This window comes from Bos indicus, chromosome 16 (genome assembly GCF_029378745.1).
Source record: "Bos indicus isolate NIAB-ARS_2022 breed Sahiwal x Tharparkar chromosome 16, NIAB-ARS_B.indTharparkar_mat_pri_1.0, whole genome shotgun sequence".
NCBI lineage: Eukaryota > Metazoa > Chordata > Mammalia > Artiodactyla > Bovidae > Bos > Bos indicus.
In genome coordinates, this window is record NC_091775.1 from 474,381 (window position 1) to 540,114 (window position 65,734).

At 40.8% G+C, this 65,734-nt stretch overlaps 2 pseudogenes; both read left to right on the forward strand.

Annotated features, from left to right (window-relative positions):
• Positions 1-14,298: 14,298 nt before the first annotated feature.
• LOC139176509 (olfactory receptor 5D18-like) lies at positions 14,299-52,425 on the forward strand (annotated as a pseudogene).
• Positions 52,426-59,591: 7,166 nt separating this feature from the next.
• On the forward strand, positions 59,592-60,523 carry LOC139176537 (olfactory receptor 5L1-like; annotated as a pseudogene).
• Positions 60,524-65,734: the final 5,211 nt, after the last annotated feature.

Consider the following 65,734-nt stretch of genomic DNA (forward strand, 5'->3'; position numbering starts at 1 on the left):
GGGATCTTGGGGTTGCATTCAAGGTTCACCGGGGAGTCAGGCCTCATCTTGAGTGGAAGCAAAGAACTCCACTCTCCTCTCGAGGTGCGACGGGTATCTCTTGAAGCCCATTGAGTGGCCTAAATGGAGTCAAGCCTCCTGTGGAGTTTTGAGAGAGGACTCGGGATTGCTCTCTAGGCCCTTCAGGAGAAGAAGTGCCTCGTCTCGCGATGACGGGGGAATCTCGTGGTTTTTTTCGAGCTGTAGCGTGATGTGAGGGGTTTCTCTCAAGTTATGAGGGGGTACTCAGGGAGCCTCTCGTGTGGTCCCAGGGAAGCCCAGTCTCCATTCGAGTTGCAAGGGGGAGCACGGCATTGCTCTCGAGTCACAGCAGGGGAATCGGGCCTCAAGACACATTGAATGGGAAATCTCGAGGTTTTTCTCGAGTGAGGCAGGAAACCCTGGGTTCCCTCGACTTGTGACCGTGACCTCAGGGACCTTCTCAGGGTGCCTATAGGAAGTCAAGAATACTGTGGAGTTGGGAGGGGCCTCTCGGAACTCCACTGGGTTTGGTGCAATGGAAGAGGGCCTCATCTCGAGTTTAGGCGTGAACCTCAGGGTTCCTCTTCTGTTCTGATGTGGGTCTCCAGCTGTGTTTGCCGTTTAAAACAAAGAGTCAGGTCTCGACGTGGGTGGAGGCATGGAACTCTGCTTTCCTCTCAAGTTGTCAAAGGGATTTCAGACCCCCAGCTGAGCTGAATTTGGGAACTGAGGCTCTTTTTTGCCAGGGTCCAGCCCCGGTGGATCCAGGGAATTTGAAGCGGGGACGGTGTCGGCGAGGATCAGGAAACAATTGCTTAATTAAACGTTAATTAAGGATATAAAGAATGGTTAAATAAGGATATCTCAGTGAGGAAATTCAGTGGAGAAAAGAGGCTGAATAATTCAGCCAGAAGGTGAGAGAAAGAACGACATGGGGAGACCAAGTTTTGGTGAACAAGGCCCGCATTTTATTTTCCAAAGTAGTCTGTATACCTTAAGTTATGCATAGAGGATAATGGGGGAAGGGTTAGAGTCATGCAGTAAGCCAGGCTTTCTTCCTGCAAACTTATCATATGCCAAAGTTTAGGTGATTTGCATCATCATCTGGCCCAGAGGCCTGTTAACATTTTAAGACCCTTTCTTCAGAAAACTTATTTTCCTCTAAAGGTGATTAGTCAGGTGCCACCCTCCAAAAGCATTAAAGTTGCATTCCTATAGGGCAAAGGTATGGTGGGATATAACAAGAAAAAGAATTAACTCAAGCGTCCAAGGTTACAAACATTAAAGCTACTACTTACACCAATCATATTAATCAATACACTGCCAGGGACACAGCAGGTAAGGGATATGGAGACTTAGCAGCAAACATTGGCCCAACAAGTGAAAAACCCCTTATCAATACAATTTCTAATCAATCTTTTAACTGCTCAAAGGAATCCGTATTTAGACAGTTTAGAACATCTCATGCCTCTCACAGTTGGGAGGCTCTGAGCAATCACATGTGGCCGGAAAAACTTATTCAGGCAGGCTAGAGGACTTCCAAAGGAGTTTGTAGGTTGAAACACTATCACACCCAGGAACTTTACTAACTGGAGCTGTAAGTTAACTCTTTTTTTCCAGAGACAGGTAGTGGGGGACAGCCCCCTGTAAAGTCAGAGGTGTAGGTGAGAGCACAAAGCAGAAAGTAAGCAGACTCTGGTTTTGGGGGTAGATGCTCGAGGATTTCCAGGGGGACTCCTGAGGCTCGATCCCGCCTTTCCATATGCCGAGCCTCCTTCCTCATGACCTTTGCCATGGGTGGAGCTCCTGCTCCCAGCATGTCCCCCTTTTATTATTTCTTAAAACAGCCACACGCAGCTCAGTCGCGAGCTTCTGAATGTTCTGCCGAAGAATCCTGACAATACAAGGAAGAATGATTATGAGAAGCAAAATTAAAGCACCAACAGATTAGACAGAATGTTTTTTCCTGAAATGAAGTTAGAGAAAGTGTGAAAAAAAGTCATTAGCTGCTCCAGCGGTGGTAAAATCCAGTCAAGAGTGTTCCAAGGTCTGTATTTGATTATGACGTTTCCTTAAGTCCAGGCCAATGTCAGAGCTGTTCCAAACACCTGAGATATGATTTTTGATTTTTTCCCATTCATAATCTGTCTCATTTACCTTTAAAGATGTCATGCATATCCACCGGTAATCAGCGTGGCAAGACAGAGCCATTTTCACTTTTAAAGCCTGTAACTCAGTCCCAATATGCATCATTGCCTCCTCCAAGGCATCTACCCTCATCTCTAACTTTCAATCTATAGCTTCCTGTGTTGCTAGAGTTACTGAAACATTTTTAGACATGGTATCAACATATTGGGCAGTATTCACTTGTTGAGTCAATGATATTGCTGCCGCAGTAACAGAAGTAATTGCTGCTATTAAAGCTGCTATTCCTAAAATAAGTAAGCCCACAAATCGCCGTTGTCACATTAAATCTTGTAGTTGTTGTAATACAGCAAGACCAAAATTATCATATCAATAAGTGATTACATCATAAGATAAGGTGGACATTGTAACACTACAAAGGAGCAAACATTATATTGAGGGTTTAAACAAGATGAGAGCATACATTGTTCACAAGTCACTACATTGGGTCCACCAGTGAAAGTCATATGTACATTAACTTTTACAGAATCGTTGGTAAAGAGAAAAACATAAGGAGAGTGTAGACAAGCCAAAACAGAATAAGTAGGATTATTTTCTGGTTGGAGTTCGCGCTGCAGCAGCCTCGTCAGTCTCGCCCGGATCTCGATGTTTATCTTGCCTCCCCTTCCGGCGTGCGCCGCCCCCGCTCCCTCGCTGAACCGGCCTCAGGCTCAGCGGCTGCCAAGCGAGTGCAGACGGACGCTGGCGGGGCTACTGGCTGTGAGTGCTGTACGCTGGGTCCTGGCAGCCAGGCTGGTCCGGCCCGCGGCTCCAATGCACGGCTGTTCTGTGCTGCAGCGGCAGGGGCAGAGGAGTGCCCCTCTGCTTTTGTGATCGAAGCAATGGGGGAACCGGATGTCTGGGGGACTGCAACATGGCGAATCAGCCTGTCCCGGATTTAAATTGGAGAATCTGCGTCCTGTGAAAAAATATAAGCACATCCCCGAGGGCTAGTTAATAATGGGTCAGGACCCTTCCATTGTCCTGAGGAGGTCCTTCTATTTGACTAATGGCTTTGCATTTAATTGCTCCAGGCACCAATGACGAAGCATTGCAGTAGTTCCGCCGGATCAGTATTTAGAATATTTATTACAAAAAGAGCATGTTGCAAGATTTGATGGGGAGAGCTATACTTAAACTCCCCTTCTTTTAATTTTTGAATTTGGGTTTTTAATGTTTGATGTGTTCTTTCCACAATGGCTTGTCCCTGGGAATTATAAGGGATGCCTGTATTATGTTTAATTTGAAACTTTATACAAAATTCCTGAAAAGACTTAGAAGGGTAAGCAGGAGCATTGTCAGTTTTCAGAGCTTTTGGCAGGCCCAAATATGAAAAACAAGTAAAGAGATGTTGTATCACATCTTTAACTGCCTCTCCAGTACGAGCAGTTGCAATAATAACATAAGAAAAGGTATCTACAGTTACATGAACAAAGGACAGTTTTCCAAATGAAGAAACATGAGTTACATCCATTTGCCAGAGTACGTTAGGTTTGAGACCACGAGGATTAACTCCCATAGGTAGACTATTATAAACAGTGGGGCAGTGTAAGCAAGAACACACAATCTCTCGAGCAGTCTCTCTGGGAATTTGGAATTGATATCTTAAGGCAGTAGCATATTGATGATGAAGTGAGTGAGAGGCTCTGGCCTCCTCAATCACAGTAGCCACTGTATTTCTGGTTAACAAGTCAGCCAAATCACTAAAGGCATATAAAGGGCCAGGCAATCCGGAATGAGCCCGAATGTGTCCAATGAAAAATATTTTATTTCTTTTCCAAATTTGTTGCTGTATGGTAGTTAACAAATGAAATACGGTAGTTTTATTTTCAGGCAAAACCGCAGTTTCAATGTGTGGAAACAACCTGACAATATACTGAGAATCAGAATAAAGGTTAAATTCTTCATCTGCAAACATAGCAAAAGCCTCTATGACTGCTGTTATTTCAGCCCTTTGAGCTGAAGTTTCCTGTGTTTCCAAAACCTTTTGGTGATTTTTAGTAACTATGGAGGCTTTACCGTTTGCTGACCCGTCAGTAAAAACTATTTGAGCATTTAGAATAGGGGATTGTTTACATCTGACAGGAAAAATAACTGGATGTCTGGATATAAAATTCAGCAAAACAAATGATGCAAAAGTTTGACCAAAATAGTTTCCTATAACAATCTGCCAGTTTTCAAACATTAGAAGAGCATCAAGTTGTTCCTTATTATATGGAATTACAATTTCTGATGGCTCTTTACCAAATAATTCAATGCTCCGCTTTTTCCCTTTAATATCAAAGTAGCTATCAATCCTGGATAAGAAGCCACTACTTTTTTAGTTTGAGCGGGAAGATGGACCCACTCTAGGGGGCCGTTTTGCCATAAAACCAATTTTTTGCCTGGCTACCCCAATTACACCTATGGGGTTTTATGGCAAAGGAATTGTCAAGCAGTTGTCAGCTTAATTTTTTTAATTTTTAAAATTTACATTTTAACAACATAAATTTAGATATATGTTAATTTAGGTCTAATGTTTAGTTTAGGTCTCTGTATAAATTTAAATAATAAATGTATAAACTCCTTATCTCATTTTGGTATACAGATATACCTAAATGCAAATGTATTTATATATGTATTTATATGTGGCAACAAGTATAAACTTATTGACATATAATATATATATAAATCAATATACTTGAATTAATCTTATAATTAATATATTAATTAATTTATATTACAGCAATACAACCCGTACACAGCTAATACCAACCAACACAAACCAATGTACTGCAGTAATACATGTCATACATATATAATATAGTTATACAGTATATAGAACATATATCATCACAGCACATCAATCCATACCAATTAATATCAGCCACACATACATTATATTACTGCAATATATATTTAATTATATAGTATATATATAATATGCATATATAGTATACATATTAATTTATATACAAATTAATTAAGTACAGATCTATAAATAGAATCAGGTATACCTTTATTATATTTTATTTATACCCATACCTACATCTTCCAAGTGCCATTCTTCATAAATCTATTTAGAATCAAGCTTAAAAATCACCACCAGCAAATCATTTTCGTAGCCTATATGGCGACTGAACATTCTTCTATTTAATTTTTCAGCACTGCTTTATTATAAGACATAGGTTGCAAAAAATAATAAGCTATTTGTATTGTAAGCTGAAAAGAATGAGAATCATAGAGTAGATCTGCAACAATCTCTTCTGAGGATGGCAAGAAAAATAGACATTTCAACTGCACGTTTAGATTTGCAGTCAGGTTAATGGAAACAAATAGCCCCAGGTCATTCACCTTAAAACCTAAATAAAGAAACAGTTGGCCAACCAGAGGTGTAGAATTGGTATAGAATTTAAAGGCTGAAGAGACAGTTTTTTATGACAGTTAACCTGGGATATCCTCTAACGCACATTAATGAAGTCTCCTTTATGTACAGTTGGGAAGGTCCCCTGGAGGAGGAAATGGCAACGCACTCCAGTATTTTTGCCTAGAGAATCCCATGGACAGAGGAGCCTGGCGGGCTACAGTCCATGGGGTCGCAAAAAGTCGGACACGACTGAGCGACTAGTACATACTAATTAGGCAAACTGTAATTAGGCAAATATATTTATATTATGTATTTATAACAATATATAAAGTATTGTTAATTGTACCTCCTGTTGATAACTAAGAAATTGAGAAAACCCTTCTCTGAGTATCTCTTATTTGAGACAGCACGTCCCTCCCCCATACGGTAAAGGGGAGCGTAGGAACTACATAGGGTTGGAAAGTTCCACAGGTATCCTCAAACTGCCAACCTAACATTTTTGAACTTTTAACTACTGTGGGGGCTTGAGTGCAAATGAAACAAAATTTGACCCCTGAAATCTATCAGGGCAGCTATCATCACTATTTTGTAAAAGACTTGTAGTTTATCCTTATTGAATGGAATTATTATATTTGCTACTTCTTTTCTAAAAAGTTCCACACTTCTTTTTTCCTCCTTTTATAATTAATTGTGCCACCAAGCTGGGATAAGATAAAACTTTTTCTTGGGGTCACTGGTAGATGGAACCAATGGGCCTTTTTGTCACAAGCACCCTGTAGGTGTATGTATTGTGGCAAGAATAATTTAATCTCATCTTTTGGTAATATTAATCCTAATTAACTGATCATTTAAAGGCTCATCTACTTTAACAAGAGCCGACCCTGTCTCATTAGTCAACTTTCTCTTAGAACTGGAATTAGGATCGCTTTTTAAGCAATCAAACAAAGGCTTTAAATCTGCAGTAGTCAGTTTTAAATGTGGGCATATCCAATTAATGTCCCCTAATAATTTTTGGAAATCATTTAAAGTTAGTAAACAATCTCTCTACAGCTTCAAAAGGGCATTATCAGTTTTCAAAACTTTTGGCAGACCTAAATATGAGAAGCAAGTAAAGAGGTGTTGCACAACATCTTTATAAGCTTCTCCAGTTATCGTTTTGTAACCTAAATCTGGTCTATAGCCTTTTATATGAAAAGCAACCATCTAATCTTTGCTTGAATACTTCCAGCAACGGGGAACTCACTACTCTTCAAGGTTTTAAACCCTCCCTCACCTTTTTCTTTACAGCATTCCTACCCCACATACCACTTTCTCTAAACCCAACAACTCATTTTCAGTAGTATGTTTTGGCCAGGAGCTGGGTCAGTCTTTCCCAGAAATGTTAAGAGACATCTGTTCCTGTGTCTAATAGCCCTGACATTTTACTTTCTTGAATTAAAAGATCTTTTAAAGGCCTTGAAAAAAAAATAAATAAAGGCCTTGGAGCTGTAATTTCCTGCACCCAAAAGGCTAGATCACTAGATCCAAATGCTCTGTGGCTCTTAGCTTGAGAAGTCAAGCTTTTTCCTGTCTGATAAGGTAAAAGCAAAAGCTGTGTTACTCTTAGACCTTTATTAATTTGCACAGTTTTGGTAGGTGGCGAGATCAAAACTTTAATTTCTCCAATATAATCAGAATCTACTACACCATGCACCACCGAAGTTTTTTGAAAAGAAAGCAAACTATGTCTCAGCACAAATCTTACAATGCCCTCAGGCAGGGGGCCAGCCACTCCCATTGGTATCAGAGCAACCGGCATGTCAGGGGTTAATACTGTTGCTAAATCCCCTTACCTTTCAGCTTTTCTCTTAGCCTGGGTGAGACCCCCATGAGGGGATTTTCTCCAAGGAGCACGCTCTGCGTATTGTGCACGAAGTCTGTTTTAAAAGCTCCACTGTTCAAAAAACTTTTTATCTTCCTCAGGTTTAGGCAACACTTTGAGAGGCTTTGGGTGCAAAGTGGGGAACTCTTGGGCCCTGGAAGGCCAAAACGGAGGCGGCAGCGATCGCCTTAAATCAGAAAGTGATGGATAATTTTTTTTTTTTTTTAATGGTTTGCGCAGAGGGGGAGGGAGCTCACCAGGGCGCCTGGTCACAGCGTCTCTTCCTGTTTTTTATTCTCTCTCTCTCTCCCTCTCTTCCTGCCTTTCTCACTTTTCTCTCCCCCTTCCTTTTTCACTACCCTTCTCTTTCCTTCATTTCTTTCCCTTTACTCTCTTTCTCTTTCTTCGCTCCTCCGTCTCTTTCTCTCTGTATCTCTTTTTCTAACGTCCTTTCTTCCTTTCTCTATCTTGCTGCGTTCTCTGATTCCTTCCTCCTCCTTTCCTCTCTCCTTTTCACTCTTTAGCTCTTTCTCTATCTTTAGATGTTTCTCTATTTTCTTTTTTCTTTTTCTTTTTCACTTTTTTCTTTTTCTTTTTCTTTTTCTTTTCTTTTTTTTTTTTTTTGCTTGGGTGAGGCCCCCCTGAGGGGGTTTTCTGCAATAAGCAGGCTCTGTATATTGTGTATTCTTTAAAAGCTCCTTTGTTTAAAAGAAAGCTTTTTTTTTTTTTTCAGCCTTAGGCAATGCTCTGGGAGGCTTTGGATGTAAACTGGGGAGTTCCTAGGCTCTGGGAGGTGCAAGTGGAGGTGGGGTAGTCGCCTTAAATCAGAAATTGTTGGATAAATTTTTAAAGGTTTGTGTAGAGGGGGAGGGGGCTCACCAGGGCGCCCGGCCGCAGCGTCCTGTAAGCCCTATCCTTCCTCAGGAGGTAGAGCACAGTCTCCCTCCTTTCCTTCGTCAATGGCAGACAACATGATCTGCACAGAAGGTGGAGACCCACTACCATCCACCGCTATAGCCTCTCCCATAGGCTATCCAACAGCCTCATGACGGGGGTCCAGAACATTTTTAATCATATTTATAGGATAAGTTTTTAGTTGCTTTTTTTTTTTTTTTTTTTACCTTCACCCAAGTATCTAAATTAACAGTCCTGTCTTTTGGAAACCAAGGACACTATTCTTGTACAAATGAAAAAAATGATTGAATGGTAGATTTTTTAACTTTGATTCCTCTCTTACTTAATAACTGCAAAATTACTCCTATAAAGAGCTGTCTTTCATTTGATTCAGTGTTACCCATGTCAGAAAATTAAATATAGTAGAAGATATAGTTTTAGTTTTCAAAGATCAGGTTTCTTTCGACTTTTAACTCTAGAAACCGGGTTTTCCCTCCAACCCTTTAACACTTTCAATACTTCCCACTCCTCTCGCCCTGTCTATCCTACAGGGGGGTCCGCAGCACCCTGAGTGGGGTCCTAGCCGTCCCGAAAACTCAATACAGAGGGAACAATAGGGCAGATGACCCTAATTGTTCTGAGGGGTGAGCAATAGGGCTGATGACCCTAATTGCTCTGAGGGGGGAGCAACAGGGCTGATGACCCTAACTGCTCCAAGGGGGTGCACTAAGGGTGGCCGAGAGGAGCTACCCCACATCCGAGGTCAGGGGCAGCAGCCAGGAGGACCCCATGCCCGAAGGACGGTGGCCAAGAGGACTTACCCCACGTCCGAGGTCAGGGGCAGCAGCCGAGAGTGCCAGGCTGCGAATGTGCAGAAACAGCCTAGAAGAGCTACCCAAGTCCGAGGTCAGGGGCAGCGGCCAGGAGGAGCTACCCCACGTCCGAGGTCAGGGGCAGCGGCTGAGAGGAGATACCCTGCAAACAAGGCCAGGGGCGGCCGCTGGGAGGAGCTACCCCACACCCCCACGCCTGAGGCCAGGGGTGGCGGCTGGGAGGGCCAACCCCATGTCCAAGGAGCAGTGGCTGCACGGGTGCAGGAGGGCCTAGAGAAGCTATCCCACGTTGAAGGTCAGGAAGGGCAATGGTGAGGAGATACCCCTCATCCAAGGTAAGCAATAGTGGCTGTGCTTTGCTGGAGCAGCCGTGAAGAGATACCCCATGCCCAAGGTAAGAGAAACCCAACTAAGATGGTAGGTGTTGCAAGAGGGCATCAGAGGGCAGACACACTGAAACCATACTCACAGGAAACTAGTCAATCTAATCACACTAGGACCACAGCCTTGTCTAATTCAATGAAACTAAGCCATGCCCGTGGGGCAACCCAAGACGGGCAGGTCATGGTGGAGAGATCTGACAGAATGTGGTCCACTGGAGAAGGGAATGGCAAACCACTTCAGTATTCTTGCCTTGAGAACACCATGAACAGTGTGAAAAGGCAAAATGATAGGATACTGAAAGAGGAACTCCCCAGGTCAGTAGGGGCCAAATATGCTACTGGAGATCAGTGGAGAAATAACTCCAGAAAGAATGAAGGGATGGAGCCAAAGCAAAAACAATACCCAGCTGTGGATGTGACTGGTGATAGAAGCAAGGTCCCATGCTGTAAAGAGCAATATTGCATAGGAACCTGGAATGTCAGGTCCATGAATCAAGGCAAATTGGAAGTGGTCAAAAAAGAGATGGCAAGAGTGAATGTTGACATTCTAGGAATCAGCGAACTGAAATGGACTGGAATGGGTGAATTTAACTCAAATGACCATTATATCTACTACTGTGGGCAGGAATCCCTCAGAAGAAATGGAGTAGCCATCGTGGTCAACAAAAGAGTCCGAAATGCAGTACTTGGATGCAATCTCAAAAAAGACAGAATGATCTCTGTTCGTTTCCAAGGCAAACCATTCCATATCACAGGAATCCAAGTGTATTCCCCAAAAAGTAATGCTGAAGAAGCTGAAATTGAACGGTTGTAGGAAGACCTACAAGACCTTTTAGAAGTAACACCCAAAAAAGATGTCCTTTTCATTATAGGGGAATGGAATGCAAAAGTAGGAAGTCAAGAAACACCTGGAGTAACAGGCAAATTTGGCCTTGGAATACGGAATGAAGCAAGGCAAAGATTAATAGAGTTTTGCCAAGAAAATGCACTGGTCATAGCAAACACCCTCTTCCAACAACACAAGAGAAGGCTCTACACATGAACATCACCAGATGGTCAACACCAAAATGAGATTGATTATATTCTTTGCAGCCAAAGATGGAGAAGCTCTATACAGTCAGCAAAAACAAGACCAGGAGCTGACTGTGGCTCAGATCATGAACTCCTTGTTGCCAAATTCAGACTGAAATTGAAGAAAGTAGGGAAAACCACTAGACCATACAGGTATGACCTAAATCAAATCCCTTATGATTATACAGTGGAAGTGAGAAATAGATTTAAGGGCCTAGATCTGATAGATAGAGTGCCTGATAAACTATGGACTGAGGTTCATGACATTGTACAGGAGACAGGGATCAAGACCACCCCCTGGAAAAGAATTGCAAAAAAGCAAAATGGCTGTCTGGGGAGGCCTTACAAATAGTTGTGAAAAGAAGTGAAGCAAAAAGCAAAGGAGCAAAGGAAAGATATAAGCATCTGAATGCAGAGTTCCAAAGAATAGCAAGAAGAGAAAAGAAAGCCTTCTTCAGATATCAATGCAAAGAAATAGAGGAAAACAACAGAATGGGGAAGACTAGAGACCTCTTCAGAAAATTAGAGATACTAAGGGGACATTTCATGCAAAGACAGGCTCGATAAAGGACAGAAATGGTATGGACCTAACAGAAGCAGAAGATATTAAGAAGAGACGGCAAGAATACACAGAAGAACTGTACAAAAAAGATCTTCATGACCAAGATAATCACGATGGTGTGATCACTCACCTAGAGCCAGACATCCTGGAATGTGAAGTCAAGTGGGCCTTAGAAAGCTTCACTATGAACAAAGCTAGTGGAGGTGATGGAATTCCAGTTGAGCTCTTCCAAATCCTGAAAGATGATGCTGTGAAAATGCTGCACTCAATATGCCAGCAAATTTGGAAAACTCAGCAGTGGCCACAGGACTGGAAAATGTCAGTTTTCATTCCAATCCCAAAGAAAGGCAATGCCAAATAATTCTCAAGGTACCACACAATTGCACTCATCACACACGCTAGTAAAGCAATGCTCAACATTCTCCAAGCCAGGCTTCAGCAATATGTGAACTGTTAACTTCCAGATGTGCAAGCTGGTTTTAGAAAAGGCAGAGGAACCAGAGATCAAATTGCCAACATCTGCTGGATCATCAAAAAAGCAAGAGAGTTCCAGAAAAACATCTATTTCTGCTTTATTGAGTTTGCCAAAGCCTTTGACTGTGTGGATCACAATCAACTGTGGAAAATTCTGAAAGAGACGGGAATACCAGACCACCTGATCTGCCTCTTGAGAAATCTATATGCAGGTCAGAAAGCAACTGTTAGAACTGGACATGGAACAACAGACTGGTTCCAAATAGGAAAATGAGTTCATCAAGGCTGTATATTGTCACCCTGCTTATTTAACTTATATGCAGAGTACATCAAGAGAAACGCTGGACTGGAAGAAACACAAGCTGGAATCAAGATTGCTGGGAGAAATATCAATAACCTCAGATATGCAGATGACACCACCCTTATGGCAGAAAGTGAAGAGGAACTAAAAGGCCTCTTGATGAAAGTGAATGTGGAGAGTGAAAAAGTTGGCTTAAAGCTCAACTTTAGAAAACGAAGATCATGGCATCTGGTCCCATTATTTCATGGGAAATAGATGGGAAACAATGGAAACAGTGTCAGACTTTATTTTTTTGGACTCCAAAATCACTGCAGATGGTGACTGCAGCCATGAAATTAAAAGACGCTTACTCCTTGGAAGGAAAGTTATGACCAACCTAGATAGCATATTCAAAAGCAGAGACATTACTTTGCCAACAAAGGTTCGTCTAGTCAAGGCTGTGATTTTTCCTTTGGTCACATATGGATGTGAGAGTTGGACTGTGAAGAAGGCTGAGTGCCAAAGAATTGACAGTTTTGTACTGTGGTGTTGGAGCAGATCTTGAGAGTCCCTTGGACTGCAAGGAGATCCAACCAGTCCATTCTGAAGGAGATCAGGCCTGGGATTTCTTTGGAAGGAATGATGCTAAAGCTGAAACTCCAGTACTTTGGCCACCTCATGCGAAGTGTTGACTTATTGGAAAAGACTCTGATGCTGGGAGGGATTGGGGGCAGGAGGAGAAGGGGAAGACAGAGGATGAGATGGCTGGATGGCATCACTGACTCAATGGACATGAGTCTGGGTGAACTCCGGGAGTTGGTGATGGACAGGGAGGCCTGGCGTGCTGCGATTCATGGGGTCACAAACAGTCTGACACGACTGAGTGACTGAACTGAGCTGATATTATATTATATATATTTTGTAATATAATATAATATATAAATATATTATTTAATATATTAATATATTATATTGATAATAAAATAATATTATTATTAATAATATATAACAATAATATATAATTATTATATATTATTCCTCGAGTTGCGAGGGGCTTGGTGAGATTCCTCTCGAGTCGCTGCCCGTGAATAGGGCCCTGTCTAGAGTTCAGTCGGGAAACTCAGTGTTCCTCTCCGGCAGCGACTGGAATCTCCAGCTTCCTATCAAGGTTCAACAAGGAAGTCAGGCCTTGCCTGGTGTTGAGGCATGGAACTCTGCATTCCTCTCGAGTTGTCAAAGGGCTGTCAGGCCTCTGGTCGAGTTCAGGCGGGGATTTGGGCTTTTTCTAGAGGATAGGCAGGGCCGACAGGCCTCCCATCCTGTTGTGAGCAGATACTCGGTGTTCCATTGGAGCCGATGCAGGGAAAATCAGGACTTATCTGGAGCTGAGGGGGAACTCGGCGTCCTTTTTCCTTGTAGCAGGATCCGCGGGGTTCCACTTGAGATTCAGTTGGTGACACAGGCCTCCTCTTGTGGTTCGAGGGGAAGTTGGGATTTCTCTTGAGTTGAAGCACAGAATGGGCACTCATCTCCAGATGAGGTGGGACACACAGGGCTCTTCTCGAGTTGTGGTGGGAACCTCGGCTTTCATCTCTAGTTGTGATGGGGATCTTTGGGCCCACTTGAATTGTGTGAAGGAAGTCAAGCCTCCTCTCGAGTTTTGAGAGGGAACTCGGGATTGCTCTCAAGGTGCTGCAAGAGAAAAAGGCCTCACCTCGCATTGACGGGGGAATCTCGTGGGTTGTCTCGAGTTGCAGTGGGAGGCTTGGGTTCCTCTGCAGCTACCACCGGGAGCTCAGGGAGCCTCTCGTGTTGCCTCAGGGAAGTCAAGTCTCCATTCAAGTTGCGAGGGCCAGCGCAGGAGTGCTCTAGAGTCACGGCAGGAAAATCAGGCCTCAATTCGCATGGAAGGGGGAATCTCAAGGTGTTTCTCGAGTTGCGGCTGGAAGTGCGGGTTCCCTCAAGTTATCACGGGGACCTGAAGGAGCCTTTCATTTTGTCTCTGGGAAGTCAGGAATCCTTTCGAGTTGTGAGGGGCCTCTCAGGATTCTTCTCAAGTTGGTGCAGGCGACTAAGGCCTCATCTTGAGTTGAGGCGGGAAACTCAGCTCTGACAGCGATCTCGGGGTCCCTATGGAGATTCCCCTGGCGAGTCAGACGTCATCTCATGTTGGGTCATGGAACTCCACTTCCCTCTCGAGGTGGAAAAGGGGTGTCAGGCCTCCTGTCGAGTTGAGGTAGGTATCAATAGGGGCTACCTATTCATACCTAATCAATAGGTAGGGGCTATTTCTAGAGGTGCCACGGGGCTCTCAGTACTCCATTCGTGTCATGAGTTGATACCCTGGGTGACATTTCAGTCTTTGCAGGGGAATGAGGCCTTATCTCGAATGGACGGGGACATTGGGGTCTTTTCGAATGGTTGCACGACCCCTGGAGTTCGTCTCGAGTTTCAAGGTGAGACCAGCCTCCTCCTGAGGAGCGACAGGAACATCAGGATTCCTTTGCAGACGAAGCAGGGGATTGGGTCCTCATCTCGAGATGAGGAGGGGAAACCAGGGCTCTTCTTGAGTTGTAGTGGGAAACTTGGTGTTCCTCTCAAGCGGAGACGGGTATGTCAGGGAACTTCTTGAGTTGCCTAAAGGGTGTCAAGTACCCTTTCAAGGCTAAAGAGGGAAGGTGGGATTTCTCTCGAGACGCTGCAACAGAAAGGGGCCTCATCTCGCGTTGAGGGGAGAATCTCCTGGGGTTTCTCGAGTCGCGGCAGGAAACTTGGGGTTTCTCTCGAGTTGCAACGGGGACCTCAAACACACTCATGTTGCCTCAGGAAAGTCAAGTCTCCATTCGGGTTGTGAGGGGCCTCTTGGGATTCCTCTGCAGTCGGTGCAGGGGCTTATGGCCTCATCTCAAGTTGAGGCCGGAACCTCAGGGTTCCTCTACAGTTCTGAAATGGATCTCAGGGTTCCTATGGAGTTTCAACAGGGGACTCAGGCCTCGTCTCGTGTGGAGACATGGAACTCAGCTTCCCTCTCGATGTTTCAAAGAGGTGTCAGGCTTCCTGTCGAATGGACATAGGTGTCTGGGGCTTTTTCTCGAGGTGCCACTGGGCTGTCACACCTCCCTTCGTGTTTTGAGTCGATCCTCGGTGTTCCAGTCGAGTCAGTGCAGGGAATCAAGCTTATCTGGAGTGGTTGGGGAAATTGGGACCTTTTCTAATTGAGGCACGACTCCCGGGGAGTTGCTCGAGTTTCAAGGTGAGACCAGCCTCCTCTTGAGGGGCAACAAAAACATCGGGATTCCTTTCCCAATGAAGCAAGGGAATCGACCCTAATCTAGAGTTGAGGAGGGGCAAAACGGGGCTCTTCTTGAGTGGTGGCATGAAACTCGGTGTTCCTCTTGAGTGGAGACAGGTATCTCGGGGACCTTCCTGAGTTGCATCAAGAGTGTCAAGTACCCTTTCGAGGCTAAAGAGGGAAGGTGGGGTTTCTCTTGAGACACTGCTCTGGAAAAGGGCCTCATCTCGCGTTCAGGGGAGAATCTCGTGGGTTTCTCGAGTTGTGACAGGACACTTGGAGTTCCTCTTGAGTTGCAACGGGGACTTCAGGGACCCGCTCGTGTTGCCTCAGGAAAGTCAAGTCTCCATTAGAGTTGAAAGGGGCCTCTCGGGATTCCTCTCCAGTCGGTGCAGGGGCATAGGGCCTCATCTCAAGTTGAGGTCGGAACCTCAGGGTTCCTTTTCAGTTCTGACATGAATCTCGGGGTTCCTATAGAGTTTCAACAGAGGAGTCAGGCCTTGTCTCATGTGGAGACATGGAACCCTGCTTCCCTCTTGAGGTTTCAAAGAGGTGTCAGGCTTCCTGTCGAGTGGACACAGGGTTCTGGGGCTTTTTCTCGAGATGCCACGGGGCTGTCATCCCTCCCTTCGTGTTTTGAGTGGATCCTCGGGGTTCCAGTCAAGTCCGTGCAGGGGAATCAGACTTATCTGGAGTGGTTGGGGAAATCAGGGTCTTCTCGAATTGAGGCATGACCCCTGGGGATGCGCTCGAGTTTCAAGGGGAGACTAGCCTCCTCCTGAGGGCCGATGGCAATGTTGGGATTTCTTTCCCGATGAAGCAGGGGAATCAATCCTCATCTCGATTAGAGGAGAGGGAAAACACGGCACTTCTTGAGTTGTGGCATGAAAACTCAGGGTTCCTCTCTAGTGGAGACAGGTATCTCGGGGACCTTCCTGAGTTGCATCAAGGGTGTCAAGTACCTTTTCGCATTTCAAGAGGGAACGTGGGGTTTCTCTCAAGACATTGCTCTGGAAAAGAGCCTCGTCTCGCGTTGAGAGAAGAATCTCATGGTTGTTCACGGGTTGTGGTGGGAAGCGTGGGGTTCCTCTCGAGTTTCAGTGGGGATCTCAGGGGCCGGCTCATGCTGCCTCAGAGAAGTCAGGTCTCTTTGAGTTGCGAGGGGCCCGTCGGGATTCCTCTCAAGTCACTGCCGGTGAATAGGGCCGTGTCTAGAGTTCAGTCAGGAAACTCAGTGTTCCTCTCTGGCGGCGACCGGGATCTCGGGCTTCCCATCAAGGTTCATCTAGGGAGTCAGGCCTCGTCTGATGTTTAGGCATGGAACTCTGCATTTCTCTCGAGTTGTCAAAGGGCTGTCAGGCCTCCAATAGAGTTCAGGTGGGGAATTTGGGCTTTTTCAAGAGGATAGGCCAGGCCGACAGGCCTCCCATCCTCTTGTGAGGTGTTCCATTGGAGCCAGTGCAGGGGAATCAGGACTTATCTGGAGCAGAGGGGGAACTGGGAGTCCTTTTTCCTTGCAGGAGGATCCGTGGGTTTCCATTTGAGATTCACTTGGTGACACAGGCCTCCTCTTGTGGTGCAAGGGGAAGTTGGGATTTCTCTTGCGTTGAGGCAGGGAATGGGCCCTCATCTCCAGATGAGGTGGGACACATGGGGTTCTAGTCGAGTTGTGGTGGGAAACTCAGCTTTCATCTCGAGTTGTGATGGGGATCTCAGGCCCCTTGAGTTGCCTAAAGGGAGTCAAGTTTTCTCTCGACTTTTGAGAGGGAACCTGGGATTGCACTCGAGGTGCTGCAGGAGAAAAGGGCCTTATCTTGCGCTGATGGGGGCATCTCGTGGTTTGTCTTGAGTTGCGGCTGGAGGCTTGAGATTCCTCTCTAGGTATCACTGGGAACTCAGGGAGCCTCTCGTGTTGCTCAGGGAAGTCAAGTCTCCATTCGAGTTGTGAAGGCAAGGGTGGGAATGCTCTGGAGACACGGTGGGGGAATCAGGCCTCAATTCACATGGAAGGGGGAATCTCAAGGTGTTTCTCAAGTTGCAGGAGGAGGTGTGGTTTCCCTCGAGTTGCCACGGGGACCTAAGGGAGCCTCTAATGTTGTCTCTGGGAAGTCAGGAATCCTTTCGAGTTGTGAGGGGCCTCTCGGGATTCCTCTCGAGTTGGTGCAGGTGACTAGGGCCTCATGTCGAGTTGAGGCGGGAAACTCAGGGTTCCTCTCTAGCTCTGACAGGGATCTCGGGGTCCCTATGGAGACGTCATCTCTTGTTGGGGCATGGAACTCCGCTTCCTTCTCCAGGTGGAAAAGAGGTGTCAGGCCTCCTGTCAAGTTGAGGTATCATCCTATCGAGTTGATCAGGGGCTATTTCTAGAGGTACCACGGGGCTCTCAGGCCTCCCTTCATGTCGTGAGTTGATGCTCAGGGTGACATTTGAGTTGTTGCAGGGGAATGAGGCCTTATCTCTTGTGGATGGGGACATCGGGGTCTTTTCGAATGGTGGCACGACCCCTGGAGTTCCTCTCGAGTTTCAAGGTGAGACTGGCCTCCTCTTGATGTGTGACGAGAACGTCGGGATTCCTTTGCAGACGAAGCAGGGGATTGGACCCTCATCTCGAGATGAGAAGGGGAAACCGGGGCTCTTTTTGAGTTGTGGCGGGAAACTCAGGGTTCCTCTTGAGTGGAGACGAGTATGTTGGGGAACTTCTTGAGTTGCCTAAAGGGTGTCAAGTACGCTTTCGAGGCTCAAGAGTGAAGGTGGGATTTCTCTCGAGACTCTGCAGTGGAAAGGTGCCTCATCTTGCGTTGAGGGGAGGATCTCCTGGGTTTCTCAAGTTGCGGAAAGACACTTGGAATTCCTCTCGAGTTGAGATGGGGACCTCAGGGACCTGCTCATGTTGCCTCAGGAAAGTCAAGTCTCCATTCGAGTTGCAAGGGGCCTCTCGGGATTCCTCTCTAGTCGGTGCAGGGGCATAGGGCCTCATCTCGAGTTGAGGCTGGAACCTCAGGGTGCCTTTTCAGTTATGACATGGATCTTGGGGTTCTTATGGAGTTTCAACAGGGGAGTCAGGCCTCGCCTCGTGTGGAGACATGGAACCCTGCTTCCCTCTTAAGGTTTCAAAGAGATGTCAGGCTTCCTGTTGAGTGGACATAGGGTTCTGAGGCTTTTTCTCTAGGTGCCACAGGGCTGTCACCCCTCCCTTCGTGTTTTGAGTCGATCCTCGGGGTTCCAGTCAAGTCTGTGCAGGGGAATCAGGCTTCTCTGGAGTGGGTGGGGAAATCGGGGTCTTTTTGAATTGAGGCACGACTCCTGGGGGATGCGCTCGAGTTTCAAGGGGAGACTGGCCTCCTCCTGAGGGCCGATGGCAACGTCGGGATTCCTTTCCCAACGAAGCAGGGGAATTGACCCTCATCTCAATTAGAGGAGGGAGAAAACGCGGCTCTTCTTGAGTTGTGGCATGAAACTCGGGGTTCCTCTCTAGTGGGGACGGGTATCTCGGGGACCTTCCTGAGTTGCATCAAGGGTGTCAAGTACCCTTTCACATTTCAAGAGGGAAATTGGGGTTTCTCTCGAGACACTGCTCTGGAAAAGGGCCTTATCTCACGTTGAGGGGAGAATCTCATGGTTGTTCATGGGTGTGGTGGGACGCAACCCAGGAGATTCAAACCCAGAAGAAGCAAACCCAGGAGATTCTCCCCATTCTGCAGCTTCTGTGGTATCTTTTCCTTGACATTTTTCTGGCCACCTAACACACATTTGTGTACACACGCTCATGTACACATGCACACACACACACACACACACACACACACACACACACAGGCTTTGTTCTTTTTCCGAGCCCAGGAAACTCTCACTTCAAGTCAACATGTGAAGACCTGCAGTGGTAAACCTGGAAAATCTGATTCCCGACAATTTGCCCCATTTTCTAAATCAGATCCAGATCATAGCTAGTCTAGGTCGTGGGGGATGAAGAACAGAAGTCATACCTCCTGAACTCTGGCCTGGATGGGCAAGTCATACAGAAATTGGCCTGTCTTCATTTGGCAGATCAAGCCTGGCGAAATTGCTGTGGTTAGGGAAATGGGAGGACATGCCCACAGTCACAGGTCTGGAGCTGAGGCTGTTTCTATGTTTGGGTTCAGACAGCCTGCAGACTCCAGGAGCAAGAATGTGGGTGGCTGCCAATCCTTTTCCTCTTGTCTTGTGACAGAGTGTCAAGGAGGAGGAAAAGGCACCCCCTAAGAAGTATGCCATCAAACTGCCCAGGGACCTGACCAGCAGGTTTGAACAGGGACAGGAGATGAAGAGGCAGGAAGATGAAGAGGCAGAGCCTCTATCAAGGCTGAGGAGGAGAATTGGCGGAAGCAGGAGGAGGCAGGCCTCTTGGTGGGTCCACCATCCTCAGCCCTCAAGCCATGAACTCGGCTCCAGAGAAGGGGCTGCTAGGAATGGGGAAACAGACACAGGCCACGAAGGGATGTGTTTATGGGCCCCCAGGTTCAAATCCCCTCCTCCCTCTTCCAAAAACCCCACCTCCACCTGGCCAGGCGGGAATCCCAGTGGTGGTCAGCCAGATGCTAATGCTACAGAGCTGTGCTGCCTAGACCAATTCATTGTGTACTGTGCAGTTCTGGGGTCCTCCTTGTTCCAGACCAGGAGCTCACTGAAGATATACCTCCATAAACTCGACATCCATCCTCCATCCACCTTCCCACCACCCTCCCACCACCCTCCCACCACCCTCCCACCACCCTCCCACAATTCTCCGACCACCCTCCATACCACCCTCCCATTCATCTTCCCACTATGCTCCCAACTTCATCCCACCATCCTCCCACCACCCTCCCAACACCCTCCAAAAATCCTCCCACAACCCTCTGACCACCCTCCCACCACCCGCCCAAAACCCGCCCACCACCTGCCCACCACCCTCACAGAACCCTCCCAACACCCTCCCACAATCCTCCCACCACCCGCCCACCGCCCACCCACCACCCTCCCATCACCCTACCACCACTCGCCCACCACCCACCCACCTCATGTCAAGGGCTTCATGTCAAGTTGAGGCGGGAAACTCAGGGTTCCTCTCTAACTCTGACAGGGATCTCGGGGTCCCTATGGAGATTCCACTGGGGAGTCAGACGTCATCTCGTGTTGGGGCATGGAACTCCGCTTCCCTCTCGAGGTAGAAAAGGGGTGTCAGGCCTCCTGTCGAGTTGAGGTAGGGATCAGGGGCTATTTCTAGAGGTGCCACGGGACTCTCAGGCCTCCCTTCGTGTCGTGAGTTGATCCTCAGTGTGACATACGAGTCGTTGCAGGGGAATGAAGCCTTATCTAGAGTGGATGGGGACATCGGGGTCTTTTCGAATTGTGGCACGACCACTGGTGTTCCTCTTGAGTTTGAAGATGAGACCAGCCTCCTCCTGAGGTGCGATGGAAATGTCGGGATTCCTTTGCAGATTAAGTAGGGGAATAGACCCTCATCTCGAGATGAGGAGGGGAAACCGGGGCTCTTCTTGAGTTGTCGCGGAAAACTCGGGGCTCCTCGAGTGTAGACAGGTATGTCGAGGAACTTCTTGAGTTGCCTCAAGGGTGTCAAGTACCCTTTTGAGGCTCAAGAGGGAAGGAGGGATTTCTCTCGAGACTTTGCAGCAGAAAGGGACCTCATCTAGCGTTGAGGGGAGGATCTCCTGGGTTTCCCGAGTTGCGGCAGGACACTTGGAGTTCCTCTCGAGTTGCGACGGGGACTTCAGGGACCCGCTCATGTTGCCTCAGGAATGTCAAGTCCCCATTCTAGTTGTGAGGGGCCTCTCGGGATTCCTCTCCAGTCGGTGCAGGGGCATACGGCCTCATCTCAAATTGAGGCCAGAACCTCAGGGTGCCTTTTCAGTTTTGACATGGATCTCGGGGTTCCTATGGAGTTTCAACAGGGGAGTCAGGCCCCATCTCGTGTGGAGATATGGAACTCAGCTTCCCTCTCAAGGTTTCAAAGAGGTGTCAGGCTTCCTGTCGAGTGGACACAGGGTTCTAAGGCTTTCTCTCGAAGTGCTACGGGGCTTTGTGTTTTGAGTGGATCCTCGGGGTTCCAGTCAAGTCCATGCAGGGGAATCAGGCTTATCTGGAGTGGTTGGGGAAATCGGGGTCTTTTCAAATTGAGGCACGACTCCTGGGGATGCGCTCGAGTTTCAAGGGGAGACCGGCCTCCTCCTGAGGGCCGATGGCAACATCGGGATTCCTTTCCCGACAAAGCCGGGAAATTGACTCTCATCTCGATTAGAGGAGGGGGAAAACGCGGCTCTTCTTGAGTTGTGGCGTGAAACTCAGGGTTCCTCTCTAGTGGGGACAGGTATCTCGGGGACCTTCCTGAGTTGCATCAAGGATGTCAAGTACCCTTTCACATTTCAAGAGAGAACGTGGGGTTTCTCTCAAGACACTGCTTTGGAAAAGAGCCTCATCTCGCGTTGAGGGAAGAATCTCGTAGTTGTTCACGGGTTGTGGCTGGAAGAGTTGGTTCCTCTAGAATTGCAATATATATATATATATAATATCATATATATTGATATATGATTATTAATAATAAAAATAATTATCAATATTACTATAGTGTTATTAATATATATTATTATATATATTTATGTTATATGTAATATATTACAATATATTATATAATATAGATATATATTATATAAAATATATCTATCATATATATAATATATAATGATATATTATTAATATATTATTATATTATATATTAATTATGTATATTAATACATATTATATGTATGAAATCATATATTAATGTATATTATGTATATATATTTATATATTTTTTCTATATAATTATAATTATACATATTTTATAATATATAATATTATGTATATATTAATACATATTATATATAATATGTTATAATATATATAATATATCATATAATTGTATATTATATAATATTAATGTTTATTATAATTATGATATATATTATATATATTATATGATATGTATATATTAAAATTATATATTTACATATAATTATAATATCACTATAATATTAAAATAATACATAATATATACATTATATATAATATAATATATATAATATGAATTTAATATTAGTATGATATGTAATATATATTATATATAATATTGTATATAATAATAGTATATAATATAATAATATACATAATATAATATATAACATAATACATATTATATTATATACAATATAATATATATAATATTTAATATACATTATGATATATTATAAAATATAATATAGTAATATGTAATATAATAATATACAACAATACATATTATATATTATAACTCTATATATTATATCTTATAATATATATTGTATATTATATATTATATATGTATTATACATATTATAAATTATATATATTATATATTATTATATATTAGATATTATATATATCATATAAAAATTATATTATATATATTAGATATTAGATGTTATTATTTACAATATTATATATTATTATATACAATATTATATAAATATATAATAGTATTATTATATTACATTATATATTATATATTTTTTATTATATATATTATACATAATGGTAATAATAGTATATACAATATAATATTTAATATAATATATACATCATATAATATATATAATTTATATAATATAATAATGTAATGATAATAATATGATTTACATATATAATTAATATATATTAATATAAATTATATAAGTATCATATATTTATATATATAAATATTATTATTAACATTATATATGTTATATATAATATATATTTTATATTAAATTATATATATTTAGATAAATTATATAAATATATTATAATAAATTATATATATAAATTATATAAATATATATTTATAAAATATTGTATTTTATTATATTTATATTCATTTTTATATTCATAAAATATTATATTTTATTATATTTATATTTATAAAATATTAATTAAAATGTTATTGTATTTTGCAATATTCATATTTATAAAAATATTATATTTTATTTTATTTATATTATACACATATTATTATATTTTATAATGTTTATGTTTATAAAAATTTTATTTAAAAATGTTATTTTAATGCTATTAAAAATATTATACAGTGATTAAATGTGTAGGTGATACCAAATACTATTAAAAGACCCCTCAAGATTATTGCTAAAATTTTATAGATATATCAATAGAATAATAATGCACACAAATTTCAGATATATACTGAAAATGAAGTATGCCTTTTGAACTTCTAAATTTGGTAATCTGAAGGTTTATTTTAAAAATCCAAAGTAACATTTATTTTAATAGTTAAAATTTTTTAAAAATGGCATTTCCCAATGCTGGATTTCATGTTGAGAAACTGAATGCTTCACACATTGCTATTGTAAATGTGAAATAATAGAACCACTCTGGAGAACATCTTGGCAGTCCCTTACAAATTTAAATATACCATATACCTTTACCATATGATGTAGCAATTTCATCTTTGTGCACTTATCCAAGAGAAATTAAACTTAGCTTCATGTAAAACTTGAATGCTCACAAACTAATGCTCATAGTATTTTTATTTAAATTAGCCAAAAACTGGAAACAATCTAAATGTCCTTCAACTGATGACTGATTAAGCAAGTTGTAATACACCCATACCATGGAATATTATTTAACAGAAAAAAGGAATGAAATATTGATAAATGCAATAACTTGGATGAATCTTAAGTAAATTACGTTAAGTTAAAAAAAAAGCCAACCATAAAAGATTACATGCAGCAATCTTTCATTTATGTAACATTATCAAAATGACAAAATTATAGACATGGAGAACAGATTAATGCTTGCCAAGGGTTAGGGACCAGCATCATGAGTAGATAGATGATACCGAAGCAGCATGGAGAATCCTAAGAGAGATGGAACTGTCTGTATCTTGACATGGTGGTAGCCACACAAATTAACATGTGACACAACTGCATAGAACTATATACTGCTAAATCACTTCAGTCGTGTCCGACTCTGTGTGATCCCATAGACGGCAGCCCACCAGGCTCCCCGGTCCCTGGGATTCTCCAGGCAAGAACACTGGAGTGGGTTGCCATTTCCTTCTCCAATGCAGGAAAGTGAAAGTGAAGTCGTTCAGTCGTGTCCGACTCCTAGCGACCCCATGAACTACAGCCTACCAGGCTCCTCCATCCGTGGGATTTTCCAGGCAAGAGTACTGGAGTGGGGTGCCATTGCCTTCTCCGAGAAAAATATACACACATATGAAAATAAGTGTATATAAAATGTGAAATTTGAGTAAAGCTGAAGGATTGTACCAAAGCCAGTACCTTGTGGTCTTACTGAACTCCAGATTTGCGAGAGAAGCCTGGTGGGCTACAATCCATGGAGTAGGAAAGAGTCAGATATGACTGAGCAACTGAGCGCACACACAAAGACTGAAAGAAATCAGATGAAGCATACCCAGAATCCTCTGTATTATTCCTTAGAACTGCATGTGAATCTGCAATTAAAGTTTTAAGAATATAATTGAAAAGAAAAGTAAATCTCTGAATAGTCCCTTCTGTGTACACACACAAGCACATAAAATCCCTTATGGGCATAAAAAAAAAAAAAAAAAACTTACACCAGCATAAAGATATACAGAAATTATTCAGAACAAGGGATGAAAATATGTTGTGCATTTAATATATTGCACGGGTACTGCTGTCACTGTTACTACTACTTCTATAAATGTTGTCATGAATTTAATATTTTGAACTGGCATTTGCTCTCATGCCTGATACTCTTCCTTCAGATGTATTCATGGCTAACTTCCCCACTTTCTTTAGATAAGAGAATTTTTACCTCAGTAAACATCACTTCTTTCACTAACCTATTTCAAATAATGCTGCCCTTTCTTTCTACCCTTTATTGTTCTCCACTCCATCCCCTTTTCCTGATTTATTTTTCTTCTTAACACTTGTAATCAAATGAAATATTGTATATATGTGTGTGTATGTGTGTGTTTACTGTTTATTTTCAAATCACCCCTCCCCGTACAGAAAGCAAGCTACAAGAACAAAGCTTCATCTGGTTTTCCTTACTTTTGCATTCTCAGTTCTTACAAAGTGCTGCTGCTGCTGCTAAGTCACTTCAGTCGTGTCCGACTCTGTGCGACCCCATAGAAGGCAGCCCACCAGGCTCCCCCGTCCCTGGGATTCTCCAGGCAAGAATACTGGAGTGGGTTGCCATTTCCTTCTCCAATGCATGAAAGGAAAAGTGAAAGTGAAGTCAGTCAGTCATGTCTGACTCTTAGCGACCTCATGGACTGAAGCCTACCAGGCTCCTCTGTCCATGGGATTTTCCAGGCGAGAGTACTGGAGTGGGTTGCCATTGCCCTCTCCAAAGTGCATGATATGGTAAAGGCTCAGGATCCACTTCTTATATACACAAATGCAATAAATGATGAGTAAGTGTTGGTATTAGGTATGCAAAATTACTTTTTCTGTTTTTAAGTAACAGCTTCTGGTGCATGAGAATTCTAGAGAAGTTATCTTAGAACTTTCTTACCAAATTTTTATTAAAATTACTCATAAAGCTATTTGAAGAGAGCCTTCTTTGCAGGTCAATAACAAAAAAAATCAAGAAAATGCTACATTTTTCTAGAGTTTGATACAATTTTCCTTATGTCTTATTCATGAGATAGGACCCCTTTTGGAATCTGTTCTCTAAATGTAACTTCTCTACTTCCACTAGCTTTTCAAGTTAACTGGTTCTTGGAGTTCCACCTCTTAGGATAGAAACTCAGTTGCTTTAGACAAGATTTGCATTTTCCCCTCAGGCTCCATATAAAGTCTCTTACTTGAAGGTTCTTTTTGCCTCTTTATGCAGGAATTTGGAATTCATCAAGCTGCACAAGTATAAGCTCTTCCATCATTTCCTCCCAGGATAACCATGAGTCTCTTTATACTTCCTAAAAAGAGGAAGTGACACTTTAAAAATATCTACTAGACACCAGGATTGTTTCATAACTTCCCTTCTGTTTGAGCTCTTAAAGGAACATCTTTTCCACCCAGATCCACTGGGAAATGGTTTACAGCAAATCTCCCAATGAATCTGTGTGTTTGACTCTATATTCAAAGATGAGTAAGTAGGGGGGAAAAAGTCGCATAAGACCTATGGAGGTAAACATGATTAATTGAGGAGAAGGCGAGGGCACCCCACTCCAGTACTCTTGCCTGGAAAATCCCATGGACGGAGAAGTTTGGTAGGCTGCAGTCCATGGGGTCGCTAAGAGTCAGACATGACTGAGTGACTTCACTTTCACTTTTCAATTTCCTGCATTGGAGAAGGAAATGGCAACTGCTCCAGTGTTCTTGCCTGGAGAATCCCAGGGATGGGGGAGCCTGGCGGGCTGCCTTCTATGGGGTCGCACAGAGTCAGACATGACTAAAGCGACTTAGCAGCAAAATCTTGCATATCTTTCAGGATATTAGAAGTTACCAGATAGCAAAGTGAAAGTAAACAACTCTCAATCCAAAGGATGCCAGATATACAAAGGGCTGAAGGAAAACCTATTCCGTGACTCCTAGAAAATTTAATCTTAGAGAAAGCAGTCAGATAAGGATGTGAGGAAAAAAAAAAAAGGATGTGAGGAGACTGATAGGAATACTGTAAAATATAAGACACCCAAGATAATGTAAACTCTATGCTGGGTTGCCGGAAGTTGGGTGGCAGAATATCAGGCGCAGGAGGGCCGAGAGGAACTACTCCACGTTCTAGGTCAGGAGGGGTCACTCATCCAAGATAAGGACCAGTGGCTGTGGTTTGCTGGAGCAGCCGTGAAGAGACACCCCACGTACAAGGTAAAAGAAACCCAACTAAGACAGTAGGTGTTGCAAGAGGGTATCAGAGGGCAGACACATTGAAACCATAATCACAGGAAACTAGCCAATCTGATCACATGAACCACAGCCTTGTCAAACTCAGTGAAACTAAGCCATGCCGTGTGGGGCCACCCAAGACAGAAGGGTCACTGAGGAGAGGTCTGACAGAATGTGATCCACTGGAGAAGGGAATGGCAAACCACTTAAGGATTCTTGCCTTGAGGACGTCATGAACAGTGTGAACAGGACAAAAGATAGGACACTGAAAGATGAACTCACCAGGTCAGTAGGTGCCCAGTATGCTACAGGAGATCAGTGGAGAAATAACTCCAGAAAGAATGAAGGGACGGAGCCAAAGCAAAAACAGTACTCAGCTGTGGATGTGACTGGTGATAGAAGCAAGGTCCAATGCTGTAAAGAGCAATATTGCATAGGAACCTGGAATGTTAGGTCCGTGAATCAAGGCAAATTAGAGTGGTCAAACAGGAGATGGCAAGAGTGAACATTGACATTCTAGGAATAAGTGAACTAAGATGGTTTGGAATGGGTGAATTTAACTCAGATGACCATTATATCTACTACTGCGGGCAGGAATCCCTCAGAAGAAATGGAGTAGCCATCATGGTCAACAAAAGAGTCTGAAATGCAGTACTTGGATGCAACCTCAAAAACGACAGAATGATCTCTCTTCGTTTCCAAGGCAAGCCATTCAATTTCACGGTAATCCAATCCTATGCCCCAACCAGTAACGCTGAAGAAGCTGAAGTTGAACGGTTCTATGAAAACCTACAAGACCTTTTAGACCTAACACCCAAAAAAGATGTCCTTTTCATTATAGGGGAATGGAATGCAAAAGTAGGAAGTCAAGAAACACCTGGAGTAACAGGCAAATTTGGCCTTGGAGTACAGAATGAAGCAAGAAAAGGCTAATAGAGTTTTGCAAAGAGAATGCACTGGTCATAGCAAACACCCTCTTCCAACAACACAAGAGAAGACTACACATGGACATCACCAGATGGTCAACACCAAAATCAGATTGATTAATTCTTTGCAGCCAAAGATGGAGAAGCTCTATACAGTCAGCAAAAACAAGACCAGGAGCTGACTGTGGCTCAGATCATGAACTCCTTATTGCCAAATTCAGACTGAAATTGAAGAAAGTAGGGAAAACCACTAGACCATTCAGGTATGACCTAAATCAAATCCCTTATGATTATACAGTGGAAGTGAGAAATAGATTTAAGGGCCTAGATCTGATAGACAGAGTACCTGATGAACTATGGACTGAGGTTCATGGCATCATACAGGAGACAGGGATCAAGACCATCCCCATGGAAAAGAATTGCAAAAAAGCAAAATGGCTGTCTGAGGAGGCCTTACAAATAGTTGTGAAAAGATGTGAAGTGAAAAGCAGAGGAGAAAAAGAAAGATATAAGCATCTGAATGCAGAGTTCCAAAGAATAGCAAGGAAAGATAAGAACGCCTTCCTCAGCGATTAGTGCAAAGAAATAGAGGAAAACAACAGAATGGGAAAGACTAGAGATCTCTTCAAGAAAATTAGAGATACCAAGGGGACATTTCATGTAAAGATGGGCTCGATAAAGGACAGAAATGGTATGGACCTAACAGAAGCAGAAGATATTAAGAAGAGACGGCAAGAATACACAGAACTGTACAAAAGAGATCTTCATGACCAAGATAATCTCGATGGTGTGATCACTCACCTAGAGCCAGGCATCCTGGAATATGAAGTCAAGTGGGCCTTAGGAAGCATCACTAAGAACAAAGCTAGTGGAGGTGATGGAATTCCAGTTGAGCTATTTCAAATCCTAAAAGATGATGCTGTGAAAATGCTGCACTCAATATGCCAGCAAATTTGGAAAACTCAGCAGTGGCCACAGGACTGGAAAATGTCGGTTTTCATTCCAATCCCAAAGAAAGGCAATGCCAGAGAATGCTCAAACTACCACACAATTGCACTCATCTCACATGCTAATAAAGTAATGCTCAAAATTCTCCAAGCCAGGCTTCAGCAATACATGAACCATGAACTTCCAGATGTTCAAACGGGTTTTAGAAAAGGCAGAGGAACCAGAGATCAAATTTCCAATATCTGCTGGATCATTGAAAAAGCAAGAGAGTTCCAGAAAAACATCTTTTTCTGCTTTATTGACTATGCCAAAGCCTTTGACTGTGTGGATTACAATAAACTGTGGCAAATTCTGAAAGAGATGGGAATACCAGACCACCTGACCTGCCTCTTGAGAAACCTATATGCAGGTCAGGAAGCAACAGTTAGAACTGGACATGGAACAACAGACTGGTTCGAGATAGGAAAAGGATATACATATAGAATATATAATATACATCAAGGCTGTATATTGTCATCCTGCTTATTTAACTTATATGCAGAATACATCATGAGAAATGCTGGGCTGGAGGAAGCACAAGCTGGAATCAAGATTGCCAGAAGAAATATCAATAACCTTAGATATGCAGATGACACCACCCTTATGGCAGAAAGTGAAGCAGAACTAAAGAGCCTCTTGATGAAAGTGAAAGAGGAGAGTGAAAAAGTTGGCTTAAAGCTCAACATTCAGAAAATGAAGATCATGGCATCTGGTCCCATCACTTCATGGGAAATAGATGAGGAAAGAGTGGAAACAGTGTTAGAATTTATTTTTTTTTGGGGGGGGGGAACTCCAAAATCACCTCAGATGGTGATTGAAGCCATGAAATTAAAAGACACTTACTCCTTGGAAGGAAAGTTATGACCAACCTACATAGCATATTCGAAAGCAGAGACCTTACTTTGCCAACAAAGGTTCTAGTCAAGGCTATGGTTTTTTCAGTGGTCAGGTATGGATGTGAAAGTTGGACTATGAAGAATGCTGAGCGTTGAAGAATTGATGCTTTTGAACTGTGGTGTTGGAGAAGATTCTTGAGAATCCCTTGGACTGCAAGGAGATCCAACCAGTCCATCCTAAAGGAGATGAGTCCTAGGTGTTCGCTGGAAGGACTAATGCTGAAGCTGAAACTCCAGTACTTTGGCCACTTCATGCGAAGAGTTGACTCATTAGAAAAGACTCTGATGCTGGGAGGGATTGGGAGCAGGAGGAGAAGGGGAGACAGAGGATGAGATGGCTGGATGGCATCACTGACTCAATGGACTTGAGTTTCAGTAAACTCTGGGAGTTGGTGATGGACCTAGAGGCCTGGCGTGCTGTAATTCATGGGGTCACAAATAGTCGGACATGACTGAGCGACTGAACTGAACCGATGCTACTACTAGGAAGCTCCACCCTCAACCTAACTCTCCATTCTCAAAATGCCTAGAAGGTGATATGAAGGTGAGTAGTACATGAATGACTCTTGATCCATTGTGAAAATGTAGGGTAAGTTTTATAAGGTAAGTTTCACTATCTTTATCCTGACCAAAAAGCATAGGTTTTTATTAGACTCGTAACAACACAATTTTGCAGTTTACAGATTTACATTCTGGAAGCAAACTTTTGTAATACCATGAGAATTTTATTATGCATGGAGGCAACTCTCCTCCATGTCTAGTAGGAAGAGATGATGGTCCTCAACAGGACTAGTCAGGGTGCTGGGGAGTGTATTCCAACAGGTGAGAGTTTTTGAGGTCCAGGGCCTGACTCATGCACACAATAGACTGTGAACTGGTGACCGACTCTCACCTAGGAAATGTAGAGGGTTGGAAAAGGGCCCGCTTAACTCACTGGGTGGCAGAGAGCTGGAAGTGGACTATCTCCCTGAGTTCATCAGAACAGGAGAAATGAGCTTTGTCTCAGAATCAGATGTGGGCCATGTGGGAGAAAAGTCTGGCATATGTTCAATTACCTTCAGTCTTTATTTTTTTTTTAATTTATTTATTTCCAATTGAAGGATAATTGCCTTAAGGTATTGCATTGGTTTTCACCAAACATCAGCATGAATCAGCCATCGGTTTACCCATGTCCCCTCCCACTTGAATAGTGCTCCCTGAGGATCCATGGAGATTACAGCTGATAGGTGCAGCAAGAGCAAAAGTCAGAGATCAGGTGAGCTAAAACTGAATCATTAGGCACCACAGGAGTGAGATGCACCCTCCAGATGATTGCAGGAGAGGACACAGCAGTCAGCCTCTTAGCTGAGTACCCATTAAACACACCACAGGAAAAGAAAGACAACATGGACAACCTGCCATGGCCAACGACCTAAGTCACTAAACCAAGCAAGGCTGTCCTATCCTCTGAATCCTTCCCCACTTAACTGAAGACACTGAAATTGCAGCAAATGGGCTCAGACGGAGGATCACCTTCCTGTTACAGGCCTCTAGCCCTAAGCCAAGGGACAACCAAGCTACAAAAATGAGGAATTCCAATTATTGTACAGGACTACCCACTTCAATTACTTAAATGAGACAATATTTGTAACTTAAAATCTCTGCAGTTGTGCATTATCCAAGACTCTGACTATTATCACGGGCCTGCAGGAGTCTTCTTCCAGGGAAGGAGAAGATAACTGTGGCTGAATGGGCAAGACAGGAAAATAAAATTGCATCTTAATTCAGTTTAATACAGTGGCCACACAAACATGATTTCATTTACTCCTCACAGCCTCTTCAAAAGCTAAGCATGTGAATTTGCACAGCTGGGCAGGGCTGCATGCTCAGAAGGGCTCTGCACTTGATTTAATGCTCTGTTGTTGTTGTCTTGAAATTTTTACTAATTTTGAAACAAGGAGCACCACATTTTGACTTTTCACTGAACCCTACAAATTATGTAGTTTGTTCTACAAAGAGCTTTTGGGAGTCTGACCATATTGAATTTTTTGACCTAGATTCGAATTATATGGTGTTAACTTCTCAGAGCTTTTTATGCTGTGCATATTTATGCAATTTTCTCTGTCTGTTTTATATTAAAATACAATTTTAAAAATAAATCCTTCCCCAGGAATAGATTTACTCCAGGAAATAAGAAAAAAAATTAACTTCTGGATTATGTTCTCAATGAAATATAAAGGCATGATTCTATCAAATGGACTTCCCTGGTGGCTCAGACAGTAAAGCATCTACCTACAATGTGGGAGACCTGGATTCAATCCCTGTGTTGGGAAGATCCACGGGAGAAGGAAATGGCAACCCACTCCAGTATTCTTGCCTGGAAAATCTCATGGATGGAGGAGCCTGGTAGGCTACAGTCCATGGGGTCGTAAACAACGGGACATGACTGACCGACTTCACTTTCACTTTTTTCTATCAAATAGACAAAAATAAGAGAGTTAATCTAAATTTAAGAACTGAAATAAAATCTCTACTGGAAGTACTAAATAGCAGATTTGACTTAGCAGAAAAATAAATTTTGAAGAATACAAGATAAGCTTGAGATGGAATCATAAAATTCAGATTAAAGACCTAGGAAAGTAAAAGAAGACAACAGAAATGGAAGTAAGATGACAGAGACTGAAATTACAACTATGATCATCTTTAAAGGAAAAAAGTGGATCAAAATCAACTGTAATAAAAAAAAAAATCTCTCCGTAGTATAAAAGGACCTGACACCAATAGAAATAAAGAAGTGTCACTGTGTTCATGGCAGATTTAATAGGCAATGTGTTTCCTGTTAACTTTATTCTTTGAATTACAAGAAAATAAAAGTCATCTTGAAATCTTCTAAACTGAAAAAAGGTAATTTTCCAAGAATTAATGTATAATCAATAAAGTTTCTATTTTTGTTTCTCTGCAGAAAACAGTAAAGAAATGCCTTTGGGTTTTAGTAGTAAAGTTATAGAGAGGTGATGGCACAAAAAATATGGTAACCAGTCAATTTGCTAGTCATGGTTGAGAGCAAAATGACAAACTCAGATATGTCTATGAAAAAGATTGTTTAAGATGTTAATTTGTCCACTGGAAAATAAAAATGAATCCAATTTAAAACTCTATCATTGGGAAGTCATAGTAGAATGGTAAAGAACTAGCAAAAACCCTGAAAATAGCATAAGAAAAAACTTCAGAAATCACTAAACACTAAAGGAGAAAGATTGATGTCTAAAATAATGTGCATAACTATGGTAACTAACATAGGACACAAATGACACAATATACTTTAATAAAAGCATTTATTTACCTTAAACAACAGGGCCTACAACCCCAGATTAAACTAACAAAAAGTATATAAAGAGGGAAAAGAGCAAAAGAGCATATATTCTTCTTACTTTTCCATAAAATGGAGTTAATTGTAATATTTAGTTTTCATAATAACATCACAAACACAACTTCAATAAATCTATAAAAATTGCTAACCTTACCACTAATAAAATTAAAATCAAGTTCTCCATTTTCCAAATTATTATAAACATAAGAGCATACAGAAAATCTTCTATTCCACCAGGGAAGCCCTATCCAATAGAACACACGCAAAGGAAGAAACAAACAACTTGGCCAAAAGAGGCATAAAATTAACAAAAGTCAAAACCATAAAAACAATTAGAATCAATTACAATAAAGGTAAATTCAGATGAATCATGTGGTTCAAGCAAGATTATCCCCCTGGTCTTGGAATAGCTCTAAGTGGCTATTACTTCACAGGAAACAGTATAAAACACAATCCTATATACAAAGATTTAAAAATCAAAAGACTCATACTACAGCCCAGTCTTCTTGATGAACACAGATACTAAAATTGTAAATGAAGTAACAGGGAACAGGAAACACTCCATGGTCCTAGCTTGTTTCCTCTCCATTTTGATAGTTCAGTGGAGAGCTGGCACAGGAGACCTGAATCCCCTCAAAGAAAGGAAAGGCAGCCTCAACTTTCCAGGGGTCCTCTTTTCTAGAAAGACCCCTTCTAGGCCTGGGAGCATCCATTCTTGCATACTCACATAGATGATCCCTCGCCATCTTCATGAATACATAGGGCAAGACTAAGGCTCACTCTACAGACAGAGGAGCCTCCATATACCAAGAGCCCACTCTGTGTGTGTGTGTGTGTGTGTGTGTGTGTGTGTGTGTGCGCGCTCAGTCATGTTCAACTCTTTGTGACCCCATGGACTAGTCCACCAGGTTCCTCTCTCTGTCCAGGGAATTTTCCAAGCAAGAAAACTGGAGTGGGTGGCCTTTTCCTTTTGCAGGGGATCTTCCCAGCTCAGTGATCAAACCCACATCATTTGCATCTCCTGCATTGGCAGGTAGACTCTTTACTACTGTGCCACCTGGGAAGCACATTTTTGTTCAATTGCTCAGTCGTGTCTGACTCTGCTACCCCATGAACTGCAGCACACCAGGCCTCCCTGTCCTTCACTACCTCCCTTCCCTAAACTGTGGGACAGTGAGATTCTGGGTTATCTGTCTGTGTGACACTGTTCTCTGCTAGGCAATTTCCTCCATATTAAATCTACTCTACATTGTTAATGATGTTGTCCAGGTGTTTTTGTACAATAGGAATAGAAGTCAACAATTTATTATGCCAAAGGACATTCACTTGACTAATGAAAAGCAGATTGTTTATAAAATTGATTAACATCCTATGCTGTGCTTAGTTGCTCAGTTGTGTCTTACTCTTTGCAACCCCGTGGACTGCAGCCTGCCTGGCTCCTCTGTCCATTGGGATTCTCCAGGCAAGAATACTGGAGTGGGTTGCCATGCCCTCCTCCAGGGGATCTTCCCAACCCAGGGATCAAACCCAGGTCTCCTACATTGCAGGCAGATTCTTTACCATCTGAGCCATCCTCAGTTCAGTTCAGTTCAGTTCAGTCGCTCAGTCGTGTCCGACTCTTTGTGAACTCATGGATCGCAGCACGCCAGGCCTCCCTGTCCATCACCAACTCCCAGAGCTCACCCAGACTCACGTCCATCGAGTTGGTGATGCCATCCAGCCATCTCTCCTCTGTCATCCCCTTCTCCTCCTGCCCCCGATCCCTCCCAGCATCAGAGTCTTTTCCAATGAGTCAACTCTTCGCATGAGGTGGCCAAAGTACTGGAGTTTCAGCTTTAGCATCATTTCTTCCAAAGAAATCCCAGGGCTGATCTCCTTCAGAATGGACTGGTTGGATCTCCTTGCAGTCCAAAGGACTCTGAGCCATCCTATGTAACATAAAAAAGATAAATAACAAAAACTTGTATTACCTCCTTAAAGGGATGGCAACAAAGCAAATGGTAAAATATGCTCATTTCTAATTATAACCCTTTAAAAAAGACAAAAAGGTTGGATTTAGAGAGTTTATTTAAAACAACAGAGCATCATGCTCAGTGAGGAAAGAACTAACGTCTTTTCCTTTCAAATCACTAGCAAAGGAAAGATTTCTATTAATTCAAAAATAGTGATAATTCAGAAATTCTTATCAATTTCACAATTTATAAACCAAAAAATACCGAAAATCATAATAAAAAAGCAGAAAAAAATTTATGATGATTTGTAGAAATTAACATGCAGAAGCTCTAGAAAACTAACCAATTGAAAAACAGAATTCATAGATGAATTCAGCAAAGTGGAATAGTAAGAATTAGATATGAAAAACATCAATTCCAATTCTATATACCAAATTCAAGAATTCCCATCAGAGATAGCAAAAATTAAGTAAGAATTATCCAAATGAGAAAAATGAGTGGTCTAGAGACAAAACTTTTAAAAAAAGAAAACATATTTATATCTAAGACAAAAAAACTATATCAATTTTTTATACTACTCAATAGTGTCAAGATTTTAAATATTCCAAAATTAATCTATAGGTTTAATGTGACTAGAGTAAAATTATAACAGGATCCATTTTCAATACTGAGGAAATAATTTAAACCCCATCTGTTAGAATATCTGGTAACATCTTTGAAATCTTTCAAAAAAAAATAGTAAACCATATATTTAAAACTAATTGTACAATTATGGTAATTAAAACATTGGTTTACTTTTATAAATTGATGAGCATACAGATTATTGCAACAGATAAGGTGACTGAAAAGAAATTATATTTGCATATATGATAAAAGAAGCATCACAAGCCAAGGAATAATGAAAGGATCATTCAATAAATGGGCCTTGGGGGAGTTGGATTCATGCATTTCTTCAGTTTTTACCATGCAACATAATTCACTTCTGATGAATCAAAAAATTGACTTAGTAAAAAAGATCAGAGAAAACTGATATGAATACTTATCCATTTTTGAAGAGAGACTGATTTTCTAGTTAAACAAACATAAAAAGAGGAAATAATCCTATATTTAACTCAATAAAATAAAAACTCTTTCATGTGAAAAAGTTAATAAGATCTAGAAGGTAAATAAAAGATTGGGCTCAAATTTACAAAGAGGTAATAAACAGAGAGGTGATATCTTTATAAACCTCACTACTGTTTTAATTTCCTTTTATTTAATAACTACTGAGATCAGCACTTTCTTACATGTTTACTTAGTAGTTGTAATTCTACCCTCTGTCTCACCTGTTTGTATCAGTTTACCATGTGTCTGTTAGAGAGTCTTAATATTTTTCTCATCATTTCACATTTGGGAAAAAGATTTTTAATAAATAAGGCAAAACAGATAATGCTTTTAATGCACAGAATTAGACAAACACCAAGCCCCCTAGTTATCAAAGAAATGTAAGTCAAAACTATAGTGAAAAATGTTTACTTGCTAAATTAGCAAACTTTTTTGAAAAGATGACCCCAAAAACTGGCTTAGATAAACTGGAATTTTTTCTTATTTGAATTTGGTAACAGTGGAAGTTTGAAATTATGATTTGGAGAGCAACTTATAATTATAGGCACTATTTATAAATTATTATAAAATTATTAATGATAGTAAGCTTATGTTCTAAAACAAGTAAACAAACAATGCTAAAATATGGGAAAAGCTATTTAAAATTTTTCTAAATAGCCTATAGATCCAGCAGCCCAGGAATAAGAAAGCAAATTGCAGCACTCATACAGGGAACTCAGTATTGTCATTAAAATGATGATTATGAAGATTGCATAACAGCATGGAAATACTTATGATGATTTTATCATAGGAAAACACAAAAGCAAAACACAAAATGATGAGAAAGTAGCAAAAGGCGGGGGGGAAGAAATGCACTAAATCAAAAACTTAGTCATTTTTTTAAGAGAATTAAAATGAAGTCCAATTCCTTTGAGTTACAAATTTACAATCACTACTCAGTAATTAAAATTATTCAGTTATAGTGAACTGATTACACCCCATTCCTCATTCAACAATAAGACACCCCTTACTCCCACTCCAGGTGGGGCTGGAACTTGAGGCCTGGGGAGGAAGGGCTTCTCATCTCTGTTTTCTTCTCCCCGTCCCTAGATTGGAACCCTGGGATGAGACTTCTTGGCTGTTGGCTTCTCCTCACCCTCTGAAGCGGTCCTCTTAGGCATAATTTCTTTTTAATAGATTTGACTTCTTAGAGAAGTTTTAGACACATAACACAATTGAGTGGAAGACACAGAGATTTCCCACTTACTCCCTGATCCCACATTTGCATAACATCCCCTAGGTCAGCATCCCTCACCAGATGGTGCATTTGTTACAACTGATGGTCTTGCATTGACATGTCATCATCACCCAGAGCCCACAGCTTACTTTTGGTGGTACTCATTCTAAGGATCTGGGCAAACATATAACGATAAATGTCCATCATTACAGTATCACACAGAGTAGTTTCACTGCCCTGAAACTCTTTTGTGCTCCACCTATTCACCCCTGAGTCCTAATTAGATTTTTTTCTTCTTCTTCTTCTTTTTTGGCCATGCTGTGCACAAGGCTTGCAGGATCTTAGTTCCCCTGCCCGGGATTGAACCTGGACCACAGCAGTGAAAGCACAGAGTTGTAATCGTTGGACCCCTGGGGAACTGCCAAATTAGGCAGAATTTCTTTTTTGTGGTCCGCAGGAGATGCATCCTCATCATTCATCCTCATCATTCATCCGTGGAGATTGCAGTAACCAAGACTGGCCCTCCACTCCCTCTGCCTTGCTCTTGGACTTGAAGCATGAATGGAAGGAACCCACCAAGAGCACCCTGAGCTGCTGGAAGCCCACCCTTCCTGCCTGGAGAAGAGGCAGCAGCACCCCACTCCTTCCGAGGAGGCTGGAGCTACTCACGCAGTGTAGCTCCTCTCTCCAGAGAGACTGTGTTACTTTTCTAACTCGAGTGTTTAATTTGCAGTTTTGTGTTGGTTTCTGCCATACAACACCATGAAGCAGGCATGGATGTGCATATGTTCCTTCCCCCATGAGCTTCCCTCCCTCGCACCCCCGTCACATCCCTCTAGGTCATCACAGAGCACCAGGCTGAGCTCCCTGTGTGATACAGCAACTTCCCACTAGCTGTCTGTTTCACACCTGATAGTGTTTATATGTCAATGCTATGCTCTCTATTCGTCCCTTCTTCAAAGATTCTCCATTCTTTTGAATTGAATGAATGGTCAAGGGATTTGAGAGCTGTGGATAGGATTCTTGGACCACTACTCTGAGTATCCCTCTGTAATCGGGTCCTTTAATTTTAACTCAGTCGTGTCCAACTCTTTTCTACCCCCATGGACTGCATCCCTCCAGGCTCCTCTGTCTTTGGGGATTCTCCAGGCAAGAACACTGGAGTGGGTTGCCATGCCCTCCTCCAGGGGATCTTCCCAACCCAGGGATCGAACCCTGGTCTCCCACATCTCAGGTGGATTCTTTACTGACTGAGCCACCAGGGAAGCCCCTTTAATTAACAATTTTAACAAGCTATCTCAAGTATAAAGAGCACAGAGAAGCTTGATAGTTCCTAAATGTCACTTCAGTTTATTTAGGTGATTAAAAAATAAATATATAAATAATACAATAAAAAGGAAAGATAACTCAACCAGAAATCAAAACTTTGATATCTTCTGGAACCCCTATTTTAATATTTTTATGCCTTGGTCAGTCCTCCCTGACCTTCTATTCGTTCCTCTGAAATTGGAATAATAAATAATAGCTCTTTTCCTTCTTCAACAGTGTGTTATCATAAAGAGTTATTTGTTTACTACAAACATTATATCAACATAAGCTAGTCTTATTATAACAATTGGATATTTCATAAAGAGAAATATTCTGGTGTATTCCATTTTCTTCTTAATACGTGTGAATTGCTATGCTCTTTTAAGTGGTGGAATGATCAGTAGGGAAATAATCAGAAGTGAATACCTAAGTCAAAATTTACCATTACATCTGATGCATTGAGGCTTATCAGAATATCTACCAAGCATTAACAAAAATACAAAACAAAATAAATTACCTGTTAGAATCTGAAGAAAAAAAAAAAAAGACAATTTGTGAGACATAGGTGTTTGTTTGTTTGTTTGTTTTAACCAAAATTAGCAAAACTAAGATGTAACATATCTGGAAACAAAAGCACATCAAAGCTTTTCTTTTAATGAGCACAAAAGACATATTGCTGAGGTTAGATACTTTAAAACGAGTGAAATGAGTTTAATATTGAAAGAAGCTTTTTGTTGAAGATTACTACTTTTATTCAGATTCAGATGAAATTGTTTATTTTTGTTAGACAATGAATTTCTTCCTTAAGAGTAATTTCACTGTAAAGTAATTTTTATCTGTGGCAATTTATATCTAATGTTAGGAGAGAATGATAATAGAGGTAATTCATTCTAGGTTTTTCTGGGGTGGTCACCTCAAATGGGAATCCTTGAAAGCCGGATACAGCAATGGGGTAGCTGAAGGCAGACAGACTAAAAGCTTGGGCCTTCTGTGCGCACCTCCACCCTTCTGTCTCCCTACCTCCTTCTCTCTCTGTCTGCTCCCTAATAGAGCTCCTCTAGGTATGGACATAAGCATTGCAGTAAGTGTTAAGGTGTGTAACTCATCCCCAAGGAAGAACTTCCCTTCTAAGGAGTCTTCAATTCATTGGAGAGCAAAGATTTAAGGGAAAAAGTGGCCTCTGGAGCGCCTTTCCTGCCAAAATCTTACTGTCCCCGACCCCCACCTCCCCTTAACACACAGGTCCTCCAGTTCAGCAAATAGACTTGTTTGTCTACAGTGTTCACTCACACAGAATTAAGCATTCATGCATACCATTATCAGTTTTAAAATGTGCTTTGCTTGCATTCATGTGAGATCACTTCAGCTGTGTTCTGACTCTGTGGGACTCCATGGACTATAACCCACCAGAGTCTTCTGTCCACGAGATTCTCCAGGCAAGAATACATGGGTTTCCATGCACTCTCCAGGGAATATTCCCAAACCTGGGATTACCCGAATGTCCTATGGCAGGCAGATAATTTACCTCTGAGCTGCCAGGGAAGCCCTGATAATGGCATATGCCCCAATACTTCTTAATATTTCCTAATAATGGTAAAATTATATTACATATAATATGTGTAAATATACATAAATACACACATATACACGTATATCTTTGACAGATAAATATATCTTCAGATAAATATTAACATAGTAATTTTGAAGTGAAGTGAAAGTCACTCAGTTGTGTCCAACTCTTTGCGACCCCATGGACTGTACAGTCCATGGAATTCTCCAGGCCAGAATACTGGAGTGGGTAGCCTTGCCCTTCTCCAGGGGATCTTCCCAACCCAGGGATCGAACCCAGGTCTCCCACACTGCAGGCGGATTCTTTACCAACTGAGCTATCAGGGAAACCCAGTAATTTTGAAATAGGAGTTAAATAACAATAGGGTAATGAAGCATGATAGTTCAACAGAACACGGAAATGTTTACATTGGTGGTTTTGACAGAATTATACAATTTTAATGTAAGAATCCTTTCAAAACTGTCCTCGTGTCTTGCACATGAGGAAACTGAATGATGAATATCAGAACAAGAGGTAACGTCTCTTCATTCCTGGCCCATCACCTCTGTGTGTATGTTTTACACAAGATCCTTCAACCCTTAAGTTTTGTTATGAATCATATTGAGAAATACTTGTTGGAACTGTCAACCTGAGACCTGACTGGGCCGTTGTAACTCCTTTAAGAATCAGGAGACAGGAACAAGGGGAGTGAAGCTGCTGGCCCCTTCCCTCTGCTGACTCACTGCCCAGAGCGACACCGCTCACAATGCTTCCTCCTTTCACCGCCGAGGGAGTCACAGCTCAAACTTCTGCCATATATATATCAAAACATCAAATTTATACCTTACTTATATATAAATTCTGTTTGTCAATTATACCTTGGTAAATCTAAAAGAAATTAAAAGCATAAAGATCAGATCAGATCAGTCGCTCAGTCGTGTCCTACTCTTTGCGACCCCATGAATCACAGCATGCCAGGCTTCCCTGTCTATCACCAACTACCGGAGTTCACTCAGACTCACGTCCATCAAGTCAGTGACGCCACCCAGCCATCTCATCTTCTGTCATCCCTTTCTCTTCCTGCCCCCAATCCCTCCCAGCATCAGAGTCTTTTCCAATGAGTCAACTCTTCACATGAGGTGGCCAAAGTACTGGAGTTGCAGCTTTAGCATCATTCCTTCCAAAGAAATCCCAGGCCTGATCTTCAGAATGGACTGGTTGGATCTCCTTGCAGTCCAAGGGACTCTCAAGAATCTTCTCCAACACCACAGATCAAAAGCATCAATTCTTCAGCACTCAGCTTTCTTCACAGCCCAACTCTCACATCCATACCTGACCACAGGAAAAACCATAGCATTGACTAGATGAACCTTTGTTGGCAAAGCAATGTCTCTGCTTTTGAATATGCTATCTAGGTTGGTCATAACTTTCCTTCCAAGGAGTAAGCATCTTTTAATTTCATGGCTGCAGTCACCATCTGCAGTGATTTTGGAGCCCAAAAAAATTAAGTCTGACACTGTTTCCACTGTTTCCCCATCTACTTCCCATGAAGTGATGGGACCGGATGCCATGATCTTCGTTTTCTGAATGTTGAGCTTTAAGCCAACTTTTTCACTCTCCACTTTCACTTTCATCGAGAGGCTTTTTAGTTCCTCTTCACTTTCTGCCATAAGGGTGGTGTCATCTGCATATCTGAGGTTATTGATATTTCTCCTGGCAATCTTGATTCCAGCCTGTTTCTTCCAGTCCAGCGTTTCTCATGATGTACTCTGTGTATTTAAAAAAGAGAAATGTTTACTGTGCAATCTAGATAACTTTTGCTGCTACTGCTGCTGCTGCTAAGTCGCTTCAGTCATGTCAGACTCTGTGTGACCCCAGAGATGGCAGCTCAACAGGCTCCCCCTTCCCTGGGATTCTCCAGGCAAGAACACTGGAGTGGGTTGCCCTTTCCTTCTCCAATGCATGAAAGTGAAAAGTGAAAGTGAAGTCACTCAGTCATGCCCAACTCTTGGTGACCCCATGGACTGCAGCCTACCAGGCTCCTCCATCCATTGGATTTTCCAGGCAAGAGTGCTGGACTGGGTTGCCATTGCCTTCTTCATAACTTCTGCTATGATGTCATTATGCAACAGTTTTGGAGTCTCTGGGAATGATAATGGGGCTTAGTGAGAAGGTGACAGTTAAACTTTTGACTTACTTTCATATACAATGTTTCTAAGTCTGCTGTTGATTTTTCCTCATGTTTTCAAGAAACATAAATTGCATCAGAAAACAATAATTAGCTTTAATTGCTTGTTTGAGCCACTGAAGAGGAAGGAAAGGGATTCTCTCTAGGGCCTTGTGCCACAGAGAGTGGAGGAGACATATGGGACTCAGCCTTCCTGGTAAATCAACAAGTCCTCTGGAGGGCGGAGGGGGGCTGCCTTTCCCACAGTCCCATGTAGGGTATCTAATATATACCTTAGCTTCAGTTATTTCTTCATGAGGGAAATCACTTGGGGGAATTTTGAGTCACCACAAACGTTACATATCAGGAACAAGAAGTGCATATTTTCCTGAAAGATGTGTAGAAGGGCCTGACTTAGCTGAACTCCTTCATAGCAGTGTGCTGAACAAGTGTTTCCTGGGGGTGAGGACAAAGGGGCCCTGAGACTCTTTGGTGCATGTCTCTCTGCTTCTGCCAATTCGGGGTAGAACTGTTCAAGGGAGAATAGGCAGGTATTTAACCAAAATTGAATTTAAAAGAATTAAAAGGTAACTTCTGAAGAAATAGAATCAACAAGGTTGCTCTAAATAGGATTTTCAGTTCAGTTCAGTTCAGTCGCTCAGTTGTGTCCAACTCTTTGTGAACCCATGAATCGCAGCACTCCAGGCTTCCCTGTCCATCACCAACTCCCGGAGTTCACTCAGACTCACGTCCATCGAGTCAGTGATGCCATCCAGCCATCTCATCCTCTGTCATCCCCTTCTCCTCCTGCCCCCAATCCCTCCCAGCATCACAGTCTTTTACAATGAGTCAACTCTTCGCATGAGGTAGCCAAAGTAATGGAGTTTCAGCTTTAGCATCAAAGAACCACCCAGGGCTGATCTCCTTCAGAATGGACTGGTTGGATCTCCTTGCAGTCCAAGGGACTCTCAAGATCTGCTCCAACACAACACTTCAAAAGCATCAATTCTTCAGCGCTCAGCTTTCTTCACAGTCCAACTCTCACATCCATACATGACCACTGGAAAAACCATAGCCTTGACTAGACAGACTTTGTTGGCAAAGTAATGTCTCTGCTTTTGAATATGCTATCTAGGTTGGTCATAACTATTATTCCAAGGAGTAAGCGTCTTTTAATTTCATGGCTGCAGTCACCATCTGCAGTGATTTTGGAGCCCAAAAAAATAAAGTCTGACACTGTTTCCAATGTTTACCCATCTATTTGCCATAAAGTGATGGAACCAGATGCCATGATCTTCATTTTCTGAATGTTGAGTTTTAAGCCAACTTTTTCATTCTCCTCTTTCACCTTCATCAAGAGGCTTTTACATTCCTCTTCACTTTCTGCCATAAGGGTGGTGTCATCTGCATATCTGAGATTATTGATATTCATCCTGGCAATCTTGATTCCATCTTGTGCTTCTTCCAGCCCAGCATTTCTCATGGTGTACTCTGCATAGAAGTTAAATAAGCAGGGTGACAATATACAGCCTTGATGTACTCCTTTTCCTATTTGGAACCAGTCTGTTGTTCCATGTCTAGTTCTAACGTTGATTCCTGACCTGCATATAGGTTTCTCAAGAGGCAGGTTAGGTGCTCTGGTATTCCCATCTCTTTCAGAATTTTCCAGTTTATTGTGATCCACACAGTCAAAGGCTTTGGCAAACTCAATAAAGCAGAAATAGATGTTTTTCTGAAACTCTCTTGCTTTTTCGATGATCCAGCAGATGCTGGCAATTTGATCTCTGGTTCCTCTGCCTTTTCTAAAACCAGCTTGAACATCAGGAAGTTCATGGTTCACTTATTGCTGAAGCCTGGCTTGGAGAATTTTGAGCATTACTTTCCTAGCGTGTGAGATGAGTGTAATTGCGCGGTAGTTTGAGCATTCTCTGGCATTGCCTTTCTTTGGGATTGCAATGAAAACTGTCCACTTCCAGTCCTGTGGCCACTGCTGAGTTTTCCAAATTTGCTGGCATATTGAGTGCAGCACTTTCACAGCATCATCTTTCACCATTTGAAATAGCTCAACTGGAATTCTATCACCTCCACTAGCTTTGTTCATAGTGATGCTTTCTAAGGCCCACTTGACTTCACACTCCAGGATATCTGGCTCTAGGTGAGTGATCACACCATCGTGATTATCTTGGTCATGAAGATCTTTTTTGTACAGTTCTTCTGTGTATTCTTGCCACCTCTTCTTAATATCTTCCTCTTCTGTTAGGTCCATACCATTTCTGTCCTTTATCGAGCCCATCTTTGCATGAAATGTCCCCTTGGTATCTCTAATTTTCTTGAAGAGATCTCTAGTCTTCCCCATTCTGTTGTTTTCCTCTATTTCTTTGCATTGATCACTGAGGAAGGCTTTCTTATCTCTTCTTGCTGTTCTTTGGAACTCTACATTCAGATACTTATATCTTTCCTTTTCTTCTTTGCTTTTCACTTCTCTTCTTTTCACAGCTATTTGTACAGCCTCCCCAGACAGCCATTTCGCTGTTTTGCATTTCTTTTCCATGGGGATGGTCTTGATCCCTGTCTCCTGTACAATGTCACGAACCTCAGTCCAAAGTTAATCAGGCACTCTGTCTACCAGATCTAGTCCCTTAAATCTATTTTTCACTTCCACTGTATAATCATAAGGGGTTTGATTTAGGTCATACCTGAATTGTTTAGTGATTTTCCCTACTTTCAATTCAATTTCAGCCTGAATTTGGCAATAAGGACTTCATGATCTGAGCCACAGTCAGCTCCCAGTCTTGTTTTTGTTGACTGTATAGAACTTCTCCATCTTTGGCTGCAAAGAATATAATCAATCTGATTTCGGTGTTGACCATCTGGTGATGTCCATGTGTAGAGTCTTCTCTTGTGTTGTTGGAAGAGGGTGTTTGTTATGACCCCAGTGCATTTTCTTGGCAAAACTCTATTAGTCTTTGCCTTGCTTCATTCCGTATTCCAAGGCCAAATTTGCCTGTTATTCCGGGTGTCTCTTGACTTCCTACTTTTACATTCCAGTCCCCTATAATGAAAAGACATCTTTTTTGGGTGTTAGTTCTAAAAGGTCTTATAGGTCTTCCTAGATCCGTTCAGCTTCAGCTTCTTCAGCATTACTGGTTGGGGCATAGACTTGGATTACTGTGGTATTGAATGGTTTGCCTTGGAAATGAACAGAGATCATTCTGTCATTTTTGAGATTGCATCCAAGTACTGCATTTCAGACTCTTTTGTCGACCATAATGGCTACTCCATTTCTTCTGAGGGATTCCTGCCGGCAATAGTAGATATAATGGTCATCTGAGTTAAATTCACCCATTCCAGTCCATTTGAGTTCGCTGATTCCTAGAATGTTGACGTTCACTCTTGCCATCTCCTGTTTGACCACTTCCAATTTGCCTTGATTCATGGACCTGACATTCCAGGTTCCTATGCAATATTGCTCTTTACAGCATCAGACCTTGCTTCTATCACCAGTCACATCCACAGCTAGGTATTGCTTTTGCTTTGGCTCCATCCCTTCATTCTTTCTGGAGTTATTTCTCCACTGATCTCCAGTAGCATATTGGGCACCTACTGACCTGGGGAGTTCCTCTTTCAGTATCCTATCATTTTGCCTTTTCACACTGTTCATGGGGTTCTTAAGGCAAGAATACTGAAGTGGTTTGCCATTCCCTTCTCCAGTGGACCACATTTTGTCAGACCTCTCCACCGTGACCTGCCCATCTTGGGTGGCCCCATGGGCATGGCTTAGTTTCATTGAGTTAGACAAGGCTAACTAGTGGTCCTAGTTTGATTAGGTTGATTAGTTTTCTTTGAGTATGGTTTCAGTGTGTCTGCCCTCTGATGCCCTCTTGCAACACCTACCATCTTAGTTGGGTTTCTCTTACCTTGGGCATGGGGTATCTCTTCACAGCTGCTCCAGCAAAGCACAGCCACTGCTCCTTACCTTGGACGAGGGGTATCTCCTCACCACCGCCCCTTCTGACCTTGAACGTGGAATAGCTCCTCTAGGCCCTCCTGCACCAGTGCAGCCACCGCCCCTTTGGAGGTGGGGTTGCTCCTCCCGGCCGCAGCCCCTGGCCTCGGGCATGGGGTAGCTCCTCTTGGCTGCCACCCCTGACCTCGGACGTGGGGTAGCTCCTCTTCGCGATTCCTGAGCTGTTGTTTACACCAATTAGCCTGGCATGGAAAAACAAGTGCTGACTCACAAGACCACAAACAAAAACAATGGGAAGAAATTGTAAGGATAAACATTTTAGATACCATGCTTCCCAGGACTGACGATAATACATGTGGCTTATATAATAGTATTTGGGAGATAAGGAAATAGATATTTAATTGCATATAAGTTAACTAGAAGGACACGAAAATCTACCAGAATCGAGTAAAAGATGGTCAGTGGTTTATTCACTCCCCCTCACCTCCCAAGGGGACAATAGAAAATATTTGGAGGTATTTTTGGTGTCACAATGCAGGGGCCAGGGGTGAAGGTACTGTTATCTAGTGGACAGAGGCCAGAGAAGCTGCACAGGATAGCTCCCCATAAAAAGAATAATCCAGTCCAAAATATCAATAGTGTCAGAATTGAAAATCTCTGAAAAAAATCACTGATAAAGAATTATGATAGTGAGAACTGGCATGGAAAAATTGCTTTCTGATTGTTACTTAAATATACTTGTGAAAATAGTATGGTGGCTTTTCATAGTATAAAAATTAAATATGTGCTCTGATAATCCAGTAACTCTGCTTCTGAATATTTATTTATTTAATTCAAAAGAATTAAAATGATGATTTAAAAGAGATATTAGCGTTCCCTTGTTCATTGCAGAGCTATTCACAATAACAAAGTTTAGAAATAAATTAAATGTCTATGGACCAAAAAGTGGATCAAGAAAATGTGGCATGTACATAAAAATGGCATAAAAAAAGAAAGAAATTATGCAGTAAATTACCACATGGATGACAGTATGCTTAGTGAAATATGTCAGTCACAGAAAGACAAATACTGTATAACTCCACTTATATGTTCATGGAGTCAAAAAGTGGAGTGATAGATGTCAGAGGCAAGAGGAGGGGAAACAGCAAGTTACAAATCAATGGACATAAAATATCAATTAAGCAAGTTAAATGGGTTCTAGACATATACTGTACAAAAATCATATTGGTAGTCAACAATACTGTATTGTACATTTAAAATATCTTAATTTGGTAGGTCTTATGTGAAATGTTCTTACCACAATAAAATAAAAATAAATATTAGTACAATATGATCACTAAAATCTAAATTTTACTTGGATTCCATCAGCTTTTTCCCTTTAATTCCCTCTTTATTTCCTTGGACCCAATCCAGGTACCACATTGTACTGTCATTATGTCTCCCTAATGTCTGATCTGTGACAAATTTTGACTCTTTCTTATTTTTCTTTCCCTTTGGCTTCAATAATTTTAAGGAGTATGGATGAGGTATCCTGTAGAATGCTTGCAGACACGGGTTTTCCTAATAATTTTCTTACAGTAGGATGAGATAATAGACCCTGTGGAAAAATGTCACAGAGGTGAAGTTTCTCATCACATCATTTCAGGGGATAAATTATGCCCACACTGCACCACTGGAGATGCTCACCTTTATCTTTTACTTCAGGTAATGTTGGTCATATTTACTAAACTTGACTGTGAGATTTGAAATGGACTTGAGTTAATAAAAATTATTTCTACTGTGTTAATTTTCCTTATTTAAATTCTATAGTCCTTGGTTTCTACAATGAATATGTGTTATTTCAATAATTCAATAAACAGAAGTAATTAATGAAATGGATGTGGTGGTGCAATCGAACAGAACAGTTATTTTAAAGGGATCAGTTCATTGTCCAAACTAAATATTTAACTTTGTAAATATCTCTGCTTTAACTCTCAATGAATCATGATGATCTAAATGCTGGACCTTCATACTTCTTCCATATGTTAGAGTAAAATAATGGAGGAACAGGGTTATGCCTGGCATGTTATAGTCCTTAAATTAATATTTAATAATGATTTCATCTATAATTGCATAATTTTTATAATTGTAAAAAAGTATCAGTGTGAGGAAGGGTCTGAGAGAAGTGATTTTTAACCTACAAATGTTCATGTGAAATGCCCCTAACGCTGCTCCAGGTTTTATAGAACACAATAAAGAATTACATCAGAGAATTGTGATTAACTTTAATCATTTCAAGGCTTTAAGAGAATGAGGCAACAGACAGTCTCTAGAGTTTATGCCCCATAGGTTGTGACTTTAGATATAAGACTATATCCATCACTCCCAACCAGGAGAGATTCTACTTTCACCCATCAGCAGGTATCATGGGAAGCTGCTGTGAAACACAGGAGCTCAGCCTGGCACTCTGTGATGACCTAGGAGAAGGCATGGGAGGGAGAGGGAGGCTCAGAAGGGAGGGGGTATATCTGTATGTATCCCGTCCAACCAAAATTAAGTTCAAAAATAAGATTCTAAACAAAAATTAATATTATTTTCTAAGAAGGGTATTGGAAAAAAAGTGTGAGGGAAAATTTACCATTTAGACATAGAGAGTCCTTGAGTAATACTGAGTCATTGTGAAAGTTACCAATCTGAACTGTAAAGGAAGAGGAAGTGGACTCAGCCTACAGAGCTTTGTGTGAGAACTGGCTCAGCTGAGCCCTTAAAACAACAGGGCTTCCCTGGTGGAACAGTGGTAAAGAATCTGCTGCCAGTGCAAGAGATGCAAGAGATTCGGGTTTGATCCCTGGTTTAGGAACATCCCTGGAGTAGGAAATGGTAACCCACTTCAGTATTCTTGCCTGGAAAAAATTCCACAGGCAAAGGAGTCTGGCGAGCTACATGCAGTCCATGGGTTCACAAGAGTCTGAAGCAATGGAGTGACTGAACACAAACAAGTGCCTGGAATGGAGAGTTAGAAGAGCTCTGAGAATCTGTGGAAGGTGCATTATCTGGTTTCTACAAACTTTTGAAGGAGTAGTCAAAGTGAAATAAAGACAAATATTTAATAAAAAATAAGCAGAGATTAAACAAATGCTAGTGAAAGAAAAGAAAAAGGCACTATTTTTAATTAGGTATGTAAACCAGCCTTGAGAGCAAAAATTAAACAAAATAGAGAAGAAAGATATAGGAAAGATATTAGCTGTCATATTTCCTAAATCCAATGAAACTCACCAGCAATTTAAAAATAACATTTGGGTCACAAAATCCATTGGATGAAATAAAACATTAGTTTAATATTAATTTTCAAGTGGCTTAGACAAATCAGCTATATTTAGAATGTCTAGCTTTGTGATAGATTGTCTTTTTAAAATTTATACTCAAATTTATGAGTATAGGAAGATATAGGGATCTTGAGTGTCTCAGTTTTGCCTATGATCTGACATCACTGCTGAGCCATATAAAATCTATTTCTTGAGTTATGGGACTAGAGACAACCTTATCGGAAATGATAGAGAAAAGTCCTGGTATGGTAGGGTCTAAGAGGTGTAGGTCACCAATTGTGCATGCATGTGTGCTGAGTCGCTCAGTTGTGTCCTATTCTTTGTGACTTCATTGACTACATAGCCAACCCGACTCTGTCCACATAATATTCCACTCAAGGATACTGGAGTGGGTTGCCATTTCCTCCACCAGAGGATCTTCCCAACCCAGGGACTGAACCTGCATCTCTTGCATCTCCTACATTGGCAGGTGGATTCTTTACCACTATCCCTTTAGAAGTCATTGGTCACCAATTAGAGAAATACAATTCTTTTCTATTAGCATTTTCTCATGAAATATCATCACACTGAAGTACTACCTTAAATATTACCTATATTACAGGTAATATGGGACAGAATAAATGTCTTTATTTATGGACATTTCTATGTTAGAATCTTTAGTAGTGTTAGTTACATTTTTCTCAACTTCCTTTCTCATCTCACCTGCTGCTGCCTTCTAGTATAGCTCTCTGATATGTACATTTTCATTGGACAATTTCCCATAGGCTTAAGATCACTAGTTTGTCACAAATTGGAACATGATTATGAATAAATGGAGTATCTTAGTACTAAGACGTTGAACATAGATTCTCTTTTAGACAAATGGAAAATTTCCGGGAGTCTGGATCAAGATTCCAGTCACAGACATGTAAGTCAAGGATCTCTGTCTTCTGCTTTGGCATGTCTTTGATAAAGACATAGACTGTATTATCCTTATTATTTGTTCAGTGTTATTATTCCACAAGCAATGAGGTGGGATTGATAATTAGGGCTCCCTGGGTTGAGAAGAACACTATCTGAAAAAAATTAACTAAGGTTTATTTTGACAATAGATTTACTGAGTCAGAAACAAAAGTAAATATTAAAGTATCATGTGGAATTAACAATAAAGGCACAGATGTAAACTGTTAGAGGGGTCATTCTTAGTGTCACATTGTGAACATGTGATGCAAAGTGTAATTTAAAATTTTCTCACTTCTGCTGCTAGTTTTAGGACTGAAATAATCAGTTATGGTACTAGGCTAGGTTAATCTTTTATGAATTTATAATGTTCAAGAGGACCTAAAAGTGTTATAGAAGGATTTCACTTAAAATAACTCCCAAATCTTTTGATTTCATATTATCTTTAAATGTTGAAATTATAATTCAAACTAAAAAGTTTAATAATGGTACTGTGCTATTTAAATAAAAGTTTAAATGGTTATCTTTTTAAAATTTTAGACATGTAGCAATCGTGAGTAAGAAAGAAACACAGAGAGAGGTTCTAAAAGAGACCCTTTGCTTCCTCTTCCAGCTTTGGAAAGGAATAGTTAACCAAGTGTCTTACATCCTTATTTCCCTTAATATTTTTCTTTCTAGGACTGATTCAGATTCTGACAAACAGAAGCCATGTTTCTAGAGAAAGAAATAAAAGTGGGGCCGTGTTCACTCTCCTGGGCTTCTCCAATTACCCAGAGTTGCAAGTCCCCCTCTTCTTGACATCCTTCACCATCTACAGTGTCACTGTGGCAGGAAATCTTGGGATGATTCTAACCATCAAAATTAACCCCAAACTGCACAGCCCCATGTACTTTTTCCTCAGCCACCTCCCCTTTGTGGATTTCTGTTATTCTTCCATCGTTGTTCCCAAGACCATGGTGAACCTCATGGTAGAAGACAGAATCACTTCAGTTGTAGGCTGTGTAATACAATTCTTTTTCTTTTGTACCATTGTGGTGACTGAGTCCTTTTTATTAGCTGTGATGGCCTAAGACTGCTTCATGGCCATCTGCAACCCTCTGCTCTACATGGTGGCCATGTCCCCAAGACTCTGTGTGATGTTAGTAGTTGGATCTTATGCCTGGGGTGTAGCTTGCTCCTTGACATTCACATGATCTGTTACCAAATTATCATTTTGAGGTTTCAACACAATCATCACTTCTTCTGTGAGTTCTCCTCTCTGCTTTTCCTCTCTTGCTCTGATACTTATTTCAACCAGTTGCTGCTTTTCATTTTTTCCACCTTTAATGAGGTCAGCACACTCTTCATCATTCTCCTGTCTTAGGTGTTTATTGTTGTCACCATCCTCAAGATGCCTTCAGCCTGTGGTCGCTGCAAAGCCTTCTCCACCTGCGCTTCCCACCTTACCACCATCAGCATCTTCCCTGGCACCATCCTATTCCTGTACTCTGTGACCAACTCCACACCCTCCAGGCACACAGTCAAAGTGGCATCTGTGTTTACACGGTGGTCATCCCCATGTTGAATCCCCTGATCTACAGTCTGAGAAATAAGGATGTCAAGGACACAGTCTCCAAGATCATGAACTGTAAAGTGCTTCTTATTGAGCATTGTATAATAGTAGAGTTATATAGTGTGTCTGCAGAGGTTGGTTTGTAAAGATACATTTAGATTAATGAAGAGTGAATGCTGTAAAATTTGTGAATGCTGGGCTTGGGGAAGGATGGGGACAAGGGATAGTTAGGGTGTTTGGGATGGATATGAGCACTCTTATACTTAAAATGGATAACCAACAAGGATTTACTGTATAGCACATGGAACTCTTCTCACTGTTATGTGGCAGCCTGGATGGGAGGAGGGTCTGTGGGTGAAAGGATACATGTATATATATGTCTGAGTCCCTTCACTTTCCACCTGAAAGTATCACAACATTGTTAAAAGGCTATATCTGAATATAAAATAAAAAGTTTTTTAAATAGTGTTAAATGCTGTAAATTTGAAGAACATGAATTTTGAGTCAAAGACACTAAACTTGACTCTGTCTCTTACTGGGAAAAAAATAATAGTCTCTCAATTTTTAAATTTTTCATCTAAAATTTTAGGCAAAATAATTGTATTACATAGATGAAAATACAATATATGTGTCATGTGGCATACCTTGTGTAATCTTAATAAATTTAATTTCATCTTCCTTTTTTATACCAAGAAAAGCTAAGCTCTCAATTATCACACGCATTTGTCTTCCAAAAATACAAATAGCAGTTAAAATAAGACATGGTGTTCATCCTTTAAGGAATGAAAATCCAGTGTTGACAGGAGGGTACTTAAGAAAGTGACAACTGTATAAGTTAGATAAATAGTATCACAATGGATTTGAGAGAAAAAAAAAGCTCAAGTCCTTCATAAAACAGGTGTTGTATTGACTTCTCTTGGATAACTGAAGAGACAGGGTTTTAGGAGACATATTTCAATGCAGGAGTCTCATCCAGGAGACTAAATCATGACAAACAGGGAGATCAGAATGTAGCAATGTGCTAATGACACAACAAAATTTTTATTGAGTGAATGCTGTATAACTCATGTGTATATCTGCCTGTGTGTTGGAGTATTTGGGTTGTATTGTATATACAGGTTACTTGGCATGAATGAAAGTTGATAAGACACTATCTATATTCTGAATATGTTTTCAAAAGAACTCCAATATGGCAGCATGAACAGCTATGATAAACTCCACCAGAGGCTTAAAAATGGAGAACTCATTCTCAGAACATCTTACATGCAAAAGGGAAGCATGACAAGTGACTACCCAATTGGCATTTCATTCTATTATCCTGGGCTTCTCTTGTGGCTCAGCTGGTAAAAAAATCTGCCTGGAATGCAGAAGACCTAGGTTTGATCCTTGGGTTGGGAAGATCCCCTGGAGAAGGGAAAGGCTACCCACTCCAGCATTCTGGCCTGGAGAATTTCATGGACTATATAGTCAATGAGGTCACAAAGAGTCAAACACGATGGAGCCACTTTCACTTTCTATTATTTTGCCTATGAAGACATCAAAAATATTATCAATTATTCATGTTTTTTCCCCCTAAATATAACATCTGTATCCTTCTCAACTGAACTCACATCTTTAAAAAAAAAAAAAAAAAAGTGCTTGCAGTTGCCCAGAGATTTGAAAAGTAATTACCTGTGTAACCATATTCAAAATAAAATGTAAACCAGATAGCCATCAGTTTTGTTATGGTTGTTGTGATTTACTGACTAAGTCATCTCAGACTTTTTGCACCCCCCACCCCCACCCCCAGACTGTAGCTCACCAGGCTCCTCTCTCCATAGGATCTCCCAGATAAGAATACTGGAGTGGATAGCCATTTCCTTCTCTAGGAGATCTTCCAGACCCAAGGGTTGAACCCATGTCTCCTGCAATGGCAGGCAGATTCTTCACTGCTGAGCCCCCAGGGAAGCCTGGACATTGGTATTAGGGTTTATTTAATAAGGCAAATTAGAAATATCAGATTTCTCTAACATCAATAGCTCACTTTTGCTTGAATAACTTAAACACCCTTCTCTTTCTCTAATCAATATGTCTAAACAAATTTCTCAATGCTCACTTTTTAATAGATGAAAATACTGAGAATATTTGGGAGTATTAACTGTAAATGGGAATAGAAACTCTGTCAGAAATTCTGCTAGAATAGTACTGACATGCCGATCTTTCATTCAATGTTTTAAAATGATCTTTCACCAAACTCTTCAAAGTAATACTTTAAACAAAATTAGATCGTCTTCCAGTTTGCTTAAGGCTAAATTTTTGGAGATTCTGTCTTTCAAAAGGATTTTTTTTTTTTTTTTACCCTGTGTGATATATTGCAAGCATGATCCCAATTCTCCACTTAATTAGGCATGCCCACATATTTCTTTTCTTCTGATCAAATGGTCAAATCAATTCCTCAATTTTTTTTTAAATTTAGGCTACTTTTGTGAGTGATTTTGGCTAATATAATGTCCTTGAAGTGAAATATTGTGTCAGTTACAAGAAAGGCCCTGTAGCAATATCAAAATCCCTTGGAATTTGCACAAACTCTTAGAATAACTGTCATGTGAACAAGCACAAATTAGCATATTGGTAAATGAGCAATATAGGTCACAACACTATCCCATGAAACAGCATCTAGCCAACCTCCAGACTGAAGTATGAGCTCTCTTAGATCACCAAGCCTGACAAGCTAATAACACACATAAACATACCAGCTTCCCTGATAGCTCAGTTGGTAAACAATCTTCTTGCAATGCAGGAGACCCGGCTTTGATTCCTGGGTCATGAAGATTCGCTGGAGAAAGGACAGGCTACCCACTTCAGTATTCTTGGGTTTCCCTTGTGGCTAAGCTCGTAAAGAATCGCTGCAGTGCAGGAGACCTGTGTTCAATCCCTGGGTTGGGAAGATCCCCTGGAGGAGGGAAAGGCTACCCTCTCCAGTATTCTGGCCTGGAGAATTCCATGAGATCGCAAACATGGAGAAGTCCATGGGATCGCAGAGTCGGACATGACTGAAAGACTTTCACAAACATACTAGCAAAGATCAGTCACCTCTGAATCAGATCATCAGAACTGCCTGAGTGACCTATGTAACTGTGATCCATACAATAAACAGCTGTTTTTAACTCATATGTTTTGGAGTAGTTTGTTGTGCTGTCTTAAAATACAACTGATTTTCTTAATTTCTGATGCTGCCACAATCACCTTCCCAACCAAGTCTTATCATATAGGGATTCAGCATTTCTTCTTTCCTTCTGCTTGGAGGCAGCTCAGTTAAAATGTACAATTAAAAAGTTTAGAAAATTTAACATATTGTTGATGTCATTGAATCTTTTGACGAAATGATTCACTCAAACAATATGATCTTATATGATATAAATACAGGTTATCAAAAACTTAGATCTTAGTATTTGTGTACTAAAATTATGCATAATGCCTATAAAATAAATTTCAGTTAAATATTTATATTTAAATCAATTTTAAGAAAAGTTTCTGCTTTGTTTTTAAGATAGATATGCAAAGCAGTTTTCTATGAGTGGGTTGCGTAGATAATATAAACATCACTGCAAATAATGCTGTCTTTTTAGTCTTTCTGCCATGAGACACACTCCAGGGAGGTGCATTTTGTGGCAATGCTTTCAGAGTATACTAAGAACAACGACAAAAAAAAAATGATGCTAATGAGATATCATCATGAATTTACTATGTATAATAGTAATGAGTTTTATATATAATACCAAAACATCACTGTTTTGGCTAAAATACATGTCCAATGCCCATATTTTCTGAGAAAAGAAAGTTATATAATCTAGAGGGAAACAAGAAGTCATACCATGGGCTTGAAATGTCTTAATTTAAACAAATATCAGGCTTCATGGAACACAGCATTTCACAGCGTTCTTATGTTTTAGATTTTGGAAGTTTGCTATTACTTTTCTAATTTGGGTAATTCTCACAGTAATATGTGAATGGATAACGAATCTTTACTTTTGAAAAATGAAACAAAAGGAATAGTGAAAGTACTGGGTGGAATGGAGAGGCAGAAACACTCCACCATCTCGGGAAATTGTCAGATGAATCAATCTTAGGGAAACACATGAAAGCTGTTGAGAATTTGGAAACCAATTTACTTGGTACTACTTAGAGTCATGGAGTTTGTGAATGTTTGGTATATCCAGGAGCACAAACCACATCTTATCGTTCGAACCCTGTCGGTTTAGGAAAAGATTACACAGGCAGAGAAGCAGCAGACCTGGGAGAGACCCTGCAGGCAGACACATAAACAGTCTCTGCAGTGAGTAGGGTCTGCATCCAGCACCGTCCATCAGCTCTCTCTTCCTCACAGAGCCATATGGGTGCAGAAACCAAAATGCAACACATATGCTCAATCTATCAGTGATTCCATCTGTGACTTTGTGCAAGTGACAACTGCCTGTGCCTCAACGCACGTTAACAAAGCTGCATAACTGTACTTAAAATGAAATGTGTTAATAGTTGTATTCAGAACAGTACCTAACACATAGAAAGTGGTGAATAAGTGTGAGCAGTTGCTATCATTCTCAGCAAAGGAGGTTCATTGTTTCCACCCCTTTCTGGTATTTGGCAGGATGCTGTTGTGACTTTAGACCCTATGTCCTCCAGAAAGGAGCTCTGAGTATAAGACCAGCAGAGTTTATAAGACTCATTCACATATGTCATAATGGCAACATTATCTGGTTCATAGTGCAATGTCTGCATGCAGCATACAAAACTCTAATTTATCATAAACTCTGAAAGGAATCATGTTGTCTTACAATAACATTTACCAACTCAGGAGAGTTTCCCCCCTATTTTTACATCTTATGAAAGCCATTCATTGTTTGAGTCCCAAAACGACCTTGTTTTCTTGATATCTGGTTGAGATCCCACAGAGACCAATGGTTGGTTCTGGCATCTCAAGGGATGTGGGCTCCCTGGATACACACACATGAAAACATAAAGCCTGTGACATTTTCCCTCATTGCATCCTCAGAAACACAGGGAGCAATACTGATCAACAGGTTGGTCGGACTATATTTTGGGGAGGAATGGATTAAATGATATTTCCTGATGTCTGGAAACTTCTTTGTTTTCTAATGAGGGTGATTTATTATTAGCCACATGTCAGAGAAGGAGGAATTGTAAAAGAGGGAAATGACATTAGAAATAATTTTTAAAAGTCTATATTTGGAGAGTGTTTTAACAAATGCCAAGTTTGGAGAACTCTATGAAAGTGTTTTCCCTTTACCTACTGAAAAATGATCTCGACAGGAAATGGGAGCAATTAGATCTGTAGAATCAAATACCTTGTAATGGCTATTAGTGTAACAGGGGAAAAATTGTGAGCAAATTGGGGAATATGCTTGATTCCTCTCCCCTTCCCTCTTCTTCTTCCCTCACATTAACTCCATCCACAGAACCTGGAAAAGAGAGCAGGGAAATTCTCCTGAGAGTCACCCTGATGGTGAGAGTGGTGGTGAGGGGTCCTCAGGACTGCAGATGGAGGAGCAGAGGCATGTGAACCACCTCTGAAGCAGACAGGAGAGCTAGTAGTTTGACCTTGTGCCAAGGCCATGTATCTCTACAACAGTTTTCTCAAATGTGATACTATTAACATTTGGGGCCAGATTATATTTTGGGTTTTGCTTATGTTGTGGGTGTGTGAGGAGGATGGGAATGGGGAAGGAGATGCCGTCCTGTGCCTGCACACTGTTTAGCAGCATCTGTAGTCTGCCCTCTAGATGTCAGGAGCACCCCTTCCTGTTGTGACAGCCCACTATATCTCCAGACATTGACAAATGTCCAACAGGGATCAACATCACTCCTGCTCTATAAGTAATCAGCAGACAACTTTTCATCTTTAGAACTTAAAAAACAGGAAAAGGTTTTCAAAATTATTTACTACTTTGAAATCAGAAAAGACAACTCACTTATTACTGGCCATTGAAGAAAGCAATGCATGTCATCAGAATTACTATTTGTATTCAACCAGGATTCCTTAATTCACATATCATTTACCTCTTTCAAGTTATTTGAAGAATAAGGAAAAATCTGGCTGTGTTGACTTTTAGTCCAGATTCCTTTCCTCCAGGAATAAGCAGTAGGTGCTACTAAGTCATTTTATTGTTACTTAGGATCAGGAGAGAGAATAAATAAGCATGGTCTTACCCTTTGTTGGCATTTTCTACATATCAAAGGCTTTTAATATATCTCTCCTTTATTAAAAAAAAAGTAGACAAATTTCTGAATGCACTTTTAAAGCAATTGGAGTAAAATATTGATAAAAATATTTATGTTTCTTGGATGGTTTGAGAATTAAATATGCACTATGACTTATGTATAGATATATTGTATCTATCTTTGTGATCTGGCTTTCTATTTTTAACTTGCCATTTCCTTAGTCATTTTTCAGGTCATTGAAAGCTCTTCTGAAAGCTGTATAGTTTCCCATAATCTACATGTAGCTCAACTTTTACCCTGCTCTTTGACATTTTGTTTCTAAGCTCCTATCATAAATAATAGTGCAATGTGGCAATAAGAACTTGTGTTAATTTAATATTCACAAATTTTATTTCTTGAATATATTAAAGTAGTGATTTCACTTGTCAAATAGGTATTAGAAGGCTTCAGTCACAGTTCAGAAAGTTTAGACCTAAATAACAATTCCCTGAACAATGACTAACATTGTATATCATAATTTAAAAATCACTAGGCTAATTGTATAGAAAAAACATGCTAAAATAGAGTATAAAATTCACTTTTCCATTTAAAGGTTAATAATAAAAACATGATGCTTGTGTGTTAATAATCTTAAATAAGCATAGTTTTATTCATTTCATCAAAAGAAAGAAAGAAATTTCCTGTGTAGTATTAAAAAAAATCCCCAGGGATCCCAGTATTTCAATAACTGATTAAAAAGTCTACAAATAAAAAAATATTTAAATTTCAAATATGGCTAACTAAATAACATTTGATGTCTTTCTAATGATTTGGTTCCAAGCTGCAAATTGTGTATAACTAGTTTAAATAAACACACAGGTTTTCATGGATGTGAATTATTTCATGTGATCTGTGAATATAAATGTGAGCTCTATGCATTTGTGGGCTACAATATCTGAACTTTTCCTAATCTTCAAAATGTCAATGTTTTATTTCTTTGCTGAAAAAAGTTGACTATCTTATTTATTCTTATGTCCTTTTTAGTAGCTAATTGGGAGTGATCCAATGAAGAATAACTATTAATATTTTTCTGCAACCACAGTAAAGTGAGGACATGGACAAGGAAAACTGCACTGCTGTGACAGACTTCATCCTTGGATTCTCAGATGCTCCTGAGCTCAGAGTCTTCCTCTTCCTGCTGTTTCTTTCCATCTATGGAGTCACAGTTTGGGGAAACCTGGGCATGATTGCTCTCATTCAGGTCAGCTCTGGACTCCACATCCCCATGTACTTTTTCCTCAGCCACTTGTCCTTTGTGGATTTCTGTTACTCCACGATCAGCACACCAAAGATGATAGTTAACATCTTAAAAGAAGACAAAGTAATTTCCTTCCTGGAATGTGCTGTACAGTTCCACCAGTTTTGCACATTTGTGGTAACTGAGGTCATTCTGCTGGCAGTGATGGCCTATGACCACTTTGTGGCCATCTCTGACCCATTGCTCTACATGGTCACTGTGTTTTGAAATCTCTGCGTGGAGTTGGTGTCTTGTTGCTATCTCAATGTTACTGTATGTTCTGTGATTCACTTGTGTTTAGCTCTTCAGATCCCATCCTACAGATCAAATGTGATCAACCACTTCTTTTGTGATCTTCCCCCTCTGTTGTCTCTTGCTTGCTCTGATGTCACTGTGAATCAATTGGTGCTATACATTGTGGCCACTTTCAGTGAGATCATCAGAAGCATGATCATCCTTATCTCTTACCTGTTTATTCCCATCACCATCCTGAGGATGCACTCAGCAGAGGGAAGGTGGAAAGCCTTTTCCACCTGTGCCTCCCACCTCGCTGCCATTGCTGTCTTACAGGGAAAAATTCTTTTCATTTATTGCCGGCCCCACTCTGGCACCAGCATGGGCATTGACAGAGTGGCCACAGTGTTCTACACCCAGTGATCCCCATGCTGAACCCCCTGATCTATAGTCTGAGGAACAAGGATGTGAAAGAAGCTCTCAGAAAAGTGGTGAGCTCCAAAATATTGTCCTAGTGGGACTCTAAGTCCCAAATCAGAGGCTGGCAGAAGGGTGAAATGGTGGACTCAGTGTTGGAAATGGAAGAACAGTCAAGAAGAGGGTACCTTGGAGTGAGTCTTTTTGACTCACTTATCCCTGACTCAATGGACATGAGTCTGAGCAAACTTCAGGAGATAGGGAAGGACAGGGAAGCCTGACGAGCTGCAACCCATGGGGTCACAAGTATCAAATATGACTTAGTGACTGAACAACAATCTTTGTGCCTTGTCAACTTATAAGAATAGAATTGAACATATTTCAAAATTTGCAGCCTACTTCTTTGGTTTGATCCACCTAAAATGTTTTAAGTGGGTTTGGGCATTTAGTTTGCTGCAAAACTTTTATTACCAGACCCGCCTCAGATTGTCAGACATTAAATCCTGGAATTTGAGGACCCTTACTTTATCAGATACATGCATTGCAAATATTTCCTCCCACTCTGCTGCCTCTTCTTTCTGTTGATCATTTCCTTTGCTGTGCAGAGGCTTTGACAAACAAGTGGTGGCAATGGTGTGAGGTGTTAACAATGTGGCACATCTCAGATCACCTGGAGCTGTCCTTGCTTTAGAGCTGTGAGTCATGGATCCTCTATACATGGAATTTCCCAGGCAAGAATACTGGAGTGGGCTGCCATTTCCTTCTCCAGTGATAGAGTCCACCAGAGACTTAAAAATTGTAGACCAGATCTTAGAAAATTTTACATACAAAAAGGAAGCATGGTGAGTACCTGCCTAACATGCATTTCAAGCAATTATTCTGCCTATGAAGACATCAAAAACATTATCAGTTTTTTTTTTCCCCCCTGAATAAAATGTCTGTATCCTTCTCAACTAAAGAAAGTGAAAGTGAAAGTTGCTCAGTCGTGTCCGATTCTTTGTGACCCCATGGACTTGCCATAGAATTCTCCAGGCCAGAATACTGGAGTGGGTAGCCTTTCCCTTCTCCAGGGAATCATCCCAACCCAGGGATCAAACCCATGTATCCCGCATTGCATGCAGATTCTTTACCAGTTGAGCCACAAGGGAAACCCTCTCAACTAAACTCCTAGCTTTAAAATAACAGTAGTTGGAGTTGCCCTAAGAGCTTAAAACCAGTTGCCTATATGACCATATTCAACATACGAAAAGAAGGTAGTTCCTAGCATCCAGACCTATTCAATTTTGCAAATTAGAAATACCAGATCATGGGACTTTCCTGGTGGTCCAGGGACTAAGAGTCTGCACTCCCAATTCAGGGATCCTGGCTTTGATCTCTGGTCAGGGAACTAGATTCCTCGTGCTGCAACTGAAAGGTTCTATGTGCTGCAACTAAGGTCTGGTGTAGTCAAATGAATAAATATTGAAAAACAGAAATAACAGGTCTTCCAATGTTCTGGTCTGGAGAATTCCATGGGGTCGCAAAGAGTTGGACATGACTGAGTGACTTTTACTTCACCTAACATTAATAGCTCACTTTTGCTTGAATAATTTGTACACTATTCTCTCTATTCAATATGTCTAGATAAATTCTGCAATGTCTACTTTTCAAAAGATCTAAACACTCATAATATTTGAGAGCATTAAATGTAAATGGGAATAGAATATGTCAGGATTTGTGCTGGAATAAGAATGACACAAATATTTCAGCCAATTTCTCACAATGATCTTTCCTCAAATTTTTTAAAGTAATGCATTAAAGTTAGATTGCCTTCTAATTTTGCTGAAGACTAAAATTTTGGAAGTTTTATCTTTTAAGGTGATTTGCTAGCCAATATGGTAGTTTTCAACATGATCCCAGGTCTTCAGTTATCCAGGTATCCAAGCCCCTTTCTACTCTTCTGATTAATGGTAGAATCAATCTCTCCATGTTCTGAATGTAGACTACTTTGTGACTAGCTTTGGCTGATATAAAAGGTAGCTGAAGAGACATTGTGCCATCTTCAAGCATCTGATGGCCCTGTGGCTTTCTCAAAATCTCTTGGAATTTGCATAGTCTCTTAGAAAACTCCCATGTTGAATAAGCACAGGCTAGCCTATTGGATAATGAGCAATATGCCTTACACCCCTATTCCATGAAATAGCATTTAGCAACCCCCTGACTAGAGTGTGAGGCCTTCTTAAATCACCTAGACTGCAAAGCTGATAAAATACACATAAGTACACCAGCCAAGATCAGCCATGTCAAGATCAGATGAGGGTACTGACCTTACTGACTCATGTAATAGTGATCCATGCAATAAGCAGATGTTTTCTGTTTTTGTTTTTTAAGCTAGTGTTTTGGAGTAGCTTGTTATGCTGTCTTTAAAACCACTGACCTTCTTAATTTCTGATGTTACCACAAAGACCTTCTCAAGTCTTATCATATAGCAACTAAGCATATCAGCTTTTCTTAAATGCAACTTGATTAAAATGTGCAATTAAAAAGTTTAGACAATTTAACTTGTTGATACCATTGAATCTTTTGATATAATACTTTAATAAAACTATAGTATCTTATTTGCATAAATATAGTTCATCAAAAACTTACAACTTCATAATTTTATTATACATTTTATTAAAATGATCATTAAATAGAATTCAATTATAAGTTTATATTTAAATTACTTAAAAAAATACCTGCCCTGCCTTTAAGACTTAGATAAATAGATAAGCAGAGAGTTCATTTTGCCCAGATAATATAAAACATCACTGCCCATGCTGTTCTTTATAGATGTCTTATTATTCTTCCTGTAATGGAACTCTCTCCCTCAGGGAGATGCATTTTAAAACTGGCAATACTTTAGTATACTGTATTTATGTTTTTCCTTGTAGCTTACTTCACTCTGTATAATAGGCTCCAGTTTCATCCACCTCATTAGAACTGATTCAAATGTATTCTTTTTAATGGCTGAGTAATACTCCATTGTGTATATGTACCACAGCTTTCTTATCCATTCATACTAATGCATATATATGGAATTTAGAAAGATGGTAACGATAACCCTGTATACGAGACAGCAAAAGAGACACTGATGTATAGAACAGTCTTATGGACTCTGTGGGAGAGGGAGAGGGTGGGAACATTTGGGAGAATGGCATTGAAACATGTGAAATGTCATGTATGAAACGAGATGCCAGTCCAGGTTCAGTGCACGATGCTGGATGCTTGGGGCTGGTGCGCTGGGACGGCCCAGGGGGATGGTATGGGGAGGGGGGAGGGAGGAGGGTTCAGGATGGGGAGCACGTGTATACCTGAAATTAAAAAAAAAAAAAAATTAAAAAATTAAAAAAAATTTTTAAAAAAATGGCAATACTTTAAGGGTATACGAAGAACAACAACAACAAAAAATAGATACTAAATAGATATAATCATCAATCCACTAATATCTAATTTCAAAACATCACTGTATAGTCTAAAATGCCTGTGTAAAGTCCTTATTTTTTGAGAAAAAGAAAAGATATATAAACCAGAGAGAAACAAGAAGTCATGTCAAGGGTTGGAAAAATCTTGATTAACTGATGCTTATGTCAGAAACTTTCTCTATCTCCTTTATATTTTAATAAAACTTTATTACACACACACACACACAAAGATAATGTCAGGATTTCTGGAAAGCAGTACTTCATAGCACTCTTATGTTTTAAGTTTTGGGAGTTTGTTTTTGCTTTTCTAATTGAGATAATTCACGGGGTAATACATGAATGAATAAGAGGAATCCTTGTTTCTGAAAAATGAAATTACATGGAATTCTTGAATGTTTGGTATATTCATGGGCACACACAACAGACTCTCCTTTGAGCACTGTTGGTTGAAGGAGAGGTTATGCAGTCAGATAAGAAGTGACTTGGGAGAGATCCTTCAGGCAGACTCATTAAACCGTCTCTGCATTGAGCAGGGAGCACGGTTTCCAGCACCATCAGTAGCTTTGCTCTTCCTAACACAGGGCCAGATGGCAAAAATCAAAGAGCAACATATTAGCTCATTCTATCAGTGATTGCACTTATGACTTTGTGCAAGTTACAGCTGCCAGTGTCTAAGTCATCTTAGATGCTGCATAGCAGTAATCATCTCACTTATTTTTATAGCTATAATCATCTCACTTATTTTTATAAAGATGAAAGGTGTGGGTGGTTGCATTCAGAAGAGTACACAGCACACACAAAGTGATCAGCAAATGTGAGCAATTGCTGTTATTCTCAGCAAAGGCGGATCATTATTTCCACCCCTTCCTGGTATTCGGTAGAATGCTATTGTGACTTCAAACCCTATGTCCTCCAGAAAGGAGTTCTAAGTGTAAGACTTGCACAGTTTATAAGACTTATCCACATATTTCATAATGGCAACATAATCCCTGGTTCAGAGGGCAATGTTTGAAAGCAGCAAAAAATGCTCCGCAGTTCATCATGACATCTGAAAGGAATTGTGTTGAACTGTAATAACATGTATCAACTTGGGGCTTTCCAGGTGGCTCAGTGGATAAAGAATCCACCTGCAATTCAGGAGACACAGGTTCAAATCCCTGGGTCAGGAAGATGCCCTGGAGGAGAGCATGGCAACCCACTCCTGTATTCTTGCCTGGAGAATCCCATGGACATAGGAGCCTGGTGGGCTATGGTCCATAGAGTAACAAAGAGTCAGACATTATTGAAGAGACTTGGTACATGAACCAGCTTTAAATAGCTTTTCCCATCTGACTGCATCTCATAAAACTCCTTAATTATTTGAGTCCCAAGATGAAGTTGTTTGCTTGATGTCTTGTTGTTATCCCTCAGAGATCAATGATTGGTTTGGAAGCTTAAGAAATATGAGCTCCAGGGATATACACACATAAAAATGTAAAACATGTAACATTTTCCCTCATAGCCTCTTCACAAACAGGAAGCAAGATCTATCTCACAGGTTGGTTGGACTACACTCTGTTTCTGGGGGAATGGACTGAACTGTATTTCCTGAGGTGTGGAAGCTTGTTTGTTTGTCTTCTCATAAGGGTAGCATTGTTAGCCATGTATGAGAGGGGGGACAATTGTAAAAGAGGGTAGTGACGTTAGACATATTTTTAAAAGTCTGTAGTTAGCCTGTATTTATAGAGTATTTTAAGAAATGCCCAAATTTTGAGGACTCCTTTTTGAAAGTATTTTCACTTCTTGTGCTGAGAAACAATCTCGACAGGAAATGGGAACAACTCCATCTGCAGAGCCAAATATCTTGAAACAGCTGTCAGTGTAAGA